Below are 72,089 nucleotides of genomic sequence, written 5' to 3'. Positions count from 1 at the left end.
CAAAAAGAGTTAATTTCAGTGGTCTTTTTCTCTATATCAGTGTTGACCCGTAACGCGGCCGTGTTATGTTATGGTCGTGAAGTTAGCGTCGAATGGTATTTTAAATTGTATTTTGTATGCCAATTTCTATTGCTTTAAAGGCGACGTGATGCGGTACCATGGGCGTCGCCGAGATTAGTTTTAGGGAGGTGCATCTGCACCTACGCACTATACTACATAATATAATTTAATTTTTTCAAGTCGCGCGGGTTTTTAAAAATGCTTTATCATAATAAAACCTCTGTGGTCGATAGGTCCCATTGTTGCAGATTTAATCAGTAATATATATTTTATATGATTAATTTTTTTATTATGTTTGTTACATGCTTGTTATGCCCTGTCAATATACCAAGTGGGATAGAGAATAAGGTCCCACGGTGAATGGCATGTTAAGTTGAGTTTTAACTAGCAATTTCACGTAGCAATATCTAGCGCAAGAACTTCTAGATGCGTTTACATTAGTGACAATATTCCAATAATTGTTTATTGTTTCAGATGTTCTCGGTAACATAACATCGTTGGAAGTTTTGGATCTGTCCAAAAATAATTTAAATAGTTTGATATCGAGGACTTGTAAGTATATTCCTTATTGAAACTTGTATTCCAAACCATACTATTTAAGGTTGACTTTAGGTTAATACATAATATTTTATACTCCAGCCGAAATGCCGTTCCACCTGCCCGAGAATTTAACAGAGTTCTATCTAAGTGACAATCATCTGGAGAGCCTTCCAATGGAGAATATTGTTAACGCTACAAAACTCAGGGTCCTGGACTTGAGGAACAACCAGCTGTCCAGTTTTGATCTGGCCTTGGTCGATAAAGTGAAGAATGAAGGCTTGCAGGTGTACTTTGAAGGTAAGGTCTATCAAACTTTATGGAATACTAGGTGTTGATAGCGGCTTCACCCGCGTGAATGTCTTCTTGGAATTAGTACCATTAAATGTTAATCCAAGATAGCTGTTTGTTTCCCAAATGGTATCTAATACCTTTTAGGTGTTTTTGCGTTTATTACAAACATCGAAATATCTTCACTAAGTTTCGCATTTAAATCACTTGGATCATGGCTGGCTGGCTGTTGTGTATGAAATGTTAGGGGACATGCTACGCCATATTGATATAGTCAGAGGAATTGTAAACCTTACTCACGATAAGATAGTAGTTATATTTGAAAAAAAAAAATTGTTCACGTTATTTTTTTTCAGGCAATAAATTAAACTGCGATTGCTTCGCGCGTCCCCTCAAACATTATTTAAGCAAGATAACTCCGTCCATATTGAAAAAAGATGAAAAATACACAAATATAACTTGCGCCGATCCCGTGTCTTTGGAAAATGAAAACATCTTGTCTGTGGACGAAGAGAGGCTTTTATGCGCTGGCAACATTGAGACTAATGCTAGAATTCTGAAGACTAGCAGCACTGAAGGCGACAGTACTTTTGATTTTTCTACAGAACCTGATTTGGCTTTCAGGGATATTCAATAGTAAGTTTATTATTTGTCAATTCACTAAGATTTTTAACAATAACCGAGCGTTTTATTATTTTAGTTAAGTTTTGATTGCCAAAACAACTAAGTTATTATTTAAATATAAAAATAGATTTCACTGAAGTGTATTAAGGTAGACGTCTCTAAATCTATTTAGCAATAGATTTCTTCTACAGAGATGAAACAATATTTTTTTCCTTTCCCCAGTGCGCAAGAGTCAATATACGTCCACTGGTTCGTACTATCGGCTGCAGACGTAGCAGATTTCCTCATTTACATCAGAGACGACACATTCAAAGTGTACTACAGTAACGACGTGGTCTACAATCTTCGATCCCTCACGATTCCTGTCGATCAAAACCTAAAGTCTTCACTAAAAGACAGCGAGATCGATCTAGACCTCTGCATCCAAGCGAAAAACTCCAAAGACTCGCCAAGAAAATGGTTCCGAAGTCAATGTCAAAAGGTGCCAAAGGACTTCGAGTCGTGGCCGAAAAAGTTGGTCATAGACAAAAGGAGGTTGACAAAAAAGAAGACGTATCGCTCGTCGCGGAATAGCGTGTTGGCTTTGGTAAGCGATTCGATTTTGATAACGCTGTGTATTTTTCTGGGTGTCTGTCTTAAGTTGACTGGGGATTTGAGTTAATTGTTCCATGTCATTATTGGCATTTTTTTATATGGAATTAACGAGACATGGACTTGTAGTATTTATTTGCGTGACAGAGTCCGAAAAATTATTCCAATAAATATATTTTGGAAGTAATGATCTTTGACAAAGGGACCGTATAAGACGGAAAAATATTATCACAATACTCTTTTTGAAATTATTTTTCTTATATTATTTTATTTTTCGTGGATTTAGTATTATCACTGCCAATTTTTTGGTCATGAATGACGTATTTAGATTTATTTATAGCATTTTTGAAATCTTTATAAATATTAAGTTTTATTAAAATATTTATATTTATTTGGCATGTACTGTTACTATTATTTTCCTAATGTGTTCTTAAACACTTCATGGAAGAAATTTCTATTATTTAAATACAACGATATCTCGTGAAATACTAACGACTGGCCACTTGACAGTTTTTAGAAAAGGTTTTGCAAATTACACGACATGTTTATTTTAGGCCTTACATTGAAATAAATTTCAATATTTAATTTAATTAACTACACTATTTTTTCTTTGAAAAGAAATATAGTGTATAATATTTTTTTGCGTTTAAGCTATTACATACAATATATTTCATAATTTATTATAACAACTGTCAAGTAGCCATTAGGACGATCAAATGTAATAATTTGTATTAAAAGTATGTGTGTTATTTAAAAAATACTTATAATTTGCAGAAGTTGCTAACTCAAATACATAAAAGTAATTCTGACATATTATGTAGATACTTGTAAAAGAATCTCATTTGAAATGGTTATAAATACATAAGTCAGATTCGAAAAAGCCCCTGATGCAACCAGCATTTATTTCCATTTTAACCACGCAAACGTGTCAACAATATTTTTCATATGTGTTATTTTATCAAATCCTGCTGGGGATAAGCAATATTTAGTTTCGTGGTTGTGATAATACAAAGATGATAAAACGACATACAAAGACTTAAATACCAATTGTAACAAGTTTTCGGTTGTGATGAGATCACGTTTATAGTGACAAATATTATTTATAGACCATTAACTATAAATATAAATTGGCAAACATGGCCGAAGCTTTGACGATCGCTCATTGGTCAAATTAAATTTTAACGGTCAATTTTTAAATTGTCCTTTTATCAAAATTCGAACATTAGCCGAATTATGTTTTTATTATGGTCTGATAGTAATTATTGAACGGTAATTGTGTTCATATCATGGAAGTGACGTAAAATTATGTGAAGGAATGATTAAAAGGGGATCGGTGAAGTGAAAGATTTTAGGATTTGTAAGAATACTTCAAATAATGCTTTATTTATCTTGTGATATAACAAAGATGATTTATAGCTTTAATATATAATTATACAATGTATTATAAAAATGTTTATATATGTCCACTACGATATAATCTGTGTCAAATATATGTATTCCATGAACGATATTTTAAGGAAGAAACATCGTATCTGGAAAAATAGCGATACTCACTTTTTAGCGTTTCGTTATCTAGATACTGTTTATTATCAAATCCATTAAATTCAAAAGTTAAAAAAAACAAAACAAACTTTATTAAAAAAAATATTCTACTTTTTTTTAATGGATTTGGTAGTAAACAGTACCTAAATAACATAACGTTAAAAAAGAGAATATTGGTATTTTTTCATATACGAAAACCTAGTATATTCACATGCGCATATTGCGGTACTAGGCAAAGTTTGATGACTGTAGTATAAATGTTTGTGGTTCTGATTTTTTATGGCGGACGTATTTAAATATCTATATTTATAAAATATACATTATTCATAAGATAATGGGTTTATTAGCCAATGCATTCGTCTATTAAAATCACAATGAATGCAGAATGAAAATTATACGTTCCATATTTTGTAAGATAAATGATTATTATATATTTTTATAATTATATCGGTTTAACCGCAGTATAGATTTCCGTCCATGTTTATATTTTTTATTGAATAAATGTTACCATTTTATATTTAAATGTGTTTTAAATTTTCCTATATTATAAATACTTAAAAATATATCTTGTTATAAATAATAGGAATTTTCTAACAGATCTAACTTTTACAACACACTATAATCTCACGTAAACAATAAAATTAAATAACTTAAAAACTAATAAATGCATTTTTACAAATAAACGTATGGTTACGTTGTCGTACGTAACGTTACAATAAATTACATTGTTGTGTTAATTGATTGTGAACATTATTTCAATGAAGACAATGTTGATAATAGTTTGACAGTAAAAAAATATCTGCGTTGCGCTCTGCGATATATACAACGAGCTTTAGTTGAATAGAACTTTAGAATACAGATCTACAAGGCAAAGTGCTTCTTAAGTTTAAGTTCCAGTAAAAATCTATCAAAAAGTAATTCTTTTTTTTTAAAAGGCCCCGTTTTTCTTTAATATTACTAAAAAAAGGTAACACGAATGCGGTGCGTGGATTAATTTGTAATTCTTAATGAGAAACAAAGTCTTCTAAACCCACAAAATATCTTTGCTATTGCTATTCTTATCTAGCCCTAATATAAATTGCAGTTGGCAACGTACGAACAAAACAGGTAAGTTTAAGTGATTTTATATGCTTACTATGTTTTGCTGGGGGTTTCGTCTTCGTCAAAAAGTTTACTAGAAATAAACGCACCATTGTAATTTACTAAGACAAAAGTTTCCTGCGTTATTTCAAAACTTGTTCTATTCTATGGTAATTTGGTACAAATTCATTCAGCAGTTTGTGCGTTCCAACACACATCCGAACATTCAAACATGCACTTACAACAAAGTTACATTAGAATTTATCTGGTTTAAATCTATGATATGCATGGAACTGTCAATATATCAACTATTTTTAAACTCATTGAAGCATCTCGCAACTACTTTTTTGCCAAGGTTACATTTGGTTGTTTTATTTTCATTTTACTTTCTATTGAACTTCCTATCTCTTTTATCGTATGACTCTAATTCATTATTTCTATATAATGGTATAGGCTTATATTCTGTTTGTGTTATTACATTCTCATTCCATTTTGGGCTGTACGCACTCCATTCCTCGTTTGTGGAACCTGGAATAAAAAAAAAATGAATTTTCGGATTCTTTTATTGAGCTTGTAGAAATAAGATCGATTGAGAATTTAGATATGAAAAAATCCACTGCAATAATTATAAAGCTTAATGGCAAAAAAAGTAGGCCGACAGAATCCGAAACTCTAAGTTATTTCCTGCGTTTTGCAATGTCTTTAAAATTTAGCAATAATTTTTTGAACTTGATTTTTTTTACTAATGTTTTTCTATTTTATTTTGCTTAATTAAAGAAATAGTAATATTATATTATTGTGTGTCTTACCGAATTTAGAAAAACTTCTGTCGTGCCCTGCAAAAATAATACATATTTTATTTTGATGTTCTTAATAGGTAACTTGTAATGTCTTTCTTGTGTTAACCTAACTTTGCCTAATACATAGAAATTATACATTCAATAAAGTTACTTACCATATTCTGGTGGCTGCCAGGACCATTCGGGATGAGAATGTTTTGCCTTTAACTTGGTAAAGAAAGACGCCACCTTAAACAAGGAAACTTTTGTTAGGTAATTTGGTCATTCATCAGTCATCATTTTTTTCTGTATAGGTTTATTTGGAGCTCCAGCCTTCCAGGGTCAAATATAAATAATTGCCTTAAAAATGTTCTAAATGCCAATTCAAGTCTTATAAAAAGTTCAGACGTTTCGAAAATTATTACACAACCAAGACAGGAAAGTAAAAAACGCGTCTATATTTTTTGTTAGTCTACGAATTATAAAAAAATACTTTTACTTTCGAATTACAGAGACCATACATTTTTTTGTATGTATGTATAGATGCATTACTTATATCATTAATCATCAAAACTGCACTAGTTAAATTCTCAAGGGTGAAATCGCGTGCAAATCATAGAAGATCATGCAAACATTTCTAGCATCTGTTAACGGTCACTGCAATCAACTGAAGCGATTTTGACTTCGCGTGACTTTAGTTAATGACATTCAGTTTGGAAGATCCGGAGGTCGACAGCCTCAGATCCGCGTGAATTATTTGAAAATGCCGTTGGCATCAGCATGGTGACTGACGGTGGCGAAAGGTGAAATTTTCTGAAAGGGACCCGGCAACATGTAGGTACTCTAAGATGTTTTTATTACATAGATACGTTGTCGGAGCTCAATACTGGCAAGACGAAGGTAAGGTAATTGCCCGACTTGACGGCCAATAAGCGTCCGACACTAACGTTGTTACGTAACTATCGATTTATATATATCCTTTTCTAACGAATGTATACTGCACGTTTTTATTCCTTCTTCGAGCCAATTTGTAATTATATGTACAGGTACGTGACTATAGCAAATAGTGCGCTGTTTTTATGTGCCATTTTGTTAATGTATGAAGCGTCTATTTGTAAAACGTCATTGTAGGTACTAATAATAATATAAATTCGGTTTGCAAAAATGATAATTAGATTTTACATAAATTCCGAATAGGAAGCCGGCAAGAATCGGCTTATATAGACTCTTCGCCACTGCTTATATAGACAGTAACAAGGCCTAAAAAATTACAGGTGTAAGTGATGCTTCATTTATATCTGTTCCACTGTAAGTTTGACTGTAGCTGACATTAAGCCGCCTGTATAAATTGTGTACAAAGTATCTTTACATAAATTGGAACAGACCGAAGTCTGTCAATTATTTTATATTGAAGAAAAACTAATACGGAGAGTCTTTATTAGAGCAACTGAAGCCAAAACAACAGATTTTAGATTTTTTGTGTTTGTCTGTATGTTTGTACATGCATCACTTAAAAACTACTGCATGGAATTGAATGCAGTTTTCACCTATGTATCGTTAGAGGTGTAACTTAACATATAGCCTCCAATTAATCCCGGGGGAATATAAACCGGTATTTTTATCCTGGAAAAACCCTATAACGCGAGGAAAGTCGCGAGCAAACAGCTAGTCCAGTATTGGAACATCTGAACCGATTTTGTAAATTCTTTCACTTATGGGAAGCTACATTACTGATTCCTGTGTGCTATATATACTGGGAAATACCTTTTTTAGCAGGAAAATAAGTTGAAAAACATTTTCAGGTGGGCGGAGTCACGGGCAAAAGCTAGTATTGTATTTACTCGTATTTTAAGTCAACACATAAACTTTACTTTTAGTATAAATTAAGTTTCAATAAAACAAATGAATAGCTTTCCTTCTTTGTATGCTGTGAAAATGCAATTGAAGAAATACGGATCCTATAAAGGTTTTACTACACAATTATATGCGCTGTAAACTAGTACATACAGGTTAATAACTCAATAGAAAAGCAGTGTAAATATTTACTTAATTGTAACATTGGCTTTTACTAACTTTAAAACATGAATTGCTGCAGTTGTTATATTATAGTTATTTATTTAATTATTTTTTTTGCAGCGCTAATATGCTGATAAAATGCAATACAATCGCCAATTTGGATCTAATCGTATAACAGCTATTTATACATAAATCTGCAAATTTATAAGGCTTCAAATGGGAATCGCAGATTAGCGCTATTAAAAAGTCGAATAAGCCTACGACATGATACTAATTGATAATTATTTGATATCGAAATGGAAATGATCAGAAATCGAGATGAATATACGTTTTATAGACTTAAAGCTATTAAAATATATTTTTTACTTATTCGCTAGTTGGACTATATGCTTGATTATTGATTTGTGTGAATTCTATAGTACAAAATCACACACGGGGTGTTCGGTGGTAATGTGGTAGCATCTCCGACTTCCCTTTTGGGAAAATGCATCAACTTATGTTTATATCATAAATCAAGTATAGGGCTTACCTTAGCAGAACTGACAGCGATCTTAAACACCAACAACGCGAGCCCAATGGCAACAGACTTGGCAGCCATGATGCTGGTCAGCAACATCCATGTGGAGGAGGCTCCCATGTGGAAGATCAGTGGCATCATCGCCATGGACATCTTCTTCATGCTTTTACCACCTGTAAGGGTTATAATAAGAAGCACTTGGTCAGTGGTCAATATTACAAAAATGAAAACCAAATAATCATAACAGCACTGATTGCTACTAAAATTTTGTACATTTTAAAGATTCCTATCGTTTGCAATCAGTCAATAAGATCGAATGTGACACATTAAAACAAACACTTACTTCTCCCGCCATTGTCGATTTTCGGCTTAATATCATTATAATGTAGCAGTCTCCCAAGCTCACTGGTCCCCCATCGCCGATCATTGAATCCTTCTAACCACCTGGCCAAATAGTCCACGCCTTCATAAAACTTTAACTCAAACTTTTCACCTATATTTGAGAAATATTGTAATGAATACTCATCGCATGCAGCTGAATGAAAAATAAAAAAAAATACGAAAGCAATCTTCGCCATCGTGCGTGTTTCGGCAATGATGGTTGGCAACTGAACGGTTGAAGCAAAAAAATCTTGCCGCTGAAGTTTCAATGTGAAGGTTGATGCGTGAACGCAACTTGAGAGGGGTTGGTTATTCAATATTCAAAAATAGAAATTATATTTGGATTTATATGTATTCGTATTTACAATCGATGGACACGTTATATCATCGATCGTAATCTTTACATATTTAACTGAACTGTTTTTTGTAGAAAAGTATTATTCGTAAATCTTTTTAATTTCCCGCCCGTAATACGAGTGATGAAAATGTACGGAACGAATGGTCTAGACCCTTTGTTCAGAGGGCAAGGAGAGGGCAGAGAGCTCAGGGGGCCGGAGTTGGGGGTTAAATGACGAATTCCAAGATTCATCTTTTAATACATTACAGGAATACAATCGCCACGGCTGCAGTCGTTGTAATTTTACTTCAGTTACTATTAAATGCAAGTCATCTCTACGTCAATTACTGTAATTATAAAAGAAACTCGAGGTTATAGGGTCTCGTGAGTAGAAATTATATTCTTTTATCTTTCTATTTAATATCGTTCCTCAGACTTTAGTCTGGTCTTAAGGCCTTTTATATTGTAGATTGTAGATTTGATAATTAAGTAAAAGAAAAATAATGCGAAAATCCACTAATTGTTAATAATAGTTCGTAATTATAATGCGAATTTTTAATCATATTACTGTGGGATGGGTACGGCCAATCACCTGCAACGCATATGCTAAACACTACGAATTCATTTGGTCACAATAATTTACATCCAAATACATATATTTGTTTTAAGGATGTAAGATTTCAAAGTACATACTGGTGGTAGATCTCTCATATGTGAGAGTCCGCCTGGGTAGGTACCACCGCGAGGATCAGATCAGGATGGCGAGCGCAGTGTTTTGTTCGAAACTTACACTTATGTATTTAACATTCACGGTTTGAGTATTTATTGTAGTTTCTTTTCTAGAAGATAAGTAAGTACATGATTTCATTTAATAGCGCTATACCAAAATCACCCTGTAAACTATAATAAATAAATCTCATACCAAACAATACTTTGTAATTCAAATTGTTGGATAGTGTTTCTACTGTTTATGGGCAGCCGTATCGCTTACTATCAGGCGAACGCCAAGCTCGTCTCGTCATTCAAAGCAATAAAAAAAAATCTTTCCTAGGTGTCTAATCGGCAACATGGTCATCAAGACTACAAATTCACTCGTTTAGCTTTTTACCACTATTAAATGTATAACAATATGTTCATACCGCAGTTAAAATGCTATTAAATTGTCGTTATTGTATAGACAAAATATCTTGGGTCGTTTTAGGCCTTTCTAAGGCAATTTCCCATGGTAATTTTTTTACACCATAATTCGCTGAATTGTATGTTGATCACCAACGCTCATGAGTACATTTCTATAGGACTTATTAATGACTGTCAAACTTTAAGGAAGAATGGATGGGAAGAGGGAAATTTATTAAGGCGATACCTCAAGGTCCATTTTCATACATTTTGTTTCACCTTTAATCTGGGTAACGTCATATTAAATTTTAAAGGCCGGAATATCCATGATTATTAATTATTTTTACGTTTTTCTTTCAACTGCGAGAACTAATCACTAACTAAACGTGAATTTAAATTCTTTACTTGCGAATACTTGTTTAGTTACCCAGATTAAAGGTGAAACAAAATGTATGAAAATGGACCTTGAGGTATCGCCTTAAGCCTTAGACAATTTCATTAGCTGATGCCGTTTTACGCTTGTTTTTATCAGACCGTGCTATGTCCCAGTCGAGCCGAGCCGTTTAAGCTTAACAAAAAAAAAAAAAAAAGTATTTACGCACGTACGTATTTATGTCGTCAACTTAAAAGCCATGCTTTTATTCAGTTTAGAAATAATTTGTTGTTAATTGACAGAAATTTAATCTAAAAGGTGAGAAATAATTTTGGTATTAAATTCATACCACTTGTCTCATGAAGACCGTGCATTAATGATATTTCTCATCTCACTTTTGTGCTAAATCTGTCGCGTAATTAGTGCATAATATCAAGTCGTCTAGTTTTATATTCCTTTCAGAAATAAAGTGAAAGCTAACACGTGATGCCATTACGAGGAGTCATTTTTCAAAAACAATTTTGGAAATACGACGTATGAGTATGATATTCTCAAAGTCTTGCGACATTTTGACTAAGTTTTATTTTATATGTTCAGTATTTCCCAGATCTTAATTTGCTGTGTATATCTTATTACTTTGGAATACTTAAATAAATTGAGGCTTACTTTACATGTTAACTTGCTATATATCTCAACTCTTGAGGTTTGGGTACTCATAATAAAAAAAATATATATAATATCAGCCCTGTATTATATACTTGCCCACTGCTGAGCACGGGCCTCCTCTACTACTGAGAGGGATTGGGTACTCGTTGTACTATTTAAATTAGTTTTATTTATAATAGGCGTCATACGAAAAAAAAAATCTAAATTGAATTTTATTTCGATATAACAAATATTTCTAAGACATTGATACTCGAATTTACTGTTTATAAAACCGAGTAGACGCATAATGATATCTCAATCATGATTCAAATTTGCCAAAGCCCAAACCACACAATAAAAGTGTGATGAAAACATGCGATAAATTATGGTGTATTTAGAATAGGTTTTGTGTTAGTTTTTGCATGTCTCTCAGCGTTGTTATTTTAATTTCAGAACTGTAGCGGAGTGATTTATTTAATACTAGTTTATCTGCCCTGGTTATACTTCTATTATGTATAGAAAGCAATAGGATTACAAAGTTATTTACGCTGTTGATTAAATCGCCGTAGCAATGTTGTTTTTTAATTGTATTATTGACAAGTGAGTTATGTTTTTATTATGCAGTAAAAAAAGTTGTTAATTATTTCATTAACTTTTCTCCGTCATTTCGTTTTTATGTTACCATGAGATTTATTCATTCGTGTAACCTGGATTTTTGATTTATTTATTAAATATAATTTCTGGTTTCATAGACGTATACTTAATAATGTATTTTTCCGAAGGGTTGTCGTAACAAATGATTTATATAACTGCATTATGGGATGGGCATCACATCACGTCGATCTCTTATCTACGTTTGTGAATTTATTTAGGATTTATCGAATATTCGAAGGAGACTAATATTTTAATTTTTTAGATTACATTTTCGCGACGTAAGCAAGTACCTTGATTGATATCTCAAGGTAATGACGACAGTTAAACGAATATAATTAATCACTACCTAATTATTGATTTAGAAATTTATTACTACCAAAATGAGAATTGACGGGATATGACATACTTTTATGCTTAATTTTTTGTCTTCATGTATCGGCATAAAAGTTAGAACGTTTCCGACGGAGTTCTTATAATAAAGTTACCAGAGTATTAATGAACAAAAAAACAGAAACACTTTCACTATGCGCTATCTTCGTCAATGCTCGTTAGTGATGCGTAAAAAAGCTAACAAACATAGAACATCTGAGATAATCTTAAAATTTTAAAACCGCGACTTATAGTTTCTAACCTTCTTTTTTCATCTGCCTTTATTCCACTTCAATCTGAGGTCGGAGAAACAAAGTTTAAAAAAAATACTAAAATATCGAGTTTAACGACCAGCCTCTCGTCTTACGTTAACTTCCTCTGGGCTATCCAGTCTCAGAAAAACCACATAAATTATTCCTTAACCCGGTAATCGATTCAGGATCTCCACGCTGGTCTACAATACAGTGGTGATGTCGTATAGTGCATATAATACAACTACGCCACCAAGGCAGTCAATAGGAAAAAATAAATAATGTACAAATAAATTTATTTCAAAATGTTATAACAAATGGTTAAAATTAACAATAGTCTGAGAGAGTAGGCTTTGTTGGAGGTCCCATCCGATTGCTGCGAGAAGAGAGCGACGTCGTGGTAATTTGAACTCCATCCTATAAGCGGTTCGTCTCGATTTTGAACACGTAGCCATAATTCCAGGGGTCGGAAGTATCTAGAGATGAAATAGAAAGAAAAAGAATTCATTCGCTGGTTTCATACCTTTTAATATAATGTTTTGGAACTGTTCGGAAATGGTCATTGTAGCTACATGAAATATTATTGTTGTGAGATATTTTATCTTGCATTATTAGATTTTGGCAAAATGTTCAGTCATCACAACAAAGTGAATTAGCAATATTCTATTACGTCAATTGACAATGTTACCGCGACAATGAATTTTCTTCGTTAATAGATAAACAATACCAACTTAACCAAAGCTTCTGGTGATATCCTGTTAGTTTTCCCCCTTGTCATAGTTCTGATGATATCTGAAGCCGATTTAGAAGACCCAGGCTGCATAATTTCACTGTAAGGTTTAAAAGATTTTTTGTAATACTTTCACCAGTGGTTAGTGAAACTAAAATTGTAATATTAAAAACAAATATTTTTAGAAGTACGCGGATTAAAGATTAAAATGACATTGAGTTTGTTATTAAAAAAAATGCTTTTAAATTGTAATGATATAACGAAATTTTATTTGAGTTTTATTTTACTAAAATATTATTCACGCGAAAAAGTTTTCTGTTTGTTAGAAAACAAAGCAGATACGTATATGGCATTGTCATAGTAAAACCATGCTCCGGAACGACTATATCTGTTTACCCAAGAAAAATATACGGAGATAATTGGAATCCGAGAAAGTATTTTCACGCGGGAGGAGTGAGCATACCTACATGAAGTGAGTATTTCTTAAAATAAATGTACGCAACGAAATAGTATATACGAAATTTTCTCTCACATCTATCTCTTTTGTTGTTTGTCTTAATACATCCGTTATACCAAATAATATATAGAATTAGTGTATTAAAACAAACAAAAAAAGCCTAATAAAATTTCGTAAAAATTATTCCGCAATTTGCGAAATACTTAAGATACTTTTTTGTTAATAAATATAAATTTTACCTGAGAAGTCTCCCCGCCTCTCTGCTCCTATATATGTCGCACTCAAACAGCTGACCGAGGTGTCCAGACACCAGGCACAGTTGCTCATAGATCTGGAACTCCAGCACCGTCGCCAGGAAGTATTTGATATATTCCTTAAAAAATAGGGCTTATTACTTCTAATGACGTCTTAGGCCGGTTTTAAACATCCGGCCTAGCTAGGGGATATTTTAACGACTTTTGCTTCAAAGCAACATTAATCTCTAATCAAGCTTATTTTTTTTAATTTCAAACGCCTCATGCCTGTCTGGTATATCAGGCAATTTGCTCAAACTTGCCTGATATACCAGATACTATACTACTGATCACAAGAGGTTTTACTTATATAATTTCTAAAAGATAATTTGTAACATATCTGTAGGGAGTAGGACTTCTAAATGATTAACAAATAAAACGGAGTGTTGCTTACTTGGTCAGAGATCACGTGGTATTTGGATCCTGGATCGAAGTCCGCTTCAGATCTTGGAGTTGGTGGTATGACGCCCTAAAACATTATCAAATTATGAGCTGAATTTACCATAAATATTGCAGATTGCAGTATTTTGAAATATAGCATAATATTAAACGCACAGAATTTTGAACTTTTATCCCATAAGAAAAATTGGATAGTTAGGTTTTAGTTGTGATTTAAAGAATTGTTTAATTTTATATTTTTAATTGTGATTTGAATAAATGAATTATTACCTGATACCGAAGCTTCATTTGCCACCATCGATGGTTCATGTTCTGTACTCCTTCTTCAAACACCGACCAACGCCACTGACACAATATAACATAAAAATATTGTAAGTAAACCCTCATTTAGATGGACCAATTATTGCTAGCTATAATTGCACGCAATTACTGATTACAAACGTTTCTTAATTATTATTTTTATACGCGCACGGCATAATTATCCCATTGCCCCTGAGGGCAAGTTAAGTAGGTTCCAATAGAATGTCGACTGACGAGAGATGATTACCCCTCGGCAATCGATACAATTATGCCGGCCTGTTCGAACTGAATATACACAGGCTAATCCTGGAATGCGACATACGTACGTGAACCACTATTGCAGGCTTTAACATCATGTGCACGGTGGTGGCTATCCGAGCGGATACGAAATGTATCCTACCACCAGCAAAATGTTACCCCGTCTTTATATGCACAATATACCTGTACGTGACTTTTCATATTATCGAGTAGGTTTATTACTAGCAATAATTGTTTATTCAATTAATAGTGCGTGTATTTCATCATACATAGGCAGGGAAACATTACCTGGTCCACCATAAACGCGAAGGGTAGGTAGGCAACTTTCTCAAGGGCCATTGTCATCAGGAAGTTCATGCTAACTTCATAAGGATCGTGGGTTCTGAAAATGATGAATTGGTTATAACTTGGATTAGTTATATCTAGGATTCATTATTTATCAAAGATTATGATGAAAACTTAAAATATCAGATAAATTATGTCTCTAGATCCCTCAAATTTAAAAAAAAAACCCAGTTGTCATTGACTCAAACTCAGAATAAAATTACATGTAATAATAGGGAACTTTAAAAGATTTAAGAGTCGCGTCATTTAGATTCAAAACAATTAATTTCGATTCATAAATATCTACATTAAATTTTAATGCCAGAATCGAATTTGCAGCTTTGAGCTTTACAGTTGAACGCTACTTGCTTGCTGGAACAACAAATGATTGCAATTTTAAATATAATTTTTTTAGGTCGTAAGTCTTCTATAGTTCTGATAATGGATGATGAAGGATAATTTTTTTAGCATTACTTACTTATTTTGGTAGAGTCCAATTCGCTGCAAATGCGGAAGGTTGTATACAGAAAGCGTTGCAGCGTTTGCTACAGCTTCATGGAATGCTGGAAAAACAAATAAAAAAGACGAATTAAGGCTGCCATACACCAATAATAATAATACCAAACACTACGGAAGGGTCGTCAAGATCAAACGAATTTAATATTATGACAGATAAGTAATCGTTCAACACTTTACCAGGATTTGCCCCATCCCTGAACAGTTGAGGCTGGTCCGCGTACTGAAGATAGTACTGTATGTGCGCCATCTCATGATGAGTTGATATCAGGTCTTGCATCGTTACTTCTGTGCATTGTTTGATCCTGAAAGATTTCATAAAATATTTTGATATGTGTTGCTCGTTGAATGTTGGATCTTATGAACTATCCGACCTTTATCTTACTTGAATAAAAAAATATCCCATCCCTACCGAGTGATCATAGGTGAACCACCACATTAGGACATATTCCAATCCCTAGCAACTATCCTCAAAAACTCATTCAAGTTTGATTTACTCGATCAATCGATCAAACGTAGGACTTCACTGATTCTGATAGCAATACGCAGGAACTTAAACTGCAAGACAGCAATACCCTATAATTGATTTGATAGATATTATCTCCTTCAAAAAGTGCTGTTTTTGAGACATACGGCGCGCGGATGCGTAAACGCTCTTAAAAGTACCTACTCGGGCTATGAAACAAGATGATTAGATGTCCTGTACCTATAATCGATCCTATTGCAGAAGTCCCATGCGCTGGCAGTACACTGGACGCTGCGCTGAGGAGGTCGAGCCAACATAGAGCTGCGCCAAAACTCTGGAGGGGCTGGCTTCATGCCCATCGACGTGTAAAAGTCTTCCGCCATTTGGAACATTCTGGAATGAATATTATTTGCGTAAAATTTTACAGGGCTTTATACACTTCTTTCATTAAAAATCGCTAGCTCTCCTTACTAGCAATGTAAATTATCTGCTATAAATCACAGATGCTGCTACTTAATTCTTGAATAAGGTTAAAAACAATTGATTTTAGTATTGTAAATATTATTGTGTATATTCTTACCTCAGAGGCGTGAACCCCTGTCGCAGCATCTCAGACGTGACGTCCACGTTAGGTGCTTGAGGGAATGGCATCACTAGGTCCATGATCGATTTCCAGTTTTGCGCCCACATGTTACCTGTATCAAACCCAAAGTATTTTATGTACGTATATAATTTATAATTAAGGTATTTTTTGCTTTAAAAACAGTTTGAATAAATAAAGATCGTGATTTTGAGAAAACTCCTCTGCAGAACTTTCGAGATTTGAATTAAAGTAAACAATGTCCTTTTTACAAAATTCTTGTATCACCAACCTCACATATTAATATTTCGTAATTACAAATGGAATTAAAATTTGTCGCTGTTAATATGTACTAATATGTGAAGCGAAAGAGTTTGTTAGTTTAACCCCGCTAATTTTTGAAACTATTAAAATCTTGAGTGCTATAGATGAATTTTTAATGTGGGAAAATATATTATACCTGAACTTTTTCACGCGGGTGGAGCCGCAGGCAAGATCTAATATTTGATAAGATCAATTTAGGTATTCTGTAAAAGCAGACACATTTAAAACTGTAAACAAAATATAGGTATAATTCTTACCTAACAAATGTGAGGGGATGGGTCCATCAGCTCGCACGCTTGTCTCTCCGTACCGCTGCACCAGTCTTCTTCTTACATAAGTGAACAATTGCTTGTATAGCGGGGACACTTGGTTGTAGATCTCCTCTACACTCGTTCTGAAGGTCTGGTCTTCGTATGTCGAGCGCATCTGATCTCCGGCGTCTCTGTAGCCTGATGGGAAATATAGTTTTATAATATTTTACGGAAATAAATGTTTTTGAAGTTTGTGTTAAGGAATTCCATTTTTTTAAATTACTTATTTCTTGCAATAATTAAGTAATATCTAGATATACTAGTTGATCATCAAACAAAATATGCTCAAATATTTGATTACCTAATTAAACTTCTAAATTTATTTTAAAGTTAGGTAGTGTGAGTGTTAGCACTGTCGATGGTGTAATTGTATTGCGGTGCGACTACCGCGCTGAGGTCCCTAGTTATCCTCCAGTCGAATTAAGTGATATTGGCCATTTTTTCTTTGTGCTAGTCCAGAGACTCAAACTAGCGATTTGACGATAGGTTCACCCCCTATCACATAATGGGACGGAATATCTACGCGTGGAAAAAAGTAGGTGCTCTAGTGGCAACTTGGGTTAGACAAAACCGGAAGATAAAAGATATATACAAGTATTTACCAGTGGCAACAGCAGCTTGATTCGCCAGTTGAACGTATCTCATGAACCGATTCTTCAACTTGGGACCAGTTTTGTCTCTAAAACTCCTCCAGACGTATAGCAGCTCGCTCTCAATTCTCGAATGTGCCAGAATTCTAGTTATCTCAGGATCTAGTTGCATGTCACAGTAGTTCGGGTACTCTTGAGATTCAGTATAAGCTTGGTAATGCTGGTAGGGCTGGTTAGCCAGCTGGTAACCCTGGATTGGCAGGTCTTGAAAGTCACTACCTTGGAACGGCGCTCGAGGAATGTGCGGGTCATATGGCTTTTGACCGTATGGGCATATCTTTGCTGTGTTGTAGATTTCTTTCATTTCTGATATTACTTGTTGGAGCTAGAATATGTGAAAATTAATTATCATTTTTGGTATTTAAATCAACAATATCTTTTTAAGCAATTATGTCTCCCCAAAATATAAATACAAATCATATCTCTTAGGTAAAATCATGAATATTTATAGAAAAACTCCGCTTTGACTTATTGTTTAAAATTGTAATAGTAACTTATTAATATGTATTAAGACGTGTTTCTAAATTCCACGAAAGAAACAGAAAGTAAATTATTCGTAATAATAAAACGGTTCTTTATGAGTAACTTACAAAACATTAGCAAAATATTTCATTACATTACGTCACTGTTTGGGTTTCCTGATAGAAAATGCAAAAGGTTGTTGCGCATATTATGATAGTATCTCTCAAGGGGTTCGTTATTGATTTTTAGATAATATTGTACTGGTGGTAGGTCTCTCATATATGAGAGTCCGCCTGGGTCAGTACCACCGCAATCTCTATTTCTGCCGCCAAGCAACAATGTGTAGTCACTGTGTTCCGGTTTAAAGAATATTGTAGCCAGTGTAACTACTGGACATAATAAGACTTAACATTTCATGTTTCAGCGTGGCGAGCGTTGTGGAATACCAAACAATACTTTGTAATTCAAGGTGTTGGATGGTGTTTCTACTGTTTATGGGCGGTCATATGGCTTACCATCAGGCGAACGGCAAGTTCGTCTCGTCATACAAAGCAGTTAAAAAAATCAAGGTCTTTCTCATAATTTAAACATCGTTGCGTTACATCGAGCCCGTTCAATATGTGGCAACGTTGCAACGCACGGAGCGTCGTTGCTAGATGATGCAGATATGACGCGATATAGGTAACTATACATCACATCAGTAGGTAAGTATGTATAAGTACAATATACACGTGCGATTAAATGAATCAAGCATCATGAATGCCAGACTGAAAGCTAACACAACTCAGTAAATAGAAGAAATCAGTAACCTCTGTAAACTTTTCATCGCTCAAAGCAGCTCGGCTACTCTGAACAATCTTGGCTAGCTGCCGCCTGCTTTGATGATCAGATAGCCTTGTTGAGTCGAAGGCGGCCGCTTTCCTCCACGACAGTCGCTCGAACTTCGAACTGATGGCCAGTTCCTCCACCATTCTTCTCCTGTTGTATTCTGTTATGTTTGTCACGAATTTCCATTGCGACATTGTTACTCTGTGAGACATACGTTTATAATTATAAGCTGACATTAGTAACTTAAATCTATACCTTCGATTGGATTGCGGAAATAAACCAGTCAACATAAAGTTGGATTTATTTTCGTAGTTAAGGTGGTAGCTCAAGGTCCATTTTCATACATTTTGTTTCGGTTGGGTAACTTTAGTATTGGGTAGTATTAGATTATCGCAGAAGAAAAACGTAAAAATAATTAATAATCATGGATATTTCGGCCTTTAAAATTTAATATGACGAAATTTTAAAGGCAGAAATATCCATGATTATTAATTATTTTTACGTTTTTCTTCAACTGCGAGAACTAATCACTAACTAGACGTGAATTTAAATTCTTTACTTGCCAATACTTGTTTAGTTACCCAGATTAAAGCCGAAACAAAATGTATGAAAATGGACCTTGAGCTACCACCTTAATACGAAAATAAATCCGCCGATGCCTATACCTACATAGGTACGTACGTAGGTATAGGCATCGGCGTAGCGTGAGGCGTCGGGCAGGTGGGAAAGGAGGCAGCTGCCCTCTGCAATGAACACTGGTACATACTTTTGTATGCAAGTAGGTACTCGTGTAATGTGTTGAATTAATGTTTGCCTACTTTGCCCTAGATTAAAATTAGAGATTTGCTCTCCCCTAAGTTGAAAGCTGGGAACGCTCATCGATGTAGGATTCTTATTGCAGATTTACATTTATAAATTAATCACTAATGTATGGCTTGCTGCTTAAAACGAAATCAGTTATCTTACCGATAGCACATGCCGGACGCTTCCCGGTCGTATTCCCGAAGGAACTGCATTGCTTCAGCCGCGTTAGTGTTAGTTCCCTGAGAAAACAGTACGAAACTCAAATAATATGAAATTCAAGTCATAGGTTCATTGAGGAATTAGGAAGATAAGTGGGAAAGATGTTTTGCAGCCTTTGTATGTAATAAGACTTCAAGGAACTTTGTGGTAAATGGTCCACATAGAGTATCGACTGATGAGAGATGATTACCTGCTGTCAGTCAACACAGGCCTGTTTGAAACCAGATATAAGTAGGTACACAGGCTAATCACGGCTCAATAATTGAGTGGGGCATTACGGCGGGTTTTACATATTTTAGTGGTCGCTAACCGTGTGGATACAACGATCCCACCACCAGCTATGGTGATATAACATGCCCATCGATACAAGTGATTGGCAATTACCTAATAAATCTCCTATTGATTGATCGGCTTATTAGCCTCCTGGCAGTAAGCAGTAAACGTGCAGGTTTAGTGTAATTTTCATGTTGGTCAGTCTGTGTGATTATTCTAACACGATCAGCCCGGGACTAGATACTGGCTGAAGTCGGGCAGGCAATTATAACCAAATGATCGGAAAAAGTACGCCAAATTACTTTTGGTTCTGCAATATACTCGTAATAGTGTGCTGCGCCGATCCCTTAGAGGCGTAACTACACCGCAAACGCCTGTTGCAAATAATACGACTGCTGATGTCCTGCTTTGGTCTTTTTCTTTTCACGCCAGGGGCCGTCATGCCACTCTTATTACGCCACTGAGTCAAGGATAGGTAGAAGAAGTGGAATCGGCATATCCGCAGTGCAGTTATAACTTGACCTTAATTATCTATTTATTTATATGACATATGATTTTTTTAATCAACATAATCATCTCCACGGTGCCATACACCACATAAGTGTCACTTGAGCGACATATTTTTTGCCATACAACCTTCACGCTTGGAGTTGCGCCTCAAATTGCAGATTCGTGTGCCTTGAGCAATTTTAGGGTTCCGTGATCGAGAAACGGGATTGACATTATTACAACTACCCTTCCGTGTAGATACCTGCCTAATAGTTTTCGGGTACGGGGGATCGCCTGTACACCGTTAACAGGGTACCCCAGGAAACCACCATAATTAACGGGTTAAGTTCGAATTAAATTATTGCTAAAGCAAAGGTTTTTAAAGTATTTTTTTGCCACTCCATCCCGCTGCTGGAAATAGAAATGCCAACACCCACCTTCTCTTCAATGCCAGGAAGAAAAAGCCTAGATGCTCACCAAGTACAGGAACCTATTATTTAGTTAGATCTCTGTAATCACTTAGGATGTTCTAGATTTCCGAGATCTGTGTCTAAAACAATCAAGTCAACTAGCTAGGGTTTTAATTAAGCCAAATGATATCTAAGAAATTTATAGGTGTACAGAAAGCACCAGAAATAATATCTGTATCGAAATGATACGGGTTAATTAACGTTCAAGAAATAATGACATTAATATTATGTTTCAGTACAGGTAACAATAATTATAGTCAGCATTATTTTTGCATATATCAATAAGATTCTTGTAGAAGAGCCAATTTTCGATAGTAAATAGCAAAAGTAAGGTGATTAACAAAATAACCATTGTTAGCCTTTTCTTGGCTAACTGTTAAGGCAGAACAATGGCCACCTAAATTTTCACTTTCGCTTAGAGAAAAACCGATTTCATTAGTATTGTGAATTGGTAAGACACGTGGACGAACTCAGTGGGTTAGTTCAGTGGGGGGTCCGCGAAATGAGCGCTATTGCATATGACACGTTAGGTAATCCGGTGTAAACAACTATGCCCAAAAGACAATTTATATTTATAAACTAAGATGTTCTTAATACCTATCGTAATTGGTACTTGCATAATTTAATATTAAATAATATACAGATATGTACTTGCGTGCAGTAAAGGGAACAAATACCCCCTATAATATCTGAAAACTGATACAAAATTTAATTAAATATGTGGAATAGAATTTTGACTTTAAAACTTTATAGTATAATATTAGAGGCTAATAATTTTTATACGTAGGTAATAAAATCGATTTTAACAGTTTTTATATTCTGTCGATGATCGCATGGTTGCGTATGTAGGCAATGCATTTATCTAAATGTTACACGTTGATATAAATGCAAGATAAATGTAAACATAATTGTTAAGATATCTAAAGTTACTCACCATTCTAAAGTAGCTCTGTGATTCCACATACCGTGTGCAGAAAGCAAAGAAAAAGCATATTGCTACGCCGCCATTGGCGTCCATTTTGGAAAATCGAACTGTCAAATCACACACTATTTATTATCTGTTGATGCGAGCAACGTTATTATCATACATGCATTTAATTTACATTTTTATGACCGAATTAATAATTATTGTGAATTATTGTTTTTTTATTATTTGATTTTGAATGCCATGAGTTATGTTTGCTTTTTGGTTCTTCTATGTTAGAAAATGTGTTTTATTTTGCTTGTGGAGTGTGTAGATGCGATCGTTCTGTCCCGCGGACTTTCTTGTCGACGACTGGCGTAATATTTCCGTTGCTTTTGTTTTGTGCACGGTTTGGTGAACACCGAGCGGTCTACAAGAGAGTGGCACGAGACAAAATATATTTTCCTTAAGATCTATCCTGACGATTTTATATACAACTGCAAATATGGGGTAGATAATAAATTTAATTCACTTGATTTTTTAAAATTTATCTTAGTTAAAGTTTGCTTGGACAAGTTGAAATCTACCAAAACCTAATAGTAGGTAATGAAAATAGTTTAAAGTGAAAAGATTTGTTTAAATTAGTTTTGCCTACTTCCTTTCAGTAATAATTTCGGAAAACAAACTATGATATTAGCCGGATCTTTAGTTTGATATCTTGGTAATGCATTTTATACATATTTTAAATCATTTAAAATTGCCTAAAATAGTTAGTGCATTATGAATGTTGACACAATACTTAATATATTTTATGCCTAACACTCCACTGTAGATCAAACATTTTAATTATGTTTTTAGTTAATTTGAATATAAGAAGCGTTGTGAGTATTAAGAAAACAATCTCGCGTGCGTCGGTGGACACGCGCGAAGCCATCGCGTGCTCCACTGCGACATATTGTACGCCGATTAGATTATTACAGATGAGACAAATGTCTTGGGCAGGTATTGACGTCGTAATTCAGTTTTGGAATTTTTATATAAATAATGACGAGCAAGCCTTTCGTCTGATGGTAAGCGACACTACTTCCCATAAACAGCAACATAGCCCTGCACTAGTTAGTCACCCTGAGACACTAATGTCTTAAAATCTAACTTAACTACTGAGTGTTAAGTCTCCTAATGCCCAATAATTACGAAAGATATTTCGTGTTATTGTTTTGACGTACACAAACTCACCTAGCAAAACAGTCTCGATTCCCGTGTCTTAACTTTAAAGATGCGATAAGCCATTTTTCATCAATAAAATGTTATAATAAGAGTAATACTAAAATTTGCAACTAACACATGAAATTTACAACAGTATCGTCGCCATGAATTTGTACAAAGACACATCCAGCATTTTAGCAAAAGTGGGTACTTGCGTGAAATAATATGATAGGGAACCATAGAATAAATCATAGTTTCAAGTTTTCAACTTCATTATTGGCACGATACTGGATCAATGTGCAACGATGTGCCACATCTGCTATAATATAGATTCTATAATACTTACGTGGTTTTACGAGATGTATGATGGCGTTTTACAGTAACGCTCGGCAATCTTTATTTCAGGGTTAGATGTAATCTCCATAATATATTTAAGTATCTTTAATCTCCATTACCTGTCATAAACATCTTTAACATCAATCAAACGTAGATTGACCAACAACGTGAATCTGCTAAACCTTTTGTCTATGCTAAAGATGAGATGATTGAAACTGTATTTGTTTAGAGCAGTTGTTACACGATTCATTACGCCGCAGTTTCATTGTCATAAAAAATAATAAATATTTACATTGAACATGTATAATATATAAGATAATATAAGTTTTGTTTTAGTCCTTCAACAACATAAAAAAATATGGGTCACATAATGCAGTAAATGAGCCATTCGTAAGTTACTGCTGACATATCGCAGTTAGACGGACTGTTTAAAAATGGGTTCTCATTGTTATATATTTTCCTATACTCCCCTATTAATTTTGCATAGTGATAAAAATTATAGAGATATACGCCACTGTAAAAAATACTGTCAAACACCCATAATGCCGTAATTAAGACGATAGCAATGGTGCCCTGGCATAGGGCGCATAAAAGACCTGAACAATTCGAAGTTTTGAGTCATGCATATTGTATTTAATAGCATACATACTGATGTCTCCTAAGTAAACCATCGTATCTGAAAAAAATAGCAATCTTCACTTTTATAGCGTTTTGTTATCTAGGCCCTGTATACTATCAAACCCATTTAAAAAAGGTACTAACTGAAGAAAAAAAAAACTCCATTAAAAAGAGTTTTTTTTTCGTTTATTAACTTTTTAATTAGATGGGTTTGGTAGTAAACATACCTAGTAAACATACATTGACATATTTAACGACTCGCTTCCTATCTTCAAAAAGAAAATATTGAACTCGCTTGTTGAAACCTAAATTTAGTTTTATATTCAGTCTTATATTTAGAATATACTGCACTTATGGTGCAGCCAATTGTTAATTGTTATGTATTTAAAATGTTCATGCTGTGACAGCCTGTAATTGAAACAGCACTGCAGAAATTACTTACCGAATTCTTAAAAAAAAAAACTATGTAAGGTGTATGTTTTGTTGGCTGTTCAAATAAATAAATAAATAAATAAATAACGCTGAAAAGTGAATATCGGAATTTTTACAGATATTATAGTTTACTTAGTAGCCAATTCATATTATTCATCGCGCATGCGGGTCTACGCATTTTTTATTTTATAGATAATGCTTTTTATGTATCCCTGTAATTATAAAGCGATAAAAGGAGAAGAGTCATACACTGTGCTTATGTAAACGGAGTATAATCCGCAGAGCGTAGGAATCTCATGCCATTCGGAGCGTGTCAGTAGGATTCACATTTCACATTGTTCGTAATGCGGTGGCTCGGCGCCCGTCGCCAGGCTCGAGGGTACAATGAGACTACCTTACTGGATAAATCTGTACTTATATATAAAACTGAAGAATTTATTTGTTTGAACGCAATAATCTCAGTAATAATAAATCGATTTTAATTTTTTTTTTACTAATAGGAAGCTACATTATTCCTGATAGGTTACATTTTATACCGAGAAAATATTTATACAGGAAAACTTTTTCACTTTTCGACATTTTAAATATTTTTACCTTCAGTTTTAAAAGGGATGGAAGTCTTGAAAAATATGGATGATGATTTTTAAAACATGTTGAGGCGATGATATAGAATATACAAATTCAATCCTTTCATAGCTCCGTAAAATCATATTAAATACGCATTAAGAAATTCATACAACATATAAAATATCAGGGCTACATATTCTTGAACCTAGCGTATAAAATTCTAATGGTTCTAGCTTAACTTAAATTACATTATGGGTTTTGATTGTCTTTTGAAATCGCAAAATATGCGATATCGGTCGTATCTTTTAATCGCATTAAGTCACAAGTTTGATATTTTCACAGCTGAATGAGACCGTAGACCCCGAGTATTTGATAAAATTTCAGCTTGATATCTCTATGCATTTCTGAGAAAAAGGGTCTTTAAAGACAGAAGGGCAACAAAGTGATCTTATAAAGGTTCTTTTTGAGGTATGAAACTTTAAAACGATCAAATACAAATACAAAAGTGGTAAACATTTTGTTATCAAAAACGAAAATAAATGTAAGATACGTATTGTGTGCATTAGCATGTTAAGAAACGCAATCATGTGTGACTTTGAGGGCCCGCCCGACATCAATATAAATTATAGGCACCCAGTAACCATCGAATCGATGCCAAGTTAAAATAATTGAAAACAATAGCATTTTAACGCTTTATATACGCATAATGTTCATGATTTTCTGGACTACAAAATATACCTACGCAATACCTTAGTTTAATGACTCATATATTTGCTGATGGTAGGATATACTTTATATCCGCACCGTACACAAGGCGTTAAATTAAAACCCGCCATAGTGGCCCACGTAAGCGTGTCGCGTTCAGGGATCCGGTGCCAACAGGCCGGCATAATTGTGTCGACTGTCGAGAGGTAATCATCTCTCGTCAGTCGACATTCTATTGGACCCCACTCCATTTACCATCAGGTGGTGTAGTAGGGTCACTTAGCCATGTCCGTATAAAAAAAATGCAATTCCAATACAATCAATATTATTTTTACTCACCTTCAAAAGAGGAAGTTCTGTATTCGACCCGTTTGTAATTTTATATGTCCGCGATTTTTCAAAAACTACTTATTCGATTTGAATGTGATTTTCGTTGTTGATACCTACGTTATAGGAAGTACCGTTTTTCGATCGCCGGATGCTCCCATCTCTAAGGAGAACGCCGAGAGCTTAGCGTGGCGCTATACTCCGCTATAGACTGTGATTAGAGAAGGATAGATAGATAGTAGTAGAAATCTTTATACTCATATTGCTTTTGGCAATAAAAATAGAGTTGTGACAAAAACAGGTTACCAAGAAAAGTGGCGGACCATTTTTCCCCGGTGCACCCGATTAGCTAATGCCAGCCCTAGAGATATGTGTTAGGTTAGGTTATTATTATTGTTATTATTATTCTTAATTTACCCTTTGGAATGGTAAGGCTTAAACAACGTGAATATTACATTTACTAGTAAATTTTAAACGACCTTTGAAACTTCACATCATAAATGTCACGCAACCCTACACTTGGGTAATATCTAACACGTAAATAATATTTTACTAAAACATTATAATATATTTGTCATGCGTATTAAGTAGCTAGCTGACCCGACAGACGGTGTCCCGTCTTAACTATGAATTTGCAGTGCGCTATTCTGTCAATCGCTGACATTTTTTCAAACAATTGACAGTATACTAAATTAATATTTTCGTTAAGGTTCCTTAAATTTTCTAATTTTCCGCGCAATTTTTTGAATCTTTTCTTTCATAAGAACCTTCTCCTGACAATAACAAACACAACAAAACAAAAAATAGTGAAATCGGTCCAGCCGTTCACGCGTGATGGCGTGACCTTGAGAAATAGGGATTCATTTTTATATATATAGATGTCTGTCTATACAAGTGTAATCAATATAACACACTGTCTAGAGAACTAGTGTGATAGTAACATTGATTAACATGTTGAGTCGTGTGCTGCGACTAGCGCTTCGACACTGACTACCAAGTCAAATATACCCTAGGCTTTTATTCTAGAACATTGGGTTTCAGAGGGACAAAAAGTGTTTGGGTTTTACAAAATAGTACAAAACTGTAGAAACTAGAACGGATAGCTTTATCATATTCCATAGGTGACGTCATCTCTGTGGGATATAAGTATGTTTAAAAACGCACACAAACTGTCTGCCGGGAATCGAACCTGGAACTAGACCAACAACGCGATAATAGTTAAATATATAATAGAACAGAATAAGCTCATGATTAAAAAAAAATGTCTGCCTACTCCCCACGAGATAAAAAAGAATATAAATATTGCTAAAGCATAGCATGTTTTTCTGGACATACGACAACTCTGTAAACATACAGTATTTAATGACTTCTTATGACAAAAAGGAAATTTATAACAAGAAAATTGTGTACATACGGTGTCAGGTGATTACTGATAACTGATAAGAGTAGTCTATGTTTCATATTTTTTATTTTTATTATAAAATTAGCTGCCTTCTGTTTATCTTATGTAGTTGGTAAATGCCTTACATAAATATTTTCAATGGAAAGACAATCTATTCTTCATAAACAATTGGGGAAGACAAACAATTTATTCTCTGAAGCAAATACTGTATGGATTTTTTCATAAACAATACTAATAGGATACAAATACTTAATTACAATTTGAACTATAATTTTATAGTAATAAGGTTTATTATAATTTTTAATAAGGTCAGCCAAACATTTGGCTACATATAAAATTTGATTTATCCAAATAAATACAGCATATGCCGAGTTGCCATCAGTTTATTAGTATAATAAACATGTTCTGAAACTATCAAAAATAAAATTGGTGTTATTGACATTGCCTTACTTCAGATAATAATATTTTGTATCATTTCAAAATTAAGAATATCTTTCTTCTTTCTATAAAATTTTCATTTGACAACTCGCACTAAGCCTGCTTAGTGGACTAGGCCTAAAACCACAGTAGTAAAGGCCCATGCCTAGCAGTCAGTGCTGTAATATTACAAGGCAGATATTATTTCAATATCCATATTCTAAATCATAAATTAACTCACAGTCTTACTTCTCATGGAATAATTGTCTCATTTGTAGGAGGCTGCTCTACATTTACATTTACAACATTTTGGTATTTCCTCTTTGAAGTATCAATATCATGTCTTCTTTTCATATGCTTTTTAAAGTTTGAACCATTTGTAAAGTCCCTTTGACATAGCACACAGTTATACGGTTTTGCACCAGTATGCTGCCTCAAATGGAGATTTAGACGAGTCTTAAACCTAAATGGTTTGTTGCAATAATCACAAACATAGGGCATAAGGTCTGTGTGAACAATAGAATGCGATTTCAAATGTCTTTTCACACGAAAACTTTTACCGCACTGTTCGCAGACAAATGGCTTTGCACCAGAGTGGAGGCTTATGTGAGATTGTAAGTTACCGCGGGCTCGGAAGGCCATCGGACAAAATCCGCATTTGAATGGTTTTGAATCTTCGTGGATCATCATGTGTGTACTCAATGTTCCTTTTGTGAAGAACATCTTACCGCATATGTGGCAGGAAAAATCTCTCGTCCTCTCTGTATGAACAAGTTTATGCTGATGTAAGTTACTGCGTGATTTAAACTCTTTATTACACATGTCGCATTTTAATTCATGATCTAGCTTTTCTGGTTTCATGCTTCGTTTCTTAAAGTGCTTAGTGAATAATGTGAGATGGTCTTGTAAAAGTTCAGGGTTCTCAAAGGTTGCTCCACAGTTTTGGCACATGGTTCGATAAACATTACTGTGCATCTTGTTTTTATGCTTTTTTAAATATGTGGACATTTTAAAGCATTTATTACAAAACTCGCAACAGTAACGAAGTGATTTTTTATGTAATCGGACATGGTTCACAAAGGCCTTGAAGTTTGGAATAACTTTTCCACAGTCAGAACATTTAAATGTGCAGCAACATGAGTGTATTTGTAGCGAATGAAGACGCAACGACATAATGTTCTTGCACTGAGCATCGCAATTCGCGCAACGACACATATAATCATCCCAAGAAGCAGACTGTAACTGAATCTCTGGACTCTTTGATCCATTATTTTTTAACTTTTTCTTCTTTTTTTTCGTTTTCTCCATGCGTAGAGGTAAGTCACTGTCTGAGGAGTCAAAGCCATCGCTGTGGTCTTCATCATAGCTAGTTTTCTCCGCTTTAACCAACATTTCCATATCAATTATAGTTGTAGGCTCCATGTCCATTTCGTATTGTTCCGATTCTGATTTTATCTCCGTCTTGGCCCCCTGGAACTGATCCCAGTCACTATTTACCGGTTTTCCGGCATCTGTTATGTCTACCTCTAGTTTTTCATCTATTTGCTCGCCAAGTTTTTTGGCAAATATCTCGTTTAATTTCACTTGTGCTGTTCTCACGTTGTGAAGAAACACCCATGTACGCTCCAATGCGTCGAAACATGCAAAACAAATCGTGCTGGGAAGTAAATTTGACGAAGAAATATCTATATTTATCCACTGCATTTTTGTTACAATCTTAGAGCTGATGCCGACGTCTTCCAGAGGGGATATAAGCTGAGTTTTTGGAGTTGGTTCGGCACAAAGTCTGCAAAAAGAATCCCCGTCTTCTGACATTGTCGATTGGTGGTGTATTATTTACTATCAATTGAGCAGGAAATTGTTTTATTACAATACAAATGCAAACAGAATAATTCTTTCAATGATAAACAACCATTTTGACGTTTAGTGTGACCAGTTTATTTTCGTGCTAATGCTATTAAAATATTACCATGTCTGATTTATCTTCAGTATTAGATTTACATATTTTAATCTAATACATTATACTACTTTAAATTCACTGCTACATTTTAAAAGCACGTCAAATACTTCTTAATTGAAATATTTTGAAGTACTTGAATTTAGAATTTTAATACTCCCGTAAATTATATAGTAGTCGCTGGCCACAAAATGTTGATTTTGTGTTGTCAATTGCTATTGTTATTGGAACAATGTTATTTTTATTTTGGCCATTCCATGAAACTAAAGCATTAAACTAAAATCATCACAGAAATCATATTATATTTATTCTTATAATAAAAATAACCAACAAGTACCTACCTAACGAGTAAACGCAATATTTAGCACATCATCCTGGGTTATTGCTATATCATTAATGTTAGGGAGTACACTTTGGTACCCAATTCGGTACCTATATAATGTCCTATACATAAAAGTAATGATAATTTCTTTTAGGCATTGGATAATCATTTGACATCAATGAAACTAGCATAGAATGCGACGACTTGACGATCTGGGTTTTCCACGATTGAGGTCACTTGCACATCCAATACGCCTTGAATTTTGCAACGTAAAATCTATAAAACTTACCTACTATTAGAGTGTATATTTTTTAATAGCGTATTAGTATGTATTTGAGATGATTATAAATTAGATAAACTGTCAAATATATCCAGAAGGCATGAGTATAAAATAATAGGTAAGTAGCTACATGATCCATGACAGAATAAAAAATAGACAAAACATAGCGTGGAAATTCTGTTTTATTAATTCATACATATGTTATAAGTACATATGACGTTCAGTAATTAAATATTTCCTCATTTAAGTGTCCTATGGTAGTTAAAGGTTTCTTTTGTATGCTTTTATCCCATTTCAACGAGGGGTCCGTAATAAACTTTTTCGTATACTTTTTTTTCTCTCTTTTTGGCATTTCGTATACTTACTTACTTTGTAGAAAAGGTTTGCCTAACTGCCAATTTTTTTTTGGGTTGGCCAACCTGCCTCGTGGCCACAGGACCTTGCAGTTCACAGCCCATATTTGGCACCACTAGACCAAGGAGATGTGTAGTAAAGAGCAGACTAATATACCTAACTAATGTTGACTATTATGAGACATTGTACAGTCTACTTCAAATTCATGTATATACCGATAGAGACCAATTAATGTTTGAATTAAAAAGTAAATTACCTATATGGAATGTCTTTCTGATAATGTATACGTTTAGTAGGGATTACCTGTATATATTATTAATGTAAAGTTTCATCTAAATCCCTTCAGTAGTTTTTTCGTGAAAGAGGAACAAACATGTACATACTTACGTCCATACATCCATTCTTACAAACATTCGTATTTATAATATTAAATGTGTACATGGATGCCAAGTTATGAAATAAGATTTTGTGGCAGATATATGGTTAAGGAATAAAACATACACATTCCTCATAATATGTTATCAGATTCATTTTTATGACGCATAACAATGATTCAATTTCTGATACGTGTTATAGAAATTTTATGGCACACGCAATAAAGAAAGTACCTATATAATAATATTTTTAATACGGTGTTATTGGTGCACCTATCATGATTAAGTTTTCGAAATCAGTTCCAAATTTACTGTTGACCTCAGCTTTGTGCGGGAAAATCCAAAGAACTTAACACCTTTGTGGCTTATTTAGGTATTTTAAATTCCACACCTGTTCCGTGCCAGGTGGTGACTTACTGTAATGAAACATGATCACCAGGACTTGTAAGTTGGTAGGCAAGTCGAGCGACTAGCCTGGAGTGACGTGGTTTGAATTCCAGATGCGTTCAGACCATTTTTAGCAAGCGAATCCCGAGTTTCTTCTCTTAACACCTGCCGGATGCTGCCAAATGCAGCAAATTGATTTAATGTTTTGTTTATATAATATAAATGCAGATTTAGTTGCCTAAGGCTAGAGTATGTGTCTAACAGGGCGATATAAGCATTAATACCCAGAGATTACGATACGACGTCGTGGCGGTGAAACAAGCTTGAACCCAAGTGTACCTACTTATTCAGGCACTTTGTTACGTGCGTCGCAGACATTCTGTGATGTTTACCGCCATAATGCTAGTACAAATATTATAAATCCTAAGTAAAACAATCCTGGCAGAAAATTGTACGTCGATTCTACAGAAACGAGTTATTAGCGAATATTATATATACTATTTATAGGTATATAAGTTAAATCGGATTTATGTTTGAGGAATGAGAAACACAAAGATTACGAATAAACACTGTTCAGTGTAGAGACCGGTGTGTTGAGTCGTTCGACCTATCGGAAACATCGGACATCTGCGTAAGACGTTATTTCATTGTTTGGGAAACGTTCATTTGCGTATCATATAAAATATGTCTGTTTAATTTTATTTTTATGCCATTGTCTGGTTTTTCAACACTGTTATCCATATTCCAGACAGCTGTTGTAACCTGTTCAGTTCACACGCGTGTTACTGGCAATTCCAATAAATCTCGCGGAATCTGAGTTATTTTAAAATATATCCAGATGTTTTTCTGATGTTTGCACCCGCATGACTTGGTTCCAAATCGTCTGTCTGTTTCCATTGCACATGATAAACCAGGATGTGTTGTCTAAGAGGGTTTTAAGGAAATGAAAAAAGGAACGGATAGTTAAAGTTAAGAATTTAAAGTTCATGAGTAGATTTTTAGATTCTGAGTTACCTAGGATTAGAATTTGCGCCTGTTTATTGAATATATATTATAACTATAGCTTGATATGTTACCTTAGCTTGGTACCTTAGGCTCTTGTTATGTGTGTAAATTAAACCATGTCCTGTAATACATACTTAATATTGCGTATTATTTTGCCACTAACAATATACTGTGATTGTAATAATTAACGAAATATGCTATGGACGATTTAGGACCTCCAACAAAAACACCATAGTAATTCTTTTGAATTTATTTCAGTATTATTTTTTAAAAAATTCCTGTCCATGGATAACAGTCCTTCAGTTTATTTCAGTAATTAATACAGTATTGCTAAGTTTAAAAATACTACTATTGTAGAAGTTTCTTTTTACTGTTCCGTATTAGAGGGGACTCTTATCCCCATCCCTTGGATAATGGAAACCGTCTCCCACGTCCAGCAAATGTTATGTAAAACATATTTTTCCTAGGTCATTGGCTTTATCTACACAAGGCTATTCGTATTCTACGAACGAATAAATTGTAATTCAGTTGGTGTTACAATGAATCTAAATAGATATATTGATACTATGTTTAAGATTGTGGATTTTTAAATGGTTTTTGTTTTATAAATGACTGGTATTTGTACATTTATACCGTTATTTTTAATACAGTATGTATTCTTGTAGTATGTGTCATCAATTGGCATCTTGTACAACTAGTACTCGAGAATCGTTTATAAGGATGTTTCAGATTGCTGTTCTCCTATTAACATTCATTTTATGCACATGGATTTGGTATTACAAATATATCAATTTGATGAAATTTTAGAACAGTTTATAAATGACTGTTTATATGAATTTCTCGGTCTTCAAAGCAAGCTGAAGGAAATATGAATTAATAGCCAGTAATTGGTTATAGTTATAGTCAATTAAAATATGTTTAGTTTCTTTATATTTCACAGAAAAGTAAATAATGCCTGCTTTATGTTTCAGAACATATGCATTCCTTTACTTTTAAGGGTCTTTTTGAACAAATGGACAAATGAACTCTGCATCTCTTTAATAGCTGTTCACGTTTCTAGATCTTATCGAAATCAATGCTAATGCCTATACTATGCAAAAAAAACTTTAAATTAAATATGAGCCCGATGTTACTATTAGTAAGGAGCCGGTAGCTAATATGTCAATTCTAGGGGACTGGTATTTTAGTGGATGAGATTTTGGGAGTGAGTAGTAAAGCTTAAAATTTATGTATAGCCAGATATATAGTTGAACAAATACAAAACTTCAAAACATTTCTACATATGAACTTCAAAATAGTCCTTTTTCTTTATTCAAATAAAAGTAAAGTTTATTTTATTGAAGTAAAAACGATATACTTGATACGGACATAAAAGTTTAAAGTCATTTTGAATTTGTTCAGGTACTTTTGTAGTTGACTGTACAATGACGGTCTCACCAATGCGAGGTTCTGGGTGGCAGATAGAGAAAGTTCAAGGGGTTTAGTTGCGCCCGTTGCAAGTATAAAATACCCTTGAGAGCAAGGTCCTGGGCTGTTATCCTTTCCGTACCAGCTAAGGCCGCCACTGAGAATATAAACAATTTGCAATGACGCGTACAAGAAGCAGGCTCACTTTGTCCGTCCTATATATAAAGAAAACATTTTTCAGCCATTGCCGATTGTGTTAACACGAATATGTAGCGTTTTTTCTTATTAATAAAATTGTCTTAGTGCATTAGGTGCAACAAAATAGAACGAGTTCAATCATTTAAACTAGGTTGCGTTCCATTGAATTTGTTTTGCTAATCTTTACACATTCTTAAATAAATTTAAATGTAAACAGAGGTTAAAAAGAAAACAAGCATTATAAGCCATAAAGGCTTAAGTGCCCAAGAGTTCAATTTCTCTGCGTTAGAATTAGGCATTGGAGGAATCTCAAATATCTGTTGTTAAATCGTTCTAACAGTACTAAGGTCGGTAACTGTTTGAGCCGAGGTGACCCAAAAAAAATGCGTCCAGCGTCCACGATACGCATATCAATGCGTACGTGGATTAAATTTATGTTTATAGTACTTTTTTCCATTCATTGCATCTGTAAATGAAAGACAGGGAGGAATATATTGAATACATTTGTTGTGGGAGCGAGATGGATGGTATTATGTTTACGCATTGTAGGACGTCTACGAGAACTTGGGAATGAGGTAAAAAAGGATTTTGTTGGTTAATTTTTCATGAAACGGCCTTGAATATCTATAGAATAAAACAATTACACTAATGTATAGGTGATACGAATTTAGGTGCATTACTTTAAGCACTTTTAGTATATTCTGCTGGACATAAAGGACTTCTTAGCTCTCCATATACCTCAATAAATTATTACTTACTCCTTATTTGGTTTTTACTCAACATCACTTGAATACTGATGCTCCAGTTGACTTCTAATATCTTGAACCATAGTTTGTTTTCTGCGGTTACTTTTTATTTTTTGTGGTGAAGATAATATATCGCATCTAAATCTCTACAACTATTGACTTATTCATGTTTTCAAATATTTTAGGGAAAACCACGAAGATTATCGCAATACGGCTAAAAGCGGACAGATCATGGTTTTTTTTGGAAATCTTTTCTCTTTACGTAAATCTTCATAGAAATATTTGATATTATTTCATACGAATGAAGGAGTTCACAATATACAGGCTGAATATTAAGGTACTCCGTTAAAAAAATGAAGGAAAAAAAATAAAATAATAAATAATCTATTCCTTTCTGATATTAATAATAATAAAAATGGTTTCTCAAAGAAGGGTACAGTAGTTCCTGGTTATAATAATAGCTAGCCCCGTATTATTACACATGCTTACAGAACTTGAATAATACGTAAGTATAAAATCTATACTTAGTCGTGTAAACACAATCGGAACGCCTATAAAAGGCTTTGATTAATATCTGTCGAGACGTTTAATTTTTGTCTACTACTTCAACTGGCTTATTGATAGCTACGATTGATAATTAAGACACGAGAACCCTCAGGTATGCAGGTATCTTCGTTACAATGATTACTCCTACCATTAAAGGTAACAATACATGTCGAGAAACCTTTATCCTCTCCCACTAGGAAAGGGGGAAACGTCATAAAAAATATTATGTATTCAAAAAAATCCTGAGTATTTTGGCACGAAAAAAGGTATAAAAAAAAGTCCCTATCTACCACAAAACAGGAAAAAAAATCCGCTATACGAGTAACGAGTGTAGGTTTTCGAATCAAATACAGCCATAAACACCGAAAAACAACTTTAAAAGGCCTTTTTCGTACGATTATCACGTACGAACCGATCAACGGATTTGTCTTCGCAATACAGTTTTATTATAAATGGCTTGAAATTTTTTTTAAACACGATATGCGTTCAGAATATTTTTTAAATTTCAGGTATAAAACAACCGATCTTATAGTAAATAACAATTGATCAATGACCTACACAACTAATCTTTAAGATACATTCTTACAGACTGTGATAGATCCATATTCAATGATGGTGGCACCACTGAATCAACCTTAGATTAGCACTTCTTGCGATTGAGTGTGTCGTGTGGTAGGGACTATCGTTAGGTATACAACTTTATGTTTGACTTTAATTTTATATAAATACTTATATATTATAATAATAAAAATCATACTAATTGAAGGACAGCTTTAATAGCTGTATAAGTAAATACGGTTTTTTTTTATTGCCTGACTCAATTGTCCTCGAGAACGGAGTAGCGCTGACTATATAATATGTATTGTCACACTCTATATTTATAAGTATTAACATATATTTCAAGTATATCTATGTAGGTACATAAAATGCATTACAGCGGTAAAAATAGAGCGATACCCAGAGAATGTTCCAAAAAATAATCGGGATAATCTGGTAAAAGTCGGGTCACATTAAAGAAACAGTAGATTTTGCGATAACCCGACGCTGGCAACACTCATAACTTTTTTAATGTCACCAGATTGCTATCTGTAGACGAGTTGCATGACTTTGGGGCATTTTATATGTAACAATATGCTAAACATGTCCTGCTGTACATTTGCTAAAATGTCCACTATTTTAAGAAACGTCAATTTTTTTTAAAAAGAAAAGGCATCGTTTTGTTTCTGAAGTTAGGTAAAATCTTTTCTTATATCAGTAATTCGAGCTATCATAAATCACCCCGTCTTGCTGAGATACATTCCCACTTTGGTTTTATATAATGAAGGAAGTCTTAAAAAAGAAAACAAATTTGTAAAGATTTGATTCTAGCAGTCATAATATTGTTTTGAATTGGCCTATTTTTCAATTAAGTATTGAAATTTATTGACTTTGCTCTTTTAGATATGGATATGGTTTAAGTACTTACACAACTAGCATTATCTATATTCTCCTTATTGATTTCCAGAACTTTTAATGCAGCTCAATTTTTCATTTGGTATTCTTTTGTAGGAATAGGTTCGCCATTTTTAGCTAGCAATATGTAAGGTGAAACACGCATTGATAAATTATGTTTCAAATAAAACCAATAATTATTCATATTATTTAGCCGCATACCGTAGCAGAGAGAAAAAAAATTATCAAATTCTAACACGTTGAACTGCAGGAGAAAACTAGTGTTGCAAAATTGCCTAGACGCACCATACACGGATATTAGGAACCGTTATTTTAAGATCTCGGGGAACCGATGACTTCTTTCGTTTAAAAGTACTATTGTTTGGTGTTACATTTTCTGAGCTATTTTTTATTTTGTTGCTAAGTACTCAGTTAACTGCTGATGACCTGTGTAAGGCTAGCTTCTCAGACATACATACCCAAATATAGTACGAAGTTATTGAAGTGTGAAATTCCATTTTTTTCATGTACTTAAATTGATCTTAATATATTATATCTACGTACCTAGCTTGAATATACTTAACGCTTCATAATATCGATTTTGTATTAACTTTGTAATTAATTGTAATTACTACTCTTTGACATTTTATTTGAGTATGCTTCATCTTCTCATCGGTAGTTTTCATATTATAATTAAAGTAGGTATATATAATTCCAAAAAATAGTACTTTTTGTATTCTGTGGTATAAGGTTAGAGAAATGAGTTCTGAAAGTACGACTAGCTTGTCCTTTGCGGTTACATATATTTTTTTTTAATATTCTGCCTCATAAGTAGTGGAACATTTAAATAATAATACAATAATATCAGTCCTGTATTATATACTGTCCCAATGTTGGGCACGGGCCTCCTCTACTACTGAGAGAATAGGCCTTAGTCCACCACGCTGGCCTAGTGCGGGTTGATAGACTTCACACACCCTCGAAAATTCCTAATTCTCAGATATGCAGGTTTCCTCACGATGTTTTCCTTCATCGTTAAAGCAAGCGATAATTCACAAAGCATACGTACATAATTTTTTAGAAAAGTCAGAGGTGTGTGCCCATGGGATTTAATATATTAAAATCCATGGGCACACACCCCAATATATTAACAAATATATTTGATGTGCACATTAAATTATATATATCACATGTTTCAAAATTTTCTTCAGTAAAAATTTTCGTATAATCAGAAAAGATACATTAAGAAGTCATTAATTACCTATATTCTTTTAAAATTATTACGAATATGATTTTTTTTAATTTCTTGCAACATACTTAAGTAAAAATTAACATAGGACCTTGTATTAGTGAGCCAGTGGAATGTCTGTAGGACTCAGTATTTTTACCTACCGTAGAAAAACTCTTTTCTGTACCACTAACAGCCGTTTACAATAAACCCAATCTCAATCTTCAATCCGATTCCGAGAATGAATTATTTAAAATAACCCATTTGTCAGTATTTCAAAAAAAAATTCTTAGATAGATCGAACTTATAAAGATTCAACTAGACTTAAGACTTAACTTGTCGACTACATATGCCGTTTATCGTCTCTTATTTTGCGGCATAGCCTCTTTAAATTTTATGACATCTGCGAGAGGATGGGACTTATTCTTAAACCGGGAATCGCAGAAGGAATGTCGATAGCACATTAATCATACGTGATAAAATTCGTATAGTAAAACGGTCATGTTACGTTATATTCAAAGTCAAGGCTGTTATCGGTTTATGTTTTTTATCTGCTTACGATTTCACGTCACATCGGCTGCGAAAGAGCCAAGACCGACTGGGGTACGGTTGGCAAAATAGCTTAATCCTTTTTGACATTCCTTTTTTTATATATGGCCACGGCATCATTACCCCACTAATTTGCACCAGTGTTTGTTTTAGGAATTACTATGTTATCTATTTCTACCTCCAAATAGTAGGGGACAAAGATTGATATGCTTAAAGGGTAACAAGTCAGTGTGAAACTAATCTCTCAGGATGACGATCGCAGTTCAGTGCCATGTATTTGCAACTCAAGGTTCTGGATGCTGTTGCTACTAGGGGTCACAAACCGGTATCCCGGATTTCGAAAATACCGGAATACCGGACCAAATTAAGGACTTCAAAATACCGGTATTGATTTTACAAAAACCGGGATTTTCGGTATTTTCGGTATTTTATAAAAATAAAATTCAGTACAATATGTGTGTATAATTATTACTTTTTCGAGTTTTCAATCGCAAAAATTTAAGCTGCTTGCAAATTCATTCATTCGTATAGGCGTATATTCTATAAAGAGCGAGCAAAATACATGGCTTATGGCTATATTGCTACTTTTGTTTTGTGCTAAGCATAGCGGTGTTAACTGTTAATTGTTATTTTTATTAGAACTTATTAGAAATATTTTTTGTTCTTTAAAGTCTATCCTAATTATTCATAGACGTTATTTTTCTAAGGACGCAGCATTGCTGAGATAACAAGTCTGTTTCTCAGTACTAACGGCATGGCAGCCTTCGCAATGCGTAGACGCAGGACCGTTGTGATTGGCTAATATTATGATATAACTTGAATCTATTTGGCTGTAAGATTAACAAAGCTGAACAAACAGCAAGCTGTCAGGTAAACAAAGCTGAGAAACATAACAGGGGGAATAGATGTAAAATACAACCTTTTTAAGAGCCTCGAGCTGCCTACAATAATGGCCTAGTATTTCATGACAATTTCGCGGCGTTTCCCGAAAGGCCGAAACTGTCCTTATTTACCCTATCTACAGCTGCGGACACACAATCGACTTGCTCCTGAGAATAAATTTGCAAGTCATCAGCATACAAATGGTACGCACATTGAAGATTTTGTGTTAAGAGGTTTATGAAGATAGAGAACCATAATGGAGAGAGTATGCCGCCTTGTGGGACGCCAAAATCTATATCACGCCAGCTAGACGAAGAATCGTCTAGGCGCACCAACTGTTGGCGTCCCTGAAGATATGACGAGAACCAATTCAGTGCTGTGGGCGAAATCATAAGATGATAGAGGTTTGCAAGAAGAATGTCGTGACTGACTGTATTGAAGGCGTTTGTAGAGTTGGCTGTGTTTTTGATGTAATGTATGGCAGTCGCAACTCTAGCTATAATGAAACTCCAAAGATGACACTGAATATATTATGTATTTCAAAACTCCAGAGTACGTTTAATACACAGTAGCGTACTTAGATGGTATTAGTAACAAATCGTAAGACGTACTAATTAAACAAAGACGCGCGTTGCTTTTATACGGGAGGTATGGTGTGACACAGCGTTCTCGCACAACTACGCACGTGCACTTACATAGCTGCGCAAGTGTGTGTGTCCCAACACGTTGAAGAAATCAACCAAAGCCAAAACAGTGACTTTGGAATCCTCCATGCCCGCCCTAATATTGCCAGTCACTTTGAGGAGTGCAGTAATAGTGCTATGGCCAGGCCTGAAGCCAGACTGGAGGGGGCACAGTAGGTTGTTTCGGTGCACATGCTCAGACAGTTGCTTGTGAGCACAGGCCTCGAGCACTTTCGAGAGAATAGGAAGAATGGATATGGGACGGAAATGCTTAGCAAGTGACGGGTTAGGGATTTTAGGAAGAGGGATAGCAATAGCTCTCCGCCACAAAGACGGAAAGATACCAGTGCTGAGGGAGGCGTTAATGATATGGGACATGATTGGTAGAACTTGGTGCAGGATAGGGATTATCATGCGACGACTGATGTTGTCACAGCCAGTGGCATTGGATTTAATGGACAGGATGACTTTTCTAATTTCAACCAACGGCACAGAAGAAAAAGGAAAAGTATTAATGTTAGGCCTGGATAGACCCGCTAAGAAATCCATGGTACGATGCCTAGTTTGGTGATCAATCATGGTAACAGATGTGAAATGTTGATTAATGTCATCCAAACCAATAGTCGCACCGTGCAGATGTATGTTTTGAACTTTGCCAATACCCAGAGTTCCGAAGAATCTCCAGATACTGGCTGGCGAGGAAGAAGAAATATTACTGAGAATGTGTCGGCGTTTAGCATTACGTACCATCTGGTTACACCGATTCCTTGCAGCCTTAAAAAGGTACCAGTTCTGCTCCGAACGGTCCCTTCTGTACTGGCGAAAAGCCCGATCCCTTCGTCTCAACGCCATCCTAACCCCATGTGTAATCCATGGTGCAGAAGGACGTTTTAATTTAATTTTCTTTAAAGGGGCATGGGTATCAAAGAGTGAAGTGACAGGGCGGTTAAAAATTGCGACTTTATCGTCAACAGAGGTGGCTGCCAATAGGTGATCCCAGGTAAAGTTAGCAGCGTCTCCTTTCAGCTTATCCGCATTAATGCGACCAAAACTACGCAAGTGCAATATCTTAGAGGGGAACTTGGGAAGTTTTAGGGCGTAAGTCATGTAGATGAGATCATGGTGAGAGAAGCCAGGAGCGGGAAATTGACCGTGGGAGAAAATAGAGGAAGTAGCAGAGGTGTGGATAATGTCAAGCCAAGTGTCGTGACATCCATATTATGGTGGGTGGCTTGCAGTAGTAGAACATGCAGTTTAGCAGAGTCAAGGACAGTATGGAGTTTACGAGATCGGGAAGAGTGGCTGGCAAGGAGACTAGTATTTAAATTACCCATGATGATGTGATGAGCATATTCTGATCCTATAGATTCCAGAACTGTTTCCAGACTGGAGAAGTAATCAAGAGATGGGGGACAGTAAATAACACCTAGTAAGGTTTTCACTCTCTTCCTCAAGAAACAGAAATTTCGCATAAGCAGAATAAGAAGCAGAGGAAGATATTACAGTTTTATATTTCAGGTCGCTACGTAAATATATAGCGACTCCGCCCCCTCTCCTGTCAACTCGATCATTTCTAATTAAAATGAAACCAGGGAGGGGGTAAAGGGTAGAAGGAAGGTGAGGTTTGAGCCAGCTTTCAGAAATCAGAACGGCATGAACGTTGGCTTACGAAAATAATCTCTATTCATTCAGCCTTTAACTAACCACTAAGCTGTCATTAAAATTTGTCATTTAATTATATTTCCTATTTTTCTAATATTTCTTCAAATACCGGAAATACCGAAAATACCGGAATACCGGAATTTATTTTAGGTCAATACCGAAAATACCGGTTTTGAAAAATGGTCCGGTATTGCGACCCCTAGTTGCTACTGTTGTATGTGCAGTCTTCGAGTATGTTGGATTCGAAATTCATGCGTTAAAAATACATATTTAACGCTAGCTATATTTTGTCTATGATAAATTATTTAATTATTTATAAATGTTAACCATTAATCGGTATGTAGGTTGAGGTGCATACAATTCCCTATATTTGCGAAAGATAGCTTGGTTTATTCTTTGAGAAAATATTATTATTATAAATTTATATTATAAATACATTATTATATTAGTTGGTTATTAAATAAAAAAATAAAATTAAAAAAGCTTTTGAGACTGTATGTTAACATTACGTAAAGATAAAATTCAACAAAATTATTATCATTTTATATCTTTCATGTACCCAAGGATGTAGCAGGCGGGATGGATATGCCCTCCCCTAGATTAAACACTAGGACATACTTTTGTATGTATCTTGAAATTTTCGCTTAGCCGTCAACCGGATATAATTTTAGATATTGCCCCTTTGACTTGAAAGCTTGCTACGCCCTTGCACGTAACCTTTCTATAAATCGCCATATACATACAAACGAAAATGTATTTTTTTATAGTTATTTAGGAGCTTTTGCCATTTTTCTGCAGACCGTACATTAAGAATCGCGAATGCCCCAGCACATCCACGTAACGCTGCGAACGTTTATAAAAGACACAAATAACATTAAAATTTTCGCATTCCTGTTTAATTCGCGAAACGAGACGCGGGCAAGTGACAGTGCGTTTTCGAAAAAGAAAATTTTGGTATACTTTTGACGTGGTAGTGATTTAATTTTTTTTAAATAATATTTTGGTGAGTATTTTGAGCGTTTTAAAAGGGCCTTTTTAACCCCCAGGTACTTTACAAAACGATATTATAAACAGTTACTTGACAAAAATGACAAAACAAAACACAAATTTTACTTATTTACCTGAAAAAATGCTACTTATGAAATTACGAAGTAGATAAAACTAGGAAAAAATATATATAATTACGATTCTATTTTGCAATGTATTTTCTTCAACTACCTTCAATTGTATGGTAGCAACCACCAATGTGCATATTGCATATCTTATTAAATTTGAAATTGCAGCATGAAACACTGACAAATCTTGCGCATTGACATACGCTAATTCTAAGCGTGTGCCAATGCTTTATTAAAATATAAAAATAAATGACTTATTTCTAAATTTAGCATCATAAAGTAATTATTGCGATCTAATAAAATTTACAAATACTTACAAAAGTAAAATTGGAATTTTATGCAATCAATTTATATTTAGCAAAGCTAAAGCTTCATAAAGTTTAAGCGGCAAATTAAGAAAAGTCATTACAATACGTGGGCTAAGATTTGCTTAATTTAATTGTTCAAATTTTATGACTGATTTCTAAATCTGAATATTTGTGTTTATGATATGTAGAAATGGTTTATACTATTTTTTATGCTCTTAGTAGGTACTTCTGTCATATTGGCAACGTATATTTTTTTTATTAAAAATTTAATTAAAGTAATATATTAAATTCTTTCGTGGAGAATCCATGTTATGGAGACGTCTTGAGTCTCGGGGGAAAAGAGATATTTATATTAGAACCTAAGGCGTCCCGATATAGTTGTCTTCTAATTACATTCTGTCATATTATTGGCATTGTATTTTTCTTTTTTATTAATTTCACCAGGTGCATCCACCTTAAGGGGACATCTTTAATTCCGGAGGAAAAGAGATAGTTATATTAGGCTCTAAAACCTGTCGATGTAGTTGTTCCCTAATTATGTTTTTCGTTATCCAATCACAAAGCAGTTCGAAATGTTTGGGACAGTTTTGTGAAATTCTGAATACGTTCACACGGTACTTCATCGTCTTAGTAGTAATCCTTATAAACGAATGAACGTGAACTTTATTTTTTATATAGTAAAGTACAAATCACTTGATGGTAAATGACCGACATGGTCTGCCAACAGGTTTAAGGGCAGAAGAACTTCTCATGTTTTGAACAACCTTGGGCATGAGAATTGGCGGTAATCTTTTAACATCAAAGGAGGCCAATGTTCTAAGTTCTATGTTAAGGGTCTTTTTTTCCGCACTTACGCCGTCGATAAAGCAGAGCCTTAGGATTTTAACCACTCAGCAATAAGCTCAAAGATCCTATCATAGACTTGCTATGAGATAGTACATTTTTGAAATGGTTACTAATTATTTCATAACTTGTGTGTAAAGACTATTAATTTTGATGGAAATTATAAAATGTGCGGTTACATTACAGATGTTGCGTGTGGTTTTGAGCATTAATTTTAGAAAAGATGATTGTGATCTCAATTAATTTTATTGTATACGGCTATAAAATTTATTATAATGTGTTGTGTAAATGTGTTAATAGTATTCAGTTAAGTCTATTAAGTCATCATTCTTTGTACACCGGGTCGTTTCTGGCTCGAAGGATCAAAAATGCACTTACTTTATTTTACAACAAAATAAATATTTTCTGGATTGGGCTATTTTTGGTAATAATTTGTAAAAGTTCTTTATATTTCCATCATCCCACAAAAGAGTAAAGTGAAAGTCCAATCTCTAAAATGTATTCCTAAATCGCACGTACTTCCGTCCAAGAATAATTCAATGTACGTGATCATAACAATAATATGTGTACATACATATGATAATAGATACATTAGATTTTGTTTATTAATCTATTCAAAGACTTAGGTCCTAATCTAGCACCCAATGGTTTTACGGTTAAATACACTGGCATTCAAATCTAGTCATATTCATTTAGGATGTTCTTAGTACCACTTTAAGTAGGTTTGCTGGTGGTAGAATATATTCGCTCCGATAGCGAGCACCGTACCGTGTTAAAACACGCCATAGTGGCTCATGTAGGTGTGTCGCGTTCCGGGATCAGTCTGTATGTGTCAGTCAGAACTGTGTCGACTGCTGAGGGTAATCATCTCTCATCAGTCGACATTCTATTGGACTTCACTCCACTTACGCGTGTATGTATAAAAAAGGTAGTTAAAAATTGCTAGTATCTAGATCAAATAACGTATATAAAAACTTTTTGATGTATACAATAAGGGCAGTGGGACAAACCAACATTCCCCATGCTACTATTTTTCATCGTACAATTTTCTTTGCAGACAATATAGCCACATATAAAATGACAATGATGATGACAAAGTTGTTCTTCGTATTTCTATGCGGGACGTACGCTAGGAATATAGATGAGTTGGACCTTGAAGTCGAGAGTAATACTATGCTCAAAATATTACGGGTAAGATTTTTATTACCAATTTCACGTAACAATGAGTTGAGTAAATATTTTCCTTGCATTATTTTACCCTGAATATCGTACTAAATCTTGCCTATTTTGGTATCAATTAAATAATTGTTCACTTACACAAACTTCTTTGCTGCCTTCTAATACAACTACTCAATCCGTATTCAACACTCTACCGCTCTGTGTTCTTTAGTTCTCATTAATTGAAATTGCAGGCTTAAGAACCAAACAGTGTGTGATGATCTAGCGTTTTAGTTCATTAGCGAATATCGTTAAGGGCTCATCTTAAATAGAGTTTTTGATCATTCAAAGTAGGCCGAATGTAACATGTGCATAAGGATGCGTTTCTTGTATGTGGAGTTGAGGTGTTAACTATACTTATACTATTTTCAGGATATGGCAACACAAACAAAAGCCGACACATTGAATTTACCAGCCAATGCATCGTCCATACGAGAAAATATTACGGATACTTTTAGGCAAGTTTTGAATTGTCATTTTATCTACTTTTACTAGCCACATAAGCCGATTAAAAAACTCGATGGTCTCATTTATGAGTAAATGAGTGTGAGAAAACTAAAAATATTCTACTAAGTTTTTTTATGTATTTGAATATGTATATCTAATGTTTATACACAATCAATAGAAATATACTATCAAATTCTTTCACTAACAGGAAGTAATTTTACCCTTAAGTGGTATATATAGACTTCATTTTATTCTAGTAATAGGCATCAACGCGAGCCGAGACGTGAGAAAAAGTTAGTAGTATAAATAAATTCGTTTCTTTACCGGCCGGTTTTTCTTATGGTTAGACCATAGTTCTATTTTCACCACGTCATTTTATAATATTAGTACTTAATATAATAAACTGATTTCAGTTGTGAGAACCGAACGTATGGCTACTACGCCGATGTCGACAACGATTGTCAAGTGTTCCACATCTGTCTGCCAACTCAATTACCCTCGGGAAGAGCTGTCACGTATAGATACAGTTTTATATGTCCCAATGAAACTGTATTCAATCAGGTGAGAAATATATAGAATTTAGCAGCAATATTGTATTAAATAGAAGAGATCTAGTAGACAGACGCTCTAACAATATTCCACTAATGACATTGATTCAACGCCATAACATCGAAACCGTTAAATATTTTGTTATCTTGAAGTAAAATCGTATAATTAAATCTGTTCGTAATGCTTGTAAAACTAATAACAATTTAAAAGTTACATCTTCTGAAATTCAAAAGCTATTAGTCAAATAGGATTGCGATAAATCAGAGTAGTAAATCAGCCTGTATAATTTCCTTGATATATAATCACGAACGTATAAGATTTTAGGTCTTGTTTCATCTAGTGTGACGTAACAAAACTATAACCAATTTGACATGTGCTATAGTTTAAATTCATATATAAATAGTAAAACTAAATATTTTTTTTACAGGAAGTAATGGTGTGTACAAGACCGATAGACGCCATCGACTGCGAAGACTCTCCATTGTACTACGACTTAAACCAAGAAATCGGTAAAGTACCCAATAATACCGACGAAAACGCCTCCGAGACTACGGAAAAGAAAGAGACACAAATGGTCATTCCAACAGTCCCGAAAAGGAAAGAAGATAAACGCAAGCAAAATATTGTTATCGAAAACCTTATCAAGGAAGTCGTCAATGAGGAATTAAAGGATAGGTTACAGGAGTTTGTCGAGCAGCACTCAGATGTTATGCCTGTCGAAATGCCTGAAATTAACTCAGAAGACATCCAAGAAGTGGTAGTGGAAAATGAACCTAAATATGAAGATATTGAGGATGCTTTTCCTATAACCGATGATGACGTCGAAGGAAGGATAGCTATGGAAAGGAGTATGAAAAACGTGGGAAGAGGAGCATTTAGATTTAGGGCCGATGTTTAAGTTTAAAACGTCATTACGAAAACTTGTTGTGGTGCCAATTTTTATGCTTTTTATGAACTCAAATAGGTAATATTTCCCTGGTCACATTAAAGATCTTGCATTGTTGATAAAAAAAAATATCATAATTTTTGGTTTCAGAATAATTCTTGAAACAATTAATTATTTTTGGATTAATTGGACATTTCTCTCGGTCTAGGAATGGAGCCAGGTTTTATGTTTTATAATATGTTCATCGCCAACTAAGAGACACAAACGTGCGATATCGAGGTTTTTTTAAGATCAAGCTTCGTGTAGTTATGAGTATTATAAAAATAAATATTTAGTTATAATAAATCCTACTTTATATAAGCTGTAGACGGAGGTAAATCTCGAGTAGATTATGTTGAGTTTACCCCCGTTTCATATAATGCATCGTGCTAGCCATTGGGCACATACTCTTCAGTGATATTTTGTAAATAGATTATGTATTAGAATAAAATTATTGTATGTGCCGTTACTGTTTTATTTATCCCTAAAGTAAGAAAAGATTGTAACAAATCAAGATAATTTTGTATTTGTTCCGCTTAAGAAGTAGGTTCTGGATATTTTTTTAATTATTTGTTAAAGTATAACATACCTATGTCTGATAACAATGTCTGAAGTATCTACAATACAATTGTTATACATCACCTGGCAGGTAAACCCTTCAGCTCCTCTGCTGAATTAGTTAAGAAGTGACTGACTGACTGACTGACTGAAGTGACTGAATGACACAGTGAGATTTTAAAATGCATGGTACAGGTTTCGACTAATGACTGCTGCATCAGAAATTAAGGCATATAATGTTTAGTAAATTAATTGCTGCCGATATTTTTTATCCTACCGTGTTGCCTAGTCACAAAGATAAAAGAGTGATGGTGTATGTAGCAATGCATCAATTTTATTTGTCTTGGACGTAGCTGCGCGGAAAAATCTCAATAGTCAATACTAATAATTAATTTCCTTATCATTTCCAATTATCCAATGCCACGGTTTAATTACATTGACGTGATTTTAGAGTCATGAATTGAAGATTATTTTTCATTAACGCAGTGACCAAAATGACATGAAAATGTGTATAACAATTGTTTTTATACTTATTTTTATAAGATACAATGTATGCGACGAGAGTAACGAATCGAAATACATAGATTTACTTCCGGATGAGGAAAAAGAAGAGTTTTTACAGAAGATAGCTAGAAGGATTTTTGAAGAAGCAGAAGTGAAAGACGATAGATATAAACAAAGTAGAGAGGTAGCTGACGATCAGTTAAATGAACATACCGAATTTGTCAAAAAGATACTGAGGGAAGAATCTGCGAATTTAAAACAGCACACTGATAATGAAAGAGAAAAAGAAGACGAATCAGAAGAGGCCATGAGAGTTAAACCTCTAGTAAAAGATAAAATTTCCGACGAGAGAACTCAAGATGATAATAGGTACGTAGATTTAACGTTACGTCAAGGAAAGCGAAAGAAAAGAAGAGATAGCTTTGATACTAATCTTGAGCAAAACACTGAAGGGTTAGTCAACGAAGATATCAAGTATGATACAGAAGAGAACAAAGTAATTGAAAATGGGGAGGAAGATAGTAATTTGGCCAAAGTTCAAAGAGATAGAAATTCAAAAGAATTAGTAAATAGAAGAGATCAATCAAGTTTTGAAGATATACAAGTAAAATATGTCAATAGAAAAAACGATGTTGATAATAAAAATTTAGATGAAACTGTATCAAGTACTAATAGACCTCGAATAACTCAAATGACAAATTTCGATGCTGAATCGGTGGAAAATTTTTCAAAAGAAGATACTACTCCAAAACACTTGAAAGATAATGACGATAAACCAGAAGGCTTAGAGCCAACCACTACAAAGAGCCCTGTAAGTGAAAAAGTTGAAACATCATCTCGAAGATTTACTGAATCTATTTATGAACCAATCACAAGAAATGGTGATGAGTTATTGAAAATGAAAACTACCACAGAAGAAATTATTTTAACGCCTACTGAAAAGATTTCAACTGTTAAAATTCTTTCAAATTTCAGCAACATTAATACTCAAAAAGTTAATATTACAAAGGGAGTCTTGAGATCTGAAACAGATAATAATTCAACAATTGATAATACCGGTGGTGAAGTATATATGACAAAATTTAATATGGAAAATACTGCTTCTCAAATTTATGAATATACTACACAAAGATCATACAATAACGAAAAGAATTCGTCATTAAACAATAATTCTGTTACTAATGGCTATCCATTTGATGTTGAAGAACAACCTATAGATCTTACAATTCATAATACAGTGGCTTATGATACCACAAAAATAATTCATAATACAGAATCTACAAACATGTTGGATACAAAAGTAGCTATTGATACCAAAGAAGCCAAAGATTTTACAAGTAATAATAAGGTTGGTCATGAGAATACAAAAATAGGTGATAACGCACAACCTACAAACATATCTTTGAATACTGAAGAAGTAACGACCCATGTTTACCGAACCGTAAATGTTGTAAAGCCAACTGAATTAGGTTATGATCTAAATAAAAACGAAACCAACACCATAATTGATGAAAATAATATTGGATCAACAACGACTAAAACTACGGAGGGGAGTGCGTCGCTGAATGAAGTCGCGGGTGACGTTGTTAGGGCATTAAGACAGCGATTATTAGAGCATGATGAGAAACCTGACTCTGATGAATCGTTAGTAAACGAAGATAAAATTAAACACGAGGAACCAAAAAATAGGAATAAACAAAGTTACAATGTATATGAATTGCGTAAGTATGTCTTAACAAAATTTATATGGACTACGAACTAGTATTTTGGATGTAATGTATTTGTTGTGCAGCTTTGCTCTTTATTTTACCTGAGAAAACCACAACTAAACACCAATTCCTTATTTTAAGCTTTACAAAAAAAAAAAAATGTAATGAAAAAAATGGTAAATGAAATTCTATTTCATATAACAGCTATCTAATAATCTAAATTCAATTCTTATTTTAGCTCCTAATGAAAAACCATTTGTAATAAAACCTGAAATCACCAAATCAAAGAATCAAGATCAACCTCATTATGTCCCAATTTATAATTATTCACACGATAATGCTTATTTTAATGCCCTTAATCACTTTGGACCCATCTTGGATGCTAGTGTAGAAAAAGGAGATAGTGATATAGAATTTCATGGAATCGAAAAGGACGACGTTATACAACTAAGTGAAGAAAGTTACGGAATGCCAAAAGAAAACGTTGACAACCGAAAATTTAGATTTGGTAACAAAGAGAGTTTTGGTAATCCTAAACGAACGCATAAAATACAAAAATTAATGATGCCGGTTGTCAAACAACAGGAGCATCACTCCGAAGTTCTCATTAATCCAGATGACTATTTGGATACAGATTACTATTTTGGTAGAACTTATGCGCAACTGAGAGATGGCAGATATGACAGAAGTAAGAAATTACCAGATTCCCACGAAGAAACTCACCCAAGTCTTGATACGATTAAGGATCATATTCGGTCGGTTAGAAAAATACTTTTTCAAAATCAAATATTCGGCTACATACCACCTGTGAATGGTTCTGCAGGAGAAGTAACACCACCTGAAAAGCCTTCGAAAGTAACTGAAGCACCTCCTTACGATTATTTAAAGCGAACGAACGACAGAAATAATATATCTGTAGATTATTATTTTGGACGAATGAAACAAGATAGTGAATATAAAAGAAAGAAAAAAGGTACAAAAGTTGGTTATATAAGATATAATAACTATTATGAAGATTTACATGTGACTAAAGATACGCCTGAAGATTTGATGAGAAAAGTCAACGTTATTAAATTTGGCAATAAACTTTTCTTCCGAGATGATAAAAAAGATTTTCTGAGGAATAAGACCAAGATTTTTGCTCAAGACGAATCAATAGAATATTATGATACTATTAAGAAAGTATTAAAACTAACAAATGAAGTAGACGTGTTCCCAACTCTGGAGAAAATGCGTCGCATGAATATATCTTATACTAGAAGTCGTCATGTACCTAAAGATTTGTCTATATATCTCGAAGTATTGGATGAAATATTAAAAACGGACATTAAACCATTCATCCAATACGATTGGCTGGGCACTACAGTTGAAATTCAGTCAGCCTTGAGTAGATTAATAGACTTAACGTAAGTTGAATTAGGTTTTGCCTGTAATTTTCTATTTAACATCCTCAGTAGATAAATATTTCCTTAATGATGAATGCTGTGGCCGTCTGGTTGGTTGGTTGGTATGGTTTACTAATATTATAACTACACAATTTTACACAGGGAAGCAGTGCAAAATAAAATTGTCATACATCCAGCAGACTTAGGACTTTTGAAATACGTCGTTTATCTATTTCAAACAGCGAAAACTATGATATATCTGAAGACGAAGCAAGATGAAAGAGACAAATTAAGAATGGGTGTAATTCTACCCAGAAATAGAAAGAGGAAACCAATGTTTTTGAAAGAAAAGGGTCTGCTCAATCGAGTGTGGTTGTTTAAGAGGGAAAACATGATAGCAAATGGGGTCTTAAATGAGTTTAATAGATTCCTGCACGATACGCGAGTAGCTTTGTTTGATGTACGTATTTCTTTAGATTAATATTGGAAATTAGTTAAAAAAAAATAATGGTAATTTCAAATAAAATTAAGTTTAGATTTAAAGCTATTTATGGATATAACCATTTAAGGCGATAGGTTCGCCCCTATCATATCACGGGACGGAACATACTTGGCGAAAAGTGGGTGTCCTGGTTGCGCCTCTGCATACGCCTTCGGGGATAAATGCGTGATTTGTGGAGTGCTTTTATAACTTTTACGAAACAGCCGATTAAATACATTATTTTTTCAGCTTCACGATGCAATAAAACATATTTCATTGATAACTAAATACACAGACCAAGCATGGTTTGAAAACCTTCAACGAATATACATGAAGAATGATAGAAAGCACTTACTAGAGTTAACCTTACATCTCACTGCAACTCGTCTGTATGGGCTCATAGAAGAAAGCGCGGTAAATGGAGTTGAAATAAACACGGTGGATTACATTCGGAATAACGATAAACATGTTGAGAGAAGTATAGATGAATTTATTTTCGTATTAAGGTTGTTGGATGAAATTAAATATTTGTAAATGTATTTTTTTATTTTTTCCATAATAGATTATTAATAATAATCAAAGTAATAATTGCTGTGGTCATGTTAAATTAAATTCAGAGCCAAATGCCAATTACATAAATATTGAAACTATATTAGGTACTTATATATTATTAAACGAAAAAGATGGAGGCATCAACAACCTCTCCTGAAATCGTCGATACTTTATCTGTTTTAAAATATGGAAGAATTGTTTTTTGAAGCAACCTTTTTGAGAAATTATTGTGTTGTATAATCGAAAGGTTGAAGGTGGAAAAATAAAATAAACATTACTCGCAACAAACTGTATTTTAACAAAATAATAATTTACAAGCTAAATATGAAATAAATAGAACCAGTGCAGAAATTGGCGATATGTCCTGATTTTTTTAGTCAAGGCTTGATTTTTCAATCACGAGTCAACATATTATACTTTTCTCAGACGGATGAGTTACTTGCCCAAGTTTTCTACAGGAAACAATATGTCAAAAAAACGAATACGAATTAAGAAAATCCTTTTGTTTTAAAGTCGGAATATTAAAAAAAAATGTGAAGCGTCCGTTAGATAGAATTCAATCAAATTTATTTGAATTCTTTTAATGTACCAATTGAAAAATCATTTTAGGTATTGCGCAGACGCAATTAGCTTTAACTGTCTACGCGACTCCTTACGCTGTGAACTATTTGTTTCCCCTGATTCTAATTACACTGTAAATTTCTTATTATAACTTAAATCTAAGTAATCACAAAATTTCATAAAATTAATCTCGAATATACATTCTAACTGTACGTTTTCGTATTATTCGAAAATTCAATTGTTCTAATACAAACGTTCAGGTAGAACAGTAAAGTCTCAGACAAGGATATAGAGCCTTATAGCCAGACCAGAAAAATAAAAAAAAATGTTCTCGAGGGCACCACTTTCGCTTCTTCATTATTAATAATGTCAGTACAAAAAAATAGTTCCATATTTGGCCTCAGCACGGCAAGGTTTTTTTATTTTCCTGGTCAGGCTATACTAATATACTCATTCGTCATGTCCTCTGAAATTATTATAGTAAATAAACTTAGGCGATCTAGAACGTCGAAGTGAATAACTCAACAGAAATAGGGAATGCTTTTTGTTAAACAATAAATAAAGCTAGAAATGTATATATGACATCCTTTGGTAAAAACATTAGAAAATATTTTGTTATATTTTTATAAATAATTGAATATATTACCTATACCTCACGCAGATGAGAATATAAATCTTTATGTACTCAGATTGAACGAATCGCGTGATATCGCGCCATACTGTCAATTTACATGAATTTTACTTGATACGATATTTTCGAATATGCAAGATATCTATGCACAAATATAGCACATTAATTAATATGCGTCATTCATTGAATGTATATGTCATAATTTTATCAACCAATAGTATATTATGATGCATAACGCGATATGATAAAATGAATTATGATCACGCGATTTCGTGTGCCCAATATCAAAGGACCAGTTAGATTTTAGTATTTTATTTTGGTTTTATTTTCTCCTCGTTTTTAAAAAGAGAAGGCAAAGGTCTTCAACCATGCAGTCTAGTCCGACGTTTCTTTTTCACGTCCAAAATGTTTTAATAAATTTAATGGCCCGGAGACATGTCTGTAATTAGATTTAAGTTTAATTAATAGAATTTATGCTTCAGTTTCCAAATCTGCTTCGATTTCTTCAGGAGTTCTAAGGTCGATAGCGAACTTCTTTTTCATGCTTGGCGGCCTGTCATCAAGCTCTGAAATATTTACGAAAACAAATGAATTTATTGAGAATTATGGTGAGTTAGTCAGCCACATAAGTTGTTGAATAAATTAAAATCTTCAAATTGACAATACACTTTTGTGTTTTTGTCAATATTAATTTTTAGTTCACTAAATGTAATAGAAGGGATTTACTTTAATTCACACAGCAAAATCAATAAAACTTAATTTATATAGGCGATTTAAAATATTGAACTTTGAATTTTGTGGCTGACTATAAATTGTATATTATGATGTATTTCAAACACGTGGATTACTTAGTTTAAAGTAAGTGAAACTTATAGTGTGATTAAAGACAAATGCTTTAGATACACCTTTTTTTTTTATCGCGGGCTATAACGCGTTATCGCTACCACCATTTAAGAGATGAGTGGAACGGTTATATTGGTTTCACCGGTCTTATACCTATGACTCTACCATAATAAGAAGCCGAAGAAATTAATAGATCAAGTATAGGGTACGACCTTAACCTGTCAGATAGTAGATTGTTACAATCATAATCCAAATGTATCCATAACTTTCTATCAATAACGATTGTTATAGTGCACGAATATAATAGTTGGCATTGATATTTTGATAGATGACTCAAAATATATTTAATAGCTTTTGCTCGTGGTATCACTCCTGTACCGGTACGGAGGTAAAGTATCTAACAGCACTCGTGAATTATCTAGGTATATCATGGTCGCAAGAAGTTTTAGATTAGTGTTTTCTAAGGTATATTGTATTGTCCAGCCAGGCACATAAGTTCAAATCGCCTACACGTGTTAGTTTAATTATTTTTTGTGTGTGATGTAAAGTAAATTCTTTATATTTGATTTTTGCGAGAAGAAAACAAAATGGATCTAAAACGTGTTTTGACGATCTAAAATTTTGAAATTGTTCAGCTACTCAGTCATGTGGCTGACTGTACATGAATCCATTTTTTTCTAACATGAGTATAGATTAAAGATGTAACTCACCCGGCTGTGCCTGCATTTCCTTCACTCTTCTTGAATAGTCTTGGAAAGCTGCTGCCAGGGAATACGTTAATCTCCTAGCTGAATTTCTGTAATTAACAAATAAAAAGGAAATAAATAACCGTACTGTAGTGGAATGCCAAGCTCCGAGGTGATGTGGATGGAATTTGGAGTTTTACCACGTCGTATAGTTATGAATCTGTGCAGTAGGAATAACAGTTCCCTGGTATTGCAGATGCCCACGGGCTGTGGTGATCATTTACCATTGGGTGAATCATATGCTCGTTGGCCCTAAAAATGTCCATGTCGTAAAAAACACAATTATTGGAAAATCTTATAAATGTTGTTTTATTTTTGAATCGTTAATCCGAATTTTATATGAATAAAAAACAATACATAATTGAAGAAACTTACAAATATCATGCCATTTTTAAGCCATTATTCCGAATTCCACCAACGTATAAAACAATGAAATAGAATTTGCAAATTCAGTGTATTTTAAACATGATGATAAATAGTGGCCAAAAGATGGAGTTAACATTTTCTCATGAGCCGATCCAACCACCTCCGATAAGAGAAGAATTTTATCTTGAATCAACTGATAAAACAGGTGACTGATAAATGTCAGATGATTTCACAATAGTCTGACGAGTGTTTACAAATTGAGATTAGAAGTATGTGTTGTTCTCAAGATGCGTCACGTGGGTGCTTGAAAACACGTGTGTTTATTTCAAACTAATAAAGGAGTTGACACTGGGGTTCATTTTACTTCTATCTACACTACATTAATGATACATTTTTTAATTTTCTCTAATTTTTCACTCAATTTATTAAAAGTTGGCAAATACTGTTATTCTTTCTAATGTGGACACAAGTTATAGGTACTTTCAGTACCTATAACTTCTAAAACTAGTACTTAATCATTATGACCTTATATATGTACATACTCATTCCTTTTATCGCCAAAGGCGGAAACAGAGGCGCAATTGGTGCATCCACTTTCCACTGTATGTATTCTATCTCTTATTGTGATATGGGGTGAGCCTATCGATATATAAGGCATGAATACAGGGCTTTAGGCTGATATTGAAAAACACAATATCACTTTGCCCGCCCGGTGATCTAATCCAAGACTTTAGCACTGCTATCGTACCCTAATACAACTACGGTACTGTGGTAGTCATAAACACGAAACTTTGAGTAGTTTGAATTTGTTACAAGTGAAAGCAAATGCGTTTTAATGGAATGTGGCCCACATATTCTGGATTAACATAATATAGGCAACATATAAATGTTAGGATAACTTAAACACCGCGAGATTCAAATTGTCTAGTACCACAATTTATAATACCTATAAGTTTTATTTGACATGACTGAACTATTTCTCATGACGAAGTCTGATATCCGATATCGTGATAAAATACCAAATATTATTGGTTATGTGAAATGTTGTAAAAAGGTGATAAAAATATCTCATATGAAGAGGAATTTCATGCCTTAGTGTTCAATTTTACGAAAGATATCTTAAGAGCATGTCAGTCTATTGATAAAGAGAGCATTAAATATGTCACATCAATTTTATTGAATGAACAATGTAACAGAAACAAATTCTGATGATGCAACATTTTTATCATGTTCTTTAAAACTCTGCACGTGCAAAGTTTTACGTGGTAATTTTTTGTCATCATTTCTTTGCTCAGTATCAGCTCGGCGTCTAGAATTTGTGTCTGATATGCCGATAGGCTCATCCCTGTCACTTAATGAGGCGGAACAGACATGGTGAAAAATGGATGCCCTGGTTTAGCAAACAGTATTGCCTCTATTTACCCCGTTAAGGAATAACGCGTGATGTGTTTTTGTTTTTTGTTTATATTGTAATAGAATATTTGTTAGAATTTGAATCTTTGAAGTAAGGAGTGGAGGAGGGGGGAGGAGGTAAAAACTTTAGACGCAGTAGATATGAAAATACAAAGGCTATGATATGGATACTGAGTACTGACAAGAATAATTTCCATTCTCATTTTAAAAATAGGCCGTTATCGTAAAATGCATAATAGCTTTCTAGATGTAGCCCTTAAAAACAATATTTATAAAACACCTTTCATTAGTTGCCCTTACCATTCGAAACCAAAACATACCTTGATTCACAAACGAACGCGTGGCATTCGAAAGGATTCAACCCCTTCACATCAGCGTTGTCCTTTACAATGATCATGGAAAACACCCTCGTGTACACCAGGTCCTGGACTCCGTACGATATCGACTCGATGTTGAAGAACACCGACATGTGTTCGAACTCATCTCTCTTCGTTCCATGGTTGAGTGTCTCTAAGTGTACTCCGTCTACTGTGATCGTTAACTTCACTATTGGTAATATCTGACCTGTAATTGAAATCAGAAGGTTTATACTAATTGTTAACTGTACTACTATTCATATTAAGACTAGTTTAGCAGTGTTTGAAATGTAATTGAATGTAAAAGTGTAGAAACTTGAACTCTCTCATTATCGTCATTATACTAATTTCATGTCATTTGCAACTAATGGCCAGTGAGATTAGTACGTTGACAAGATTAATTTACGTAAACGGGATAAACCCATAGCTGACCTGGCGGAAGTGCCTTTGCTGCTGCCACCATGAGGTCTACTGGTTTCCTTGTGTGTTTGATTCCCCATAATCCTCTTGCATCGCTCTGGCCAAGATATTTGACCTGTAAATAAATAGTATACATCCTTCAATATTTGGCTTCGGAGCGAAATCAAGCAGGCAGTTCAAGACCGTGCAGGATGGAAAGTGACTGTGGATGTCCTCTACCTCATGTAGGGGACATAGGACTTGAATGATGATCCTTCAATAATTTTGAATGTGAGTATTTGTATATAATAAAAAGTGTATTGCATATTTCTTTGTCGTTTAGCTTTGTGGAAAAATTTGGTGCGATATTTCTTTTGCAGTTAACTGAAAAGTAGCATTTCAAGTCTTTTCACTTTTTCTTTTTTTTTACTACATCTTTCTTCTATTAAGGGAACACATTCATGTCAACTTTTGCATCTCCTATTCACTGTCATATCCTTTGTCTTCACCAAGATCAAGATCTAGTCTATGGGTTTGTATCGCCCACGTTTAACTTCTAAATCCACCATTTTTTAGTGTATCTATTTGTATAAGATTTCCATTCCCTCTGAAGTTTGCACATTTGCCATAATTATGTAGAACGGGCCTCAAATGTGTATTGTTCGTGGTGACGTAACATCCGGTGCAGCAATGGCGACTGCTCGCTCCAGTTATTACGCTACACGTTTAATGTACTATATATCATTTTAGATAAAGGATTTATGTGCACGATACAGCCTTAAATAGATGAAAATTGTATAAAGTAAAAACTTTCAGCTCATATGGGAAGAAGGCAAAGTCTATGTTAATTATATCTCAGTGCTATTTGAATTTGTACTTATTGAGAAATACAAAAAATACCTTAACTGCTGCTAATTTGGTCTGAAAGAACTTACGTATCAGTTTATTCTATTTTTATCAAAATCCACAATTTTCATGGTATTTCGCTTTCAATAGCAGTACTAATATATTCTCGTATCCCTAGATATCGCGGTTTATTTCGGACAATTTTGATAAAAAGGCTAATCATGAGATTAGCCGGATGTATTAAGATAACGATATTTTTTTTATTTATGGGTTAAACCATTAGCTCCGATGGGGCATTAAAATATACTTAGATTACGTTGAGTATAGAGTAATTACTTATATAAAAGAAATCAGAAACTCCAATACACATCATAACATCAATTATGGAAAGTTTGTGCTTATAATTTTGCCCAGATTTCTCTGCCTTGTTATCATTAGCTTTTAATAGTTTCATTGTGCCACGTCAGGGCCAGAATGTATGGAGTACTTCGCTTGATTCCTGATTTGTCAAAATAACATTGCCTCTGATTTAAAGTACAGTTTAGCCTGTTTAAACAACTATCATCCATGAAAATAACGTTACCCCATGACGTTCGTGAGAAATATATTAATATATAAACGTACGAAATATGAAGACTGTTCATTTCTTCATCGCTTCTCTGTACAGCTATTTTATTATTATTCGGGTGTGGGTATTGGCAGGAGATATAGTGGTCAACATTGATTATTATCAATTAATTAATATGATTGTTTTTGATTGGATTATTTGGGAACGTGATGAAGTAGATAGTATTATCAATTTTTTTCTTGTTTCCTTTAAAATTGTTATTTAAAGAATTTTACAAATTGATTTAATCCTTCGATTCCATCTACGTTGGGAATTAAGCTTATTACTTTATTAACCACCATTGTAGATGGACATACGTCGACACGAGATTTAATAAAGATGAAACAATGTTAAATAAATTGACCTCAAAAATGAGACTAAATTGATCAGAACTATAAAAGTTCATTAACCTTAGCGTAATAAATGGATCTACATAAATAAATACAATATTATATCAAAATTTAGAAACTATTTCGTTCCAAAACATTAAACAGACCTGTCAAATAGATTATTATTTTTTTAATTCATCACGTGACAGAATTGTACCGTTGCAATTGGAAAATAAACTTTATGCAGTGCATAATTTAGCTCATTCTGCGTGAAACGACTTTACCCATCTTTAATTAAATGTTGTTAATCAGTGTTTTCACTATCCACTATTTTGTCGCTTTTTTCCTTGCGTCAAACACTGATTAGATTAATCATTGGTTATATGAATGTTTATTGCTGTAGCTCTTAAAGAATTATTTTTACGCAACAAATTTTATTAATCTATGTACATATTATTGTTATGTATATTATTATTCATAGATTCATAACAATTTCATAAGATAAACAGTATTATAAGTTTTTTATCGCTTTAAAAATTCACTATTAAATATTTTATTAACGTGAATCTAATTCTGTCACCAAGCAGCAGTTTGCGAGGTTGTATTTCGTTTAGGACATGTGTAATTATTAGGTATTGGGCATCATGATGTCTAATACCATGAATAACCAATACCATGAACCAATAGGTCTCATGAATCATGATTCATGAGAATTAATTCATGACCTGAGCGCACTGAAATCCTTCTCTGTAATTTAACTTTAACTCATGCTAGTATTTTGTATTCTACTTCACAAGCCATTTTCTAAATTTAATAATGGTATAACTCATTGAATTTAGCATTGTGAGTTATGTTTCGACAATTTTACCTTCTGTTAAAAAAATCTAGAAATGTTTATAATATATGAATACCTGGAAGGATATAGGCAGATCGTCTACGGTGACTGGTCCTTCGTTGTCGGACATTTTTGCCGTTCTGAAGTATCACAAGATTAGACCAAATATCCTTGTGTTTCATACATAGCTTCTACCTGAAAGAGAAATAAACATAAAGTTAATGGGGCTTGTTAAAACATGCCTGGTATACCAATACCAGATATGTTTAGTACCTAACTTGTTACGGACTAATATTTGGTGAAAATTCGCCATCGCGGCTTTTGTTGATTAGTCCATTCTAGTCAATCAGTCGATATAGACGTACATTCAGCTAGACAAGTTGCTAGCCAGTGTATTTTTCTTATGGCGAAAATCGAAAGACAACGTCTTTATTAATCTATAATTTAATTAACATTGTAGGCGATTAGGTCGTAATTTAATTGAGATTATAGTCGATAAGGTTCAATTTTCAATGTAGTTGTATTTAAGTAACCAATTTTAGTTTTCTAAAAGTCTATTCCACTCTTGCTACCCACTAATCTCCGATACAAAATTTGTTTTTTTATCGCCACCTGTTTTGTGTAACAGTTGTTCCATCTGTTGTCTTTTATTTGGACCCTCATTTAAAAAGAGGGGTCCGGGCCGGTTGAAATGTGCATAATCAACAGTATTCGACGGTCTGATAGTAGTTATTTTGTTGTATTTATATGGTTATTCTTGGACAAATAATTCCTAGACATTCAGCGATTTATTTATTTATACACATTATATACTTACAGAGAAGTATTTACGCGGACTTATTGCCTAAGGTATTTTCTACCAGTCCACCTTAGGGTGGTGCAGAAATAAACTAGGTATTAGTGGCGAAGCGTCCACACATTCGATTCCTACCGGCTTCCGCTTTAGGTTTATTTACGTGTGTCTTAGTTTTTGTTTTCTGTTAAATTGGTCACGACATGTTAACTAAGAATTTCTTTTTTTCAGGGAATTACCTTTTGAAAAATTTCACCTTTCGCCACTTCTAGTTAGGGCGCATCTACATATGGGGAGAATAATAAATTTACTAAATATATAAAATAGATCAAGAAATAAATCAATATTTTGCTATTTCCATTCCAGCCAGCACCAGATGTCTGACTCTCATTTTTAATATTAGCCGTTTGAAGGACTTGACATTTACTTCAAAAACATCTAAATACCTATACACGTTCAAGAACTTTAGAATTTTAATTTGTATGAATGATTAAGAAGGATATATATATGACAAAAATAAAGAAAATATAAATATTGTAATGAATATTGAATTATTCTTTTCAACATGTGCATAATATGTTATTATAAATATTTTAATTATTATGTAATTGAGTTATTGATTATTCAGATCAGTTTTGAAGCAATATAAATAATAATTCAAACAAATTATAATTTTAATTGTAACAAGCTATTATCCAGAAATGTTAAAACTCGAAATTCAAAACGAAATTTTGCAATTTATCTATACTATTATATAAAGCTGAAGAGTTTGTTTGTTTGTTTGTTTGTTTGTTTGTTTGTTTGAACGCGCTAATCTCAGGAACTACCGGTCCAAACTGAAAAATTCTTTTTGCGTTGGATAGCCCTTTGTTCGTGGAGTGCTATAGGCTATATATCATCACGCTATACCCAATAGGAGCGGAGCAGTAATGGCTAATCTCAGAACTACCGGTCCAAACTGAAAAATTCTTTTTGCGTTGGATAGCCCTTTATTCGTGGAGTGCTATAGGCTATATATCATCACGCTATACCCAATAGGAGCGGAGCAGTAATGGCCAATCTCAGGAACTACTGGTCCAAACTGAAAAATTATTTTTGCGTTGGATAGCCCTTTGTTTGTGGAGTGCTATAGGCTATATATCATCACGCTATACCCAATAGGAGCGGAGCAGTAATGGCTAATCTCAGGAACTACCGGTCCAAACTGAAAAATTCTTTTTGCGTTGGATAGCCCTTTGTTCGTGGAGTGGTATAGGTATATATCATCACGCTATACCCAATAGGAGCGGCGCAGTAATGGCTAATCTCAGGAACTACCGGTCCAAACTGAAAAATTATTTTTGCGTTGGATAGCCCTTTGTTCGTGGAGTACTATAGGCTATATATCATCACGCTATACCCAATAGGAGCAGAGCAGTAATGGCTAATCTCAGGAACTACCGGTCCAAACTGAAAAATTATTTTTGCGTTGGATAGCCCTTTATTCGTGAAGTGATATAGGCTATATATCATCACGCTATACCCAATAGGAGCGGAGCAGTAATGGCTAATCTCAGGAACTACCGGTCCAAACTGAAAAAATATTTTTGCGTTGGATAGCCCTTTGTTTGTGGAGTGCTATAGGCTATATATCATCACGCTATACCCAATAGGAGCGGAGCAGTAATGGCTAATCTCAGGAACTACCGGTTTGAACTGAAAAAATAAATTTGTGTTGGATAGCCCTTTGATCCCGGAGTGCTATAGGCTATATATCATCACGCTATGACCAATAGGAGCGGAGCAGTAATGAAACATGTTGCAAAAACGGGGAAAAATTATTAGTTTTGAGAGCTTCCGTTGCGTGCGCTGCGTAAACGGTTAAAGTCATGCAACAATGATGTATGACGGGATTGTTCCTCTTAAAAAGTTCTAAAAATATATATTATAAAACAAAGTCCCTCGCTGCATCTGTCTGCCTGAACGTGTTAAACTCAAAAACTACCCAACGTATTAAGATGAAATTTGGTATGGAGATAGTTTGAAACCCTGGGAAGAACATAGGCTCCCGGGAAAATATATAGCGCGACTTTTATAACGGAATACTTTAGCCCGAAAAACTTTGTAACGCGGGCGGAGCCGCGGGCAAAAGCTAGTTTTATATAAATTATGAAATATAAAAAAAATAGATCAGTACATTACTGAAACACCTTGCCTAAATACAAATCTTCATTAATCACGGATAGGTCACAATGAGTGTGGCAACATTGTGTAATGTTAACTTAATTACTGTATTGTAACACTTGAGTAAATTATATTGTTTGTCTTTGACCTTGGAATATGATATTCGCACACGAGCAATATGCTTTTGTTTTAGATAAACGATAAGATACTGTACGTTATACAATTCAGTACTATACAGGGTCATTTTGACATTTCGTTACTAAATTAAACCATATACTCATCTTCACCTTTGCTGACATTGTGCTAAAAATCGTCCATTAATAACAAATATTTTCACCAATAATCATGGTTTCGATTTTTTAATTTTCGATCATATTGTAGTTTAATGCGAATACGGCGTGTACGTTAGTGTATTTCCGACTGAAAGTATGATGTTGCCGCTGCGATGAACTCTCTTAGAGTAGTAGTGGCATTAGAGCGTGTGAAATTAAAATTACTTTTTATTAATATTTATTTTGTTCGAAACTTACATATTATTTTACATCTACGGCTCAAGTAACATATTGTAAAGTGTTATTTTCAAATAGAAAAGTATATGGTTTCATTTAGTAACGCAATGTCAAAACGACCTTGTATACTTATTTAGTAAGTCTTTAATCACTGGTTAGTCGAACGGAACACACAAGTGCACTATTCCTAGGTAGAATTACACCCATTCTTAATCTGCTATTGTCAGTATGTGAAGCATTTTTAAAAGCCGTTACACAATATCAAACGTCAACATCATGCGACTCGTAGTGTTTCTATGTATTCTAACTCATTTAAGCATTTGTTAGGTCAATGTGTGAAGGTTAGTTATATTTTACTATGTATAGATACCACTGACATTTCACATATGAGACGATCGATCGGACTTTTCAACTTGTCTAACTTATTATGTCTACAGAACATGGATAAATAATCACCACCCAATTGTAAGCGATAGACACACCTTATAATGCAGTTATAACTTTCATTCTGTAGAACACAGTGCGCTGTAGAACACAGAGAGAGTACTCTGTCTACAGAATCCCCTTATAATATGACCTACAAAATGATGAAAAATTAAGAAATTAAAACCGGAATTTTTGTCGAAAATATTCATGGATACTTTTTGGCACAATGATGAAGTAAGTACGAATATGTGGTTTCATTTAGTAACGCAATGCAAACATGACCCTGTATATAGCTGACACATATGTTCTCCATCAAAACCTTGACCGTCAAAGAAACGAGGTCATGACCTATTGTGTCGATTGACCTATGTCTATACTCTTGCCTAACGGAGACTCAATTCCGGTTTTCAAAATGTTATAAAACTATGAGATGCAAATTAATGTATCGTAATTATTAGTCAACTATTATGACCTATGATATCATAATCTAGAACAGATTCTAGTAAAAAATACTAATAATCTGGTAAATATTAATTTAACATTAAATATTAAGTAGAGAATTTAAAAACAAAATTATTCCCGAAGGACTATGCAGAGGTGCAATAAGAGCTCATACTTTTTGCCAAGTGTGTTCCGTCCCATGATGTGATAGGGGGCGGGCCTTTTGCCATATCGAGCACAAATTCCAGACTCCGACTTGCCCGACCTGGGATTCGAACCCAGGCCTTAAGAGCGCTGCTGTACCGTGCACGCAGTACAACTACGCCATCGAGGCAGTCAAGAGAATTTAAAGTAACCGTAAATGATAAAGTTTAGCCCCCGTTGAATGTTCCAAAAACGCATCTCGTAAGTTGATGTTTAATTTTAATGTTTGTGATTGATCGATAGACCTATACGTCAGTTATATGTTAGTCTCTACCAATCTCAATAAAACAACACAGAGTCGTGACATATTTTTTTCAACAATCTAAGTACCCAGACTGTTTTTAAATATAATTCTTGTAAAATATGTTTTAATAAACCATTTTTTTTAATAAAAATATTAAAAACAACAGACTTGTTCATTGTATAAACTTAAACGCGCCGAACCAATGGCTGACGTTTCTGGCCTTGTCATTATTAATTAGCTCTTATCACTGATAATATCTCATAATATTATCAATTTTCGCCATCCTCTGGCGGTTCGTTTAGCTTTTCCACAAACATGAGATTATGAATCTTTCTAGCTACCGTTTATTTTTAATGATAACGTGTTTCTAAGGTGTTAAAGGCTTATGGACCTAGGGCGAAATCTACACTTAAGATCATATGCTGTAGTTGCATGATGCACCCATACTAGTATTACTTGTAGTAGAAAATCCAGCAGTGACTCATTCACGTGCCTCGTTATTTGTACAATGTAAGTATAATTGAAATATAAATGTAATGTTATATACTATATTAATATATTCTCTAATTTAAAAAATGCATTCAAAACGTATTACAGCGCATAGAATGTTACACATAGTTAGCAGTTAAAATGTAGAGTTAGAGTTTTGGTTCCTTGATCCATGTATTATAGTGTGAATTAAAGCCACCTTGCGACCCTACTAATACTATATTGGTACCTTAGACATTTTATAATGAGTAATAAGGCTATCAGTACCTAAAATCTATTTTCTTTAATAGAAAATTAATAATATATAGTTTCAAATAATTGGCTGTTTTTATGTTCCCAGACTCAAAGAAAGTGCCTAGAACATTATTGTTAGTTGTAGTAAATTTAAAACCTACAAAAATAAGTTAGAATTGTATTGCTTATTAGTCTTATAGACTAGATTGTAATTTACTGCTAAGAACCTGGTTCTTAAAACAAAGGAAAAAAAGTATTGGCTTTCCCATCTCGGTTAAACATACTTTCTGTTACACTAAATTTTAGAGTCTAAATTAAATTTCATGTAAAGTATCTTTTATAAAGTTATTATTATAAGTATGTTCGCTGCGTTTACGATGTTAAGAGCGCTCTTCACGCTCCAGCGAACTGGGATACGCGTTTGAGCATTTGTTGGACTGTGAAGCGAGTAGCGTCATAGTGACGTCATATTTGAACCTGTATTACTTTTAGAATAGAGTCTAGAATATAGAGAGACTAAATTAAACTGTAACCTTATATTAATATTTTTGTTACAAGATGTGACTAAATGAAACTGAGAAATATAATTAAAGATCAAAATATTGTTTTGGCGGTAGTCCATATAAACTCTTTAATGACTACTAAATATTTAAGTTTGAAAGTTATTATCTCCTTAGAGCCGCAAGAGTTTTTTTTTAAACAACTTAATGAAGCGCGATTTAAATTGACTGAAAAAAGGAGGTGGATCTAAAGTCAAGTCAAGTTGATTATTATTATAGTTTTATTTTTGCTCAACCTTAACTTTCTTCGAAGAAAGGGCCTCAATAGATTATCATTAATTTTTGTTTCTGTAATTTTAAATATGGTTCAAAATAAATACTTTATTTCCGCATTTTCCATGCGCAGATTCTTACATAAAAATGCGCCGTTCAGACTGCATTGCATTTACTACGCGTTTTAGTCGTATTTGAAACCCACCAGGGTATTTAAAAACGACCTATAAAGACTTCGTACACCACCAACGGCTTTCAGCACATGCTTCTCTATAAGTATAATAATATGTAGAATTCTATATGTGTACCGGTGATTTCCATATTACGGAAATTATTTTTGCAAGCGACAGTTAACTAATGTTGCAGATTGGATAACATTCGTTTTGCAGGTCGGTGTCGTGTTATTTTACTTCTCTGTGTTATATAATTATTGCTCTACATATTTTCAGATAATTATATTTCTGAATATAAAACGGAATCGTTTACGCCATCATCAAATATTTATGTAACGGTGAAAGGTTTATGCGTTTAATCGAATAATATTAGAATATTTTTAAAGAATAATCGTAAGTTACGATTTTATTCACAATTTGGACTAATTGGTGTTGTTAAAGTATACAAAAACCGTACTATAATTTATGTAAAAACTTTGTAAAGGTGTTTCGATATTGTAAGTATACGAACATAGAAACCATTTAAAATTCGGTTTCTAAATGACATATTAATTATTAGTTACCGGTTACCGATTACTCCCTCTTCCTCTTTGTTTAATTTGTGATTAAAATTTGTCGATTGTTAAAACCAATTAATTGGTGTAATCATTAAATCAAGTTAGTATTAAGTCTGTAAACACATGAGATGAAAAATGACTTTCAAGTTTCCTGGTTCTAAAGTTATTGGCACAAAGTGAGATTTTAATACAGAATATACGATTTCTATATTCTTCTTCTTCTTTTAAATTATGGCCTGCACCGTTTATCTGTCGGTCATTTCGCCAATATAGAGTAATATGTAGTAATAGAGGATACAAAACAAAAAAATCAAAATTTATTCGAATTTCATATTAAACACGGTAAACTGTATGACGTTTGGCAAAGTAAAAGTAATTGTAAAATCGTAATTAACACATTAAATATGCAATAAGTATGTATTACGCTATAGAAAGTGAAAATGTCGTCCTAAACGTTCGAAAGTCAAGTCACATTGTTTATGAAGCATTTTATTACTGTCCGTTATTGGACGGGTGACCCAAACACGCGTCCTAAATTGATTTATCTGTAGGTATCTTTATTGACATAGTGTAAGTATTATTTGAGTGTCAATTCCTGTGTAAAACTCAAAATAAAAGCCTTATTGTGTATTTTACTGGAATAAAGAATGTCAATCCAAGACTTATACTCTGTATAAATTGAATCCAAATTCGTTTAGCAAAATTTTGTTCTAACATTCAAACATCTGCAAAAATGTTCGTATTTGAAATATTAGTAAATTTTTTAAATATAATCTCATAAACATTATCAAACTTAATATTATAAATAGAGCAGAAATATAAGAATTGGATTTGCGTATATAAATAAAAAATATATATTATCTGGTGTTTAATCAGTTACATTATTTGTAGGTAATTATAATATAAATGATTATGCCTACTTATAGCTATAATCTGTTCTATACCCTCACATGTATCTTAGGCGCATATAGATTTCATAAACATATTTTATCTCGTAGGTAGGTTTCACTTGACAAGGGTCGAGTTATACAAACACCCCTGACTTTTGGGTGAGTGCTTTAAGCACTCGCAACCCTTGATCAGAGTTGTTAATTCTACAAATATTGTCATCAAAATATTCACTTTCGTTAACGATAACATTTGCTTAGATAACCATCTAGGTAAAGATTATTTGCAGGCGATAAAATCTATGATGTAAATATATTATGATATGTTAAGATCTAAGAATTTTCCCGCATGAGTTGGTCGTCTCGAATCAAATTGCAAATCTTTTCCAGTTGAGTTCTTACTATTCTCAAATTGTACCCCACGCTAATGTTATATTAGTTATTACCAAGAACTGAGTGGTTGACTTTTGTGCACATAAGGGAAGTGTACCTAAAGGCAGACTACACTTTCATAAGGATAACATTTGGTTAGATACTATCTTGGCATAGATTATTTTCGGGTGATAAAATAATATCTTTCCAGATTCTTATTGACAAAAATGACTGTTATTTTTACTAAGTTATGACATTTACTTTAGTGTTATCTCCTTTGTGACAACTCTTGTGGCTTCTTTTTTCACTGTAAACTTCCAAGTTTCATGAAAAAATTAACTCTAACCAGTTTCTCGCGCAAGTAGTTTAATAAATTCCTCCTCTTTCCTCTTCCGTTCCTCGCTTTTTTCTTTGCTGATTTCAGCTTTTATTATACTTACAATTGTAACCCCCCAGCTCCTGACGCGGAGTGAGGAGTTGATCTCTATATGCCCAAACCAAAAATCTTCTTATAGAGCATGTCAGGGCTAACGGCCCCAAAAATCTATGTTTATTAAATAAGGTAAATTATAAAATGATTGTCACTTTAAGGAATTTTTCTTTAACTATATCTTTAAAATTTGCTACTATAACTAGATTCGTTTGAACACGTCTAAGCTTGTCTTTGGTCTATGTGTTTTTCTTAAATAAAAACGCATATAATATTGTTATTGTATATTATGCAACTTCGTTATTTTCATGCTTGGGAAAATAACTATTTAACAATAACAGAAAGGATAAACAACACTTTCATATTATTGGATGTATGTCTTATACGATTACTTTAAAAATATACACGTAAAGTTTATGATAACGTTATAAAACTAACACGACATATTATATTATCTGTCTAAAGTGACTAATATTATATTTCCTTTATACTTATGGTATAATATCTGTGATAACCAAAGATAATTAACGAACAGTTGGGGCTTACCATTTTTTCGGTAAAAATAGTCTAATAAACAATAAATTGGAGGTCATAAAGTATCGAATAATGGTAAAATACCAAATTGAATCGATTTTTTTCATATAACTGTATATAACTTATTGATATAACTAGCAAATTGTTTTGCCGATGGTAAACTTCTGGACCCACCAACAGTAAACCTAACTTTAAACAATGACGGTTTTAACTACTGCAGGGTTGGGCTGCATATTTTTGGGAGGCCTACCCCATTGCCAAAGAAGGGTATTGTTATTTCTGTGTGTCCCTGACAAGCCTAAGGCCCTGGGCGACTGCCCTGTCTTTAAATTGTAAAGCTCTACATGACACTACACTGTACCCGTCATCCTGAGAAATAAGATTACGTTTTATAATTCTTAGTAATTACTCTGGCCGCATGTCTCAAAATGATGCACTCAAGTGCCTGCACCTAGCTGTTTGGCGACAAAAGAGATGTAATATAAGTTTGTTGTCAGTTCTTCTGTAGTGGAAACTGCTTTCCAAATTGGTGATACGTAAATATTTACTGAACTAAATAATGTTTAATATTATGGATTGGATTATTTCATTTCGAGAAGCAAATGCAGCGGTGCATTGGTCCGTAGTACCTATCTAAATAGGCTTTCCCTTATTAGAAATACCACTTAATTTATACGTGGAATAAATTCCTAAAAAGTATATTTACAATGCAACTAAAATCATCATTTATAATATGCAATGTTTGTTATTAAGTTTTGATTAAGTGATAAAGTAGGTACATAATCTGTTGCGTTTGATATTAGGTTTTACTTCTAATAATGTCAATGCGTATGTTGGTTCGATGAATATAGTTTATCTAAGAAAAGGATGTAATATAAATTTTTCTTTACTTGCACTGCTGCTTATACCCCTGGGAACCCACGCGTGATGGTATGTTGTGAAAATGTATGAGGGAAACCATATGAGTTTTAATATATTGTTCTTAACATAGCTTTGGATTTAGTAAATAAATAGTCACATGTTATGAGTCAGTTGCAGTGACTTAACAATGTTTAATAGCCAGTAATAAATTAAAAAACTTCGTTAATGGAAAATTTCCATATGCATGAAGGAAAAATTAAATGTAGTGCTAAGTATATACGTATGGCAACATTCATGAAATTTATTTTACAGCGGTTTACTTATTGTTATCAAAAATGACGTAATGTTCAGTACTTACAGGTTTATTCCAAAAGAAATTTTATTGTAACCAATACAATGAAGCACAAAATCAAAAACACACGACAAAATATCACAAATTGTCAAAAAGTCCAAACAACAAAACGTAAAATTAAAAAAATAAACTAAATAACAAAATGGCGACGTGCGTCGTCGTACGATGCGCAAATGTGAATAACTAATTCGTTTTTCAAAATCGGAACACGAATAGCACCATTATAGAAAGATCCGCCGTGTTTAGTACTTTCCCTGTTTATTCAATTGAATTCGTTCCACACAGAGGGACGGGGGAGGTCAAGATGTTTTAGTTAATATGTATGTTCCGGCCAAGTTATATATGCGGTTCTAGTATTTAAAAAAGCACTTTATTTTACAGACTTTAGGTGTATATAGTATATTTTTGTATGTATGGATAAATTTGTAGATAGTTGATGTGCTCAGGTATAGTAGTGATAAGGTTTATACAGCTTGCTGTTTCTGTATTTTGATCCTATTCATAAAGGTTTAATAGTTTATAAGTACTATTGGATGATAAATGATATTTCGCTGTAGATGCACACAGTATTTAGGTAAAAATGACTGAACTTGAAGTATATAATTTGCTGCACCGATGACGTCAAAAAGTGAACCGATCTTATAAAGTAAAAAATACAAGTACAAATAAAAAATAATTTTAGTGAAATGTTATGGATTTAGATTGTTTTTAGATGGTAGGTGTAGTTAATCATGCAATGTCCATAAATCTTAATTCCACTTATAATTCCTTTAAATAAATGACAAATACAAGGATGAAATATAAATACCTGAAGAAATTTTATAAATTACAACAATTGGTGTATAAATCTTCCGTGGACATATTATTACAATACCGCAAA

General features: G+C 33.7%; 7 protein-coding genes across 8 annotated transcripts in view; 3 read left to right on the top strand and 4 right to left on the bottom strand.

Annotated features, from left to right (window-relative positions):
* LOC115439721 (chaoptin) overlaps window positions 1-4,168 on the top strand; it is a 14,836-nt gene extending 10,668 nt beyond the window's left edge. Inside the window, exons 16-19 of the mRNA XM_030163682.2 lie at window positions 535-612; window positions 700-897; window positions 1,245-1,524; window positions 1,735-4,168. Coding sequence (XP_030019542.1) covers window positions 535-612; window positions 700-897; window positions 1,245-1,524; window positions 1,735-2,173 — 995 coding nt within the window. The 3' untranslated portion in view covers window positions 2,174-4,168. The remainder of the gene's footprint in view (window positions 1-534; window positions 613-699; window positions 898-1,244; window positions 1,525-1,734) is intronic.
* A 939-nt stretch (window positions 4,169-5,107) lies between these two features.
* Window positions 5,108-9,114, bottom strand: LOC115439722. Its single transcript, XM_037439935.1, has 4 exons — window positions 8,381-9,114; window positions 8,050-8,210; window positions 5,681-5,753; window positions 5,108-5,253 (listed from the first exon to the last, which is right to left on the bottom strand). The coding sequence occupies exons 1-4, from the start codon at window positions 8,613-8,615 to the stop codon at window positions 5,108-5,110; spliced, it is 615 nt and encodes a 204-aa protein (XP_037295832.1). The 5' UTR covers window positions 8,616-9,114.
* A 3,328-nt stretch (window positions 9,115-12,442) lies between these two features.
* On the bottom strand, window positions 12,443-22,602 carry LOC115439786 (angiotensin-converting enzyme). Of its 2 annotated transcripts, none has more exons than XM_030163776.2 (15): window positions 22,251-22,602; window positions 20,028-20,104; window positions 19,043-19,262; window positions 17,724-18,096; window positions 17,068-17,259; window positions 16,487-16,601; window positions 16,147-16,299; window positions 15,621-15,745; window positions 15,403-15,487; window positions 14,889-14,982; window positions 14,313-14,387; window positions 14,038-14,112; window positions 13,590-13,723; window positions 12,895-12,993; window positions 12,443-12,639 (listed from the first exon to the last, which is right to left on the bottom strand). In XM_030163776.2, the coding sequence occupies exons 1-15, from the start codon at window positions 22,332-22,334 to the stop codon at window positions 12,459-12,461; spliced, it is 2,082 nt and encodes a 693-aa protein (XP_030019636.1). In that variant the 5' UTR covers window positions 22,335-22,602; the 3' UTR covers window positions 12,443-12,458. The 2 variants fall into 2 exon arrangements, with proteins under 2 accessions (XP_030019636.1, XP_030019638.1); XM_030163778.2 differs by lacking the exon at window positions 22,251-22,602 and adding an exon at window positions 20,660-20,746.
* A 5,258-nt stretch (window positions 22,603-27,860) lies between these two features.
* On the bottom strand, window positions 27,861-30,173 carry LOC115439772 (gastrula zinc finger protein XlCGF26.1-like). Its single transcript, XM_030163758.2, has one exon. The coding sequence runs from the start codon at window positions 30,043-30,045 to the stop codon at window positions 28,483-28,485; it is 1,563 nt and encodes a 520-aa protein (XP_030019618.1). The 5' UTR covers window positions 30,046-30,173; the 3' UTR covers window positions 27,861-28,482.
* A 12,862-nt stretch (window positions 30,174-43,035) lies between these two features.
* LOC115439799 lies at window positions 43,036-48,111 on the top strand. Its single transcript, XM_030163793.2, has 5 exons — window positions 43,036-43,244; window positions 45,565-45,698; window positions 46,098-46,183; window positions 46,586-46,733; window positions 47,149-48,111. The coding sequence occupies exons 2-5, from the start codon at window positions 45,585-45,587 to the stop codon at window positions 47,617-47,619; spliced, it is 819 nt and encodes a 272-aa protein (XP_030019653.1). The 5' UTR covers window positions 43,036-43,244; window positions 45,565-45,584; the 3' UTR covers window positions 47,620-48,111.
* Window positions 48,112-48,664: 553 nt separating this feature from the next.
* On the top strand, window positions 48,665-52,822 carry LOC115439719. The gene is made up of 4 exons (XM_030163680.2): window positions 48,665-50,429; window positions 50,656-51,823; window positions 51,965-52,262; window positions 52,533-52,822. The coding sequence occupies exons 1-4, from the start codon at window positions 48,704-48,706 to the stop codon at window positions 52,815-52,817; spliced, it is 3,477 nt and encodes a 1,158-aa protein (XP_030019540.2). The 5' UTR covers window positions 48,665-48,703; the 3' UTR covers window positions 52,818-52,822.
* Window positions 52,823-53,109: 287 nt separating this feature from the next.
* On the bottom strand, window positions 53,110-71,408 carry LOC115456466. Its single transcript, XM_030185554.2, has 6 exons — window positions 71,216-71,408; window positions 60,844-60,962; window positions 58,184-58,286; window positions 57,716-57,959; window positions 55,581-55,666; window positions 53,110-54,593 (listed from the first exon to the last, which is right to left on the bottom strand). Exons 2-6 carry the CDS (start codon window positions 60,895-60,897, stop codon window positions 54,499-54,501), a joined length of 582 nt encoding a protein of 193 aa, XP_030041414.1. The 5' UTR covers window positions 60,898-60,962; window positions 71,216-71,408; the 3' UTR covers window positions 53,110-54,498.
* Between the last annotated feature and the right edge of the window lie 681 nt (window positions 71,409-72,089).

The sequence above is a fragment of the Manduca sexta genome, chromosome 18 (genome assembly GCF_014839805.1).
Source record: "Manduca sexta isolate Smith_Timp_Sample1 chromosome 18, JHU_Msex_v1.0, whole genome shotgun sequence".
NCBI lineage: Eukaryota > Metazoa > Arthropoda > Insecta > Lepidoptera > Sphingidae > Manduca > Manduca sexta.
Note: the sequence above shows the minus strand (reverse complement) of the source record. Positions and strands in the feature narration are given on the sequence as shown.

Coding starts and splice junctions, on each gene's coding strand:
- LOC115439722 (XM_037439935.1), bottom strand. CDS start 8,615: ATGGCGAAGATTGCTTTCGTATTTTTTTTTATTTTTCATTCAGCTGCA. Junction 8,211..8,380: donor AATCGACAATGGCGGGAGAA/GTAAGTGTTTGT, acceptor TAACCCTTACAG/GTGGTAAAAGCATGAAGAAG. Junction 5,254..5,680: donor CTGGCAGCCACCAGAATATG/GTAAGTAACTTT, acceptor TTTTTATTCCAG/GTTCCACAAACGAGGAATGG.
- LOC115439786 (XM_030163776.2), bottom strand. CDS start 22,334: ATGGACGCCAATGGCGGCGTAGCAATATGCTTTTTCTTTGCTTTCTGC. Junction 16,300..16,486: donor CAGGGGTTCACGCCTCTGAG/GTAAGAATATAC, acceptor TATTCATTCCAG/AATGTTCCAAATGGCGGAAG. Junction 14,113..14,312: donor AAATGAAGCTTCGGTATCAG/GTAATAATTCAT, acceptor ATAATGTTTTAG/GGCGTCATACCACCAACTCC.
- LOC115439772 (XM_030163758.2), bottom strand. CDS start 30,045: ATGTCAGAAGACGGGGATTCTTTTTGCAGACTTTGTGCCGAACCAACT.
- LOC115439799 (XM_030163793.2), top strand. CDS start 45,585: ATGACAATGATGATGACAAAGTTGTTCTTCGTATTTCTATGCGGGACG. Junction 45,699..46,097: donor CTATGCTCAAAATATTACGG/GTAAGATTTTTA, acceptor TACTATTTTCAG/GATATGGCAACACAAACAAA. Junction 46,184..46,585: donor AATATTACGGATACTTTTAG/GCAAGTTTTGAA, acceptor AACTGATTTCAG/TTGTGAGAACCGAACGTATG.
- LOC115439719 (XM_030163680.2), top strand. CDS start 48,704: ATGAAAATGTGTATAACAATTGTTTTTATACTTATTTTTATAAGATAC. Junction 51,824..51,964: donor AGTAGATTAATAGACTTAAC/GTAAGTTGAATT, acceptor AATTTTACACAG/GGAAGCAGTGCAAAATAAAA. Junction 52,263..52,532: donor CGCGAGTAGCTTTGTTTGAT/GTACGTATTTCT, acceptor TTATTTTTTCAG/CTTCACGATGCAATAAAACA.
- LOC115456466 (XM_030185554.2), bottom strand. CDS start 60,897: ATGTCCGACAACGAAGGACCAGTCACCGTAGACGATCTGCCTATATCC. Junction 58,287..60,843: donor ATCTGCCTATATCCTTCCAG/GTATTCATATAT, acceptor ATTTATTTACAG/GTCAAATATCTTGGCCAGAG. Junction 57,960..58,183: donor AGCAAAGGCACTTCCGCCAG/GTCAGCTATGGG, acceptor TTTCAATTACAG/GTCAGATATTACCAATAGTG.